The sequence below is a fragment of the Gadus chalcogrammus genome, unplaced genomic scaffold (assembly GCF_026213295.1).
Source record: "Gadus chalcogrammus isolate NIFS_2021 unplaced genomic scaffold, NIFS_Gcha_1.0 GACHA026, whole genome shotgun sequence".
Classification (NCBI taxonomy): domain Eukaryota; kingdom Metazoa; phylum Chordata; class Actinopteri; order Gadiformes; family Gadidae; genus Gadus; species Gadus chalcogrammus.
The window spans coordinates 193,318-264,140 of record NW_026613461.1 but is presented as its reverse complement, the minus strand read 5'-3'; the positions used below and the strand labels follow the sequence as shown (position 1 = coordinate 264,140).

Sequence of the window (70,823 nt, the reverse complement as noted above, 5' to 3'; positions counted from 1 at the left end):
ACACGCCGGGGCCCTTCTGAGAGATCAATTTGTTGAGCACATCTTGAATAGTTCCTTGCGACGCGAGTTGAAGCAGTTGGTGCGTCGCCAAACCTGATAGCACCTTGCTTGAGGTGAGGGCCGAGGCGATTCGATGGGAGCGTGAGGGTTTGCCTGGTGGTGTGAGAGGTCGCAGCCACTCGGTCCCCTTAGTGTATGGTGTCCAGTATGGTGTTCATGGTGCCCCCCAGGCTATTGCCCCACCTACCGCGGTGTCTGAGATGAGCGAGATGAGGGAGATGTTGAAGCGTCAACAAGAGCAGCTTGATCAGCTTGTAGGAAGCATTGCTCAGCTACAAAACTCCAACCAGTACCGTCGTCCACCACGGCCTGGGCCTCTAATATGCAGGCGTTGTAACCAGCCGGGACACTATGCAAATGAGTGTGATGGCGAGCGCGTTCCCTCTCGTTCACAGTTTCCCTCACGACCCCCCTTGAATGCTGATCGACAATCTCGCCCTCATTCCATGTCGGAAAACTAGTGCCCATCGAACTGCAGAGCCACAGTTCGGGTGGGGCCGCCACTGGCTCTCAAGCTGTTTCACATAACATGGATGCGTCTGGATTGATTTCGTCTTGCCCCCATTTGGATGTCGATATGGGCGGCATGAAGGTCCCTTGTCTGGTGGACACCGGCTCCATGGTGTCTACCATTTCTGAGAGCTTCTTTCGCCAACATCTTGAACCTTGGGGCCAGGAGCGCCTCCGTTCTTGTCATTGGTTGGAGCTCAGAGCTGCCAACGGTCTGACTATTCCTTACCTCGGATATTTGGAACTTGACGTGAAACTTTGTGGCAAATTGATGCCGCAATGCGGTGTTTTGGTGGTTAGGGACCCGCCTGGTGGCATGCCTTCTCGAGTGCCTGGTATCCTGGGGATGAACGTGATTCGTAAGTGCTACCATGACCTTTTTGGCCAACATGGTGTAGCGTTGTTCTCCCAGGTCTGCATCTCTGAAGCCCCCAAGCCAGTTGTGCAGGTGTGGTGAGACGCAGGGGCAGAGCCCTTTGTAATGATCAGGGCCGTCACAGCCAATGGCTTGCGTCTCCACCTTATTTATTCTGAGGTAGCTTTTTGTGTCGGGAGGTGCCACAATTTGTCTCCTCGTTATTTCCTGCTACGCCCCTCCAGGCCACTTGCTACCGGTATGTACGCGTGCTTTCCCTATGGACGCTCTGGCTGATTTGTTTGGCATGGTGATTTACTTTTTCACACTGGTCGCTTTGCAGCGCTTGTGCCTGTTGCTTGCTGGTGCCTGCTGGTGCCCTGCCTTGGTTGGTGATGCGTGCAGGTTGTTGATCGCGTAACAGTCTCGGTGTGGATTCCAACCGAATGCTAACATTCAGCGGTGCGCTGTGAGCCGCTGGCTTAAGTAGGAAGTTCCCAACTTCCTGGTAGGTATCCCTTATTTTATATCGCTATTGTTTTTAGAATTATGTTTAGCACTAACGGGGTGACCTGTATGGCTTCTAGGTACTGCCGATTGTGTCGTTGCCGACTGCTGTTTTTGCCACCCGTTGTTTACCACCAGAGCTGCCCAACTGTCCTGGGCTAGCCTGGAGGATAGCGACGAAGACGCCAACGACCACTATCTGAACGTGATCTGTCTGTTGACTTGTCCTTGTGTGTTTCCACCTGTCCGTGTCGCAACTAGTGTGTGTCGGTGAGTGTGTTTGTAGAGTGTTGGCGAGTGCGTGCGTGTTTGTCCTGGGCTAGCCTGGAGGATAGCGACGAAGACGCTAACGACCACTCTTTGAACGTGATCTGTCTGTTGACTTGTCCTTGTGTGTTTCCATCTGTCCGTGTCGCAACTAGTGTGTATCGGTGTGCGTGTGTGTGTGTGTGTGTGTAGAGTGTTGGCGAGTGCGTGCGTGTTTGTCCTGGGGAAGTGTTTGGTTTAATTTGGGGGATTCTGTTTATGGTTTGTTTTGAGCCCTGCTTCTGTTAAGCCACTGGCAGGAGGCCTTTTTTTATAGCTGCGGATAACCAGTGGGCTATCACGCATGTTTAAGATCCTTTTTGGCCTGGTTTGTGTGTTTGTGTTATATTTTGTTTTCTTACTCATTTCCTTTTTGTGAATTACATTTTGTGTAGTTGTGTTTATTGTTTTGTTTGGTCGTTTGTATCTGCCCTCATCTCTCTTTTGTTCCTTCGTTTCCAGGCGCTGAGTGCCCACCGCAGGGAGGCAACCGCAGGGAGGAATTTCTCTTTTATCATTTTGATCCTGTGTTGCTGTGTGTATGTGCGAGCACGAGTGACTGGTTGGTGTTTATGTGTCCCCCCCCTCCGTCTCCTGGTATCTTGCCCCCTGCTGGTAAGCCTCAGCCCTAACCATCCTGTCTATCCCCTACATACCAATTGATTTCATTTATCCTGTTTTTTTACATGTGGAACACGCATGTTTTAGTTAATAAAAACAACCTATTTTTGGAACTTCGTCTCTGGCGTCAGTCAAACGAACGTGTGTGCTATATAATTGTTTGGATTTAATTGATTAGTATATCCCTGGGTGCAATCCCTAGGGTGGCGTTGTCGGTTAGCTTGTTTTTCCCCTAATGCCACACAGGCACTGCAACAGTGTCATCATGCAAGTGTCCTATCTCCCTCAGACACTCCAGGGGCGGTGAAGGTCAGGGGTAAGAGGAGCTGGCAGATTCCGGGTGGTGTTATGAGAATGGTGGCCGCCACATGTTCTGAGCAGTACTCAGGTTCTACGGTACTTTTTGAGCCTTTGGATGCTGGTTTGCCTGCGGGTTGCTGGCTTCCCCTTCTTTAGTTTGCGTTATAAGGGGTACAGCCTATATACCTGTTATTAATGTTGGCTGCAACGATGTTATGTTGTACCCCCGCACTGTTGTTGGCACACTGGACTTCGTGAACGTGGTCAGCCTTCCTGCAGGAGTCACCGAGGTGCCATCAAATGTGGCCACTGTGTCTTCCCAGACAGCTTCACCCAGTGTGCAGCAACAGGTGGACGATGTGGATGTGTCGCCATTGTCGGTTGGTGAACAGGGTCAGGTGAGGTCACTACTTGGACATTACGCTTCAGTTTTCTCCACCAGTGACACCGATCTGGGTTGTACTAACCTCATCTCCCACGACATTCCTTTGATTGATGATACTCCAGTGGCGCAGCGTTATAGGCGCATTCCACCCTCAGAGTATGAGGTGGTTGAAGGAACACATCAATCAACTGCTCTCATCTCAAGTAATTCGGGAGAGTAGCAGCCCCTACGCGTCCCCGATTGTGTTGGTACGGAAAAAGGGTGGCAAACTACGCATGTGCGTTGATTACCGGCAGCTTAATCGTAAGACCCGCCGAGACGCCTTCCCTCTACCACGCATAGAAGAGTCTTTGGACGCATTGTCCGGTGCTTGCTGGTTTTCAACCCTGGACTTGACCAGTGGCTGTCACCAGGTGCCAGTCACTGAGACCGACCGGCCAAAGACCGCGTTTTGTACACCTTTCGGTTTATTTGAGTGGAACAGAATGCCTTTTGGGCTCTGTAATGCGCCCAGCACTTTCCAAAGGTTGATGCAACGCATCTTTGGTGACCAGCAGTGTCAGTCTTTATTGTATTTTACTTTATTACTTTATTATATCTTGATGATATTGTTGTGTTCTCCTCCACTATTGAACAGCATCTGGAGCGACTCAAAGTGGTGCTGGAGCGGCTTCAATGCGAGGGGCTTAAAGCCAAGCTCAGCAAGTGCTCGTTCTTTCGTAAAGAGGTGCACTACTTGGGCCATGTGATATCGGCTGATGGTGTCTCCACAGATCCGGCCAAGATTGAAGTGGTTGCTAATTGGCCGTTTCCCGCTACTGCCTCGGAGCTTCGTTCTTTCCTTGGTTTCGCCAGTTATTACCGGCGGTTTGTGGAGGGATTCGCTAAACTGGCAGCTCCTCTGCATAGGGCTGTGGCTGAGTGTGGTGGCACCAAGAAGCCTGACCAGCGGTTTTCCAGGTGTTGTAGAGTGTAACAAGAACTTTGAAACACTGAAAGCGAAGCTCACCACTGCGCCCGTGTTGGCTTATGCAGACTTCACCCTTCCATTCATTCTGGAGGTCGATGCAAGCTATGGTGGCTTGGGCGCAGTCCTCTCTCAGACTCAGGCGGGCAAGGTGAGGCCGATAGCCTATGCTAGCAGGGGCCTGCGACCTACAGAGAGGAACATGGCGAACTATAGCTCTATGAAACTCGAGTTCTTGGCCCTTAAGTGGGCCATGACAGAGAGTACTTGTTGGGAAATAGATGTGTTGTGTATACTGATAACAACCCCCTCAGTCATTTGTCTTCTGCTAAGCTGGCTGCTACTGAGCAGAGGTGGGCAGCGCAGCTAGCCTCTTTCGATTTCGAAATCAAGTATCGATCAGGGAAGAGCAACACCAATGCCGATGCTCTCTCTCGTCAGCACCCATCTGGTCCCCAGGATGTAGAGGCGATGCTTCCAGGGACAGCCATACCGAAGGCTTTGCAGCAAGCGTTGGGTTTGGGAAAGGCAGAGGCCACCCAAGCTACCATCACAGCCATGCCACAGCTTACTCCGCCTGAACTTCGTCTCGCTCAACAGACTGACCCTGTGATACAGGAACTGTTGGTGTTTTGGAGGAGGAAGCAGCGTCCTAGTAGTGAGGAGCGGGCACAGCTCTCCCAAGCTACGCTAGTGTTGCTGCGGCAGTGGGATCGCCTGCTTGAGAGGGATGATGTCCTGTACCGAAAAGTGTTCCGACCTGATGGTGCTGAAGCCATGTACCAGCTGTTGTTACCCAATGTACTGAGAGACGAGGTCCTGACCCAAGTGCACCAAGAGCATGGTCACCAGGGGGTGGAGCGAACACTGGCGCTTCTCCGGTCTCGATGCTACTGGCCTGCTATGTCCTCCGATGTAGCCCGTTGGTTGTCAGCAATGTGAGAGGTGTCAAGTGGCCAAGGATGTTCACCCAAGGGTGCACGGAGTCATGGGACATCTCTTGGCTTCCCGCCCCAACGAAATCCTTGCCATCGACTACACTACTCTAGAGCCGGCCCAGAATGGTCTAGAGAGCGTTTTGGTCCTTACTGATGTTTTTAGTAAGTACACCATGGCTATCCCTACTCGGGACCAGCGCGCAACCACTGTAGCAAGGGTTTTGGTGTCAGAGTGGTTTTATAAGTTTGGTGTCCCCGCTCGTTTGCATTCTGACCAGGGCCGTAACTTCGAAAGCTCGTTCATTCAACAATTGTGTAACTTGTATGTGTGGCATTCGGGGGTCGGGGAAACAATAAGATAAAGTTCAGTTAAAGAACTAGTGACAAGTTGCCAACAACGCCACCCCAGGAATTTCACCTGGAGAGTTAGATTAACCTAAGTTAAAGCACACAAGTTCGTTCACTAATGAAAGCTTGAGACTGGGTCCAGCATACAAATTCAATTCCTTTTAATTAATATATATAATCTTTAAGCATGACTTCTCAATAAAATATGTTCACACAAACACACTAAGCGAACACACACACACACACACACAAAATACACAAAAAGGGAAGAGCAAATAACTAAATGGGTTTTAAATCAAAAGTAAAGGAGATTTATCCAAACTGATAAATCCAAATGAATAAGTAAAGCAATTAAACCAAACCAAAATAACTAAGAAAACGAATTAAACCAAAACAACCATGCAAAGCAACCCACAAAACACAAATAATATCATGGATAAGTAAAGCAATTAAGCCAAAACAAACATGCAAAGCAACCCACAAAACACAAATAATATCATCAATAAGATCAGTTGGAAGTCTGTTAAATGAATGGATCAAAATAATGAGACTTAGGGTGAGGCAGCAATCACCATACTCGGGGCAGGTACAGCACAGTAGGAGATGCAGAGTAGGATCGATGTGTTGGCTATATAATCAGTGGACAAAACGGCAGCCGGCCAACAGCAGCGTGAAGAGGGGGGGGGACGTGCTGGCAGAAACCGCCCACACACACGTCAACCCTGCCATAGAAAAATACATTTGTTCTGGAGGCTGAACAACAACTGTAATAACTTGGGTTAGCGTCATCTATCCACATACCGTCAGGAGTTGAATGAACATCAAGGGGAGGAAGGGGACCACCTGTAGCGAGCAACACCATTACAAGTGCAACTCGATCTACAGCTGATCGCTCCCCGCTGCAACAGGTAGAGGAGGAAACACTCGCACGCCCTACAACTGGGGTCGATACGGGAGAGGGAAGACCCGGCCAATAAACTGCCTGAGGGATGGAAGCCAATATTGAGGACTTGTGCAAAGTTTAGAAGGTACACAGATGCACACAACCACTACATACCAAACAACGGCGAGCTGCACGATCCAACTAAAAGGCGATCAGGTGAGGCGATCAGGTTTCGGTGACAACAGGGGGCGGGGTAGCCAGGAGCTCCCAGGCAAGAGTGCTCCCAGTGCACAACCACCCACCTTTATAGGCAGCGCACCCAACAGTGATAGGCCGGTACTGCAGCACTAATTAAAGGCCCATCCTGCTACATTCTACCCCCATTGACTTCATCGTCGTCCCGACGATGGAACAACTGATCCAGAGGATCACCCAACTAACTCCACGGCCTAAAGAGCGCAGTAACGGCATTTGACACTGGACCAGGGGGATTTGCAGCCCCAGATGCCAAGTTCCCTACAGGTCGCGGAAGATGATAGAGGTTTGGGTGCTGGCCAGCCGTCGACCTGGCTGACCGGCGTACTTCACTTTCAGCCGCATAACTGGCGGATGGAACGGCCAGGGAAATGGAGGGTGGATCTGCCACTGCAGTCGAGGGAGCGCTTGACGACTCTGACCCAGCAGAGTCAGGTGGTGGGAGCAGCAACCGAGGGGTGGTTTGAGTCACCACGGCTGTGCGAGCAGGGGCAGAAACAGGGGTCTCCGGCCCCAACATAAACAAGTCTCCGTCAAACGGCAAACTCATCCTCTGACCGAGGCCGGTCAAGAGGGGGTGGACAAGGGGGCAATGCACTACCCTGAGGGGCAGCTCCGGCAACGGCTTTCAACAGTGTTCGATGGACCTGCCGAACTTTGGTTTGGTCGTCCATTGGTGCGATGGTGTACACTGGACCACCTTCTCGGGGTGCCTTTACGACTCTGTACACCACAGGGCCCCACAGATCCTGTATCTTGTGGCGCCCCCTTGCACTATGATCGCGCAGCCACACCAACTGCCCCACCTTTAGTGGGTCATCCCGAACATGATTATCATGATTCCTCCTTCTGCGCTCTGCCGCCACCTTCAACCTTTCCCGGGCCCCGTCAAAAGCAAGCTGGAGCCGGTTTTGATGTTCTTGGATCCACTCGTGGACCTCGCCACCCACAGGGTCTAAGACTCTACCCAAGAGAAAATCAACCGGCAGCCTGGGTTCTTGCCCGAACATCAGGTAGAATGGAGACTCGCCGGTGGACTGATGGGGAGTGGTGTTATACGAGTAGAGCACCTGTGGCAGGCAAGAGTGCCAGTCTCTTTTCCGAGATGCAGGTAAGGCACGCAATAAGTTGTGGAGAGTGCGATTAAAGCGTTCGCATTGGCCGTTACCGGCGGGATGGTATGGAGTGGTGCGAGATTTTTCAATACCGTAAAGTACACAGCTGTTTAATGAGGGAACTTTCAAAGTTGCGGCCCTGATCAGAATGGATACGGGCAGGAACGCCAAACTTATAGAACCACTCAGTGACCAAAGTCTGAGCAACAACTGGGGCTCGTTGATCTCGGGTAGGAACAGCCAAGGTGTATTTACTGAAAACGTCTGTCATGACTAAGACATTCTCCAACCCGTTGTGGCTGGGTTCCAGCAAGGTAAAATCAATGGCCAAGATTTCGTTGGGACGCGAAGCCAACAAATGCCCATGAAACTAGGAGGCGGTCTGGGTGTGTCCTTAGCAACTTGACACCTCTCACACTCTCTGCACATGCCTGGCCAGTAGCACCTTTGCCGCACTAGCTCCAATGTCCTCTCCACACCCTGATGCCCATGCCCTTGATGAACCTGAGCCAGCACCTCTTGCTTTAACGTGGCAGGCAGCAGAAGCTGAAACACCGCTTCGGCGCCATCAGGACGGAAGATGCGCCGGAAGAGAACACCCTCCTGCTCAACCAGCCGTTTCCACTGACCTATAATGGTCAGTGCAGGAGGAGACAAGTGCTTCCGCTCCTGATAGTTGGGACTCTGCTGCCGCCCCCAAAATGCTAAAACCTCCTGAAGGACAGGATCAGCTTGTTGAAGTGCCTGGAGGTCAGAAGGTGCATGATGGGGCAAAGCAGCAATAGCAGCTTGATTGGCGGGAGTGGTTTCACGCTGCAGGACCTGCCGCAAGGGCTCAGGGACTGAGGGTACCAGGAAACATCACCTCTAGGTTCGTTGGCCCAGGTGGATGCTTCCGAGATAAAGCATCAGCATTTTTATTACTCCTCCCAGAGCGGTACTTTATTTCAAAATCAAAAGCTGCCAATTGTGCTGCCCAACGCTGTTCGGTGGCACCGAGTTTGGCAGAAGACAAGTGACTGAGGGGGATTATTGTCGGTGTAAACAATGCATTTATAACCAAGCAAGTACTCCCTGAATTTTTCTGACACAGCCCACTTAAGAGCTAAAAACTCAAATTTCATGGAGCTGTAGTTCGACATATTTCGCTCTGTGGGCCTCAACCCCCTACTAGCATAAGCTATCGGTCTGACCTTCCCATTCTGTTCCTGTGAGAGCACAGCTCCAAGGCCACCATAGCTCGCATCAACCTCCAAGATGAATGGTAAGGAGAAGTCGGCGTAGGCTAGCACAGGTGCAGTGGTAAGTTTGGTCTTCAATGCTTCAAAGTTGCGATGGCACTCATCCGACCAATGCTCCGCCACTATTCGCACCACACCCCTAGACTTCCTACCAGCTAGTTCTGCTACCAGCTTGTGTAGAGGGGCCGCCAACTTGGCAAACCCCTCCACAAAGCGGCGGTAATAGCTGGCGAAGCCAAGGAATGAGCGTAGGTCAGCGATGGTGGTGGGAGGCTGCCAGTTGGCAACTACCTCTTGCTTGCTGGGATCGGTGGATACTCCCTGGTCAGAGACCACATGGCCCAAGTACCGCACCTTCGGCTGGAAGAACGCGCATTTGCTTAGCTTAGCCTTCAGGCCTTGTTCCTGCAACCGCCCCAGTACAATCTCCAGCCGCTCCAGGTGTTGTTCCACCGTGGAGGAGAAGACCACGATGTCATCCAGATACAGGAGCAACGATTGACATTGTTGGTCACCGAACATTCGCTGCATCAGCCTCTGGAAAGTGCTGGGGGCGTTGCAAAGCCCAAAGGGCATGCGGTTCCATTCGAATAAGCCGAACGGGGTGCAAAAGGCGGTTTTGGGCCTGTCTGCTTCTGTGACCGGGACTTGGTTATACCCGCTGGCCAAGTCAAGAGTAGAGAACCAGCGGGCACCTGTCAGGGCGTCCAAAGATTCCTCGATGCGTGGAAGGGGAAAAGCATCCTTCCGCGTTTTGTTGTTGAGCTGGCGGTAGTCCACGCACATGCGTAAACTGCCGTCTTTCTTTTTCACAAGCACAATTGGGGCACCATAAGGACTGCTACTCTCTCTGATGATTTGATTTTCAAGCAGTTGGTTAATATGCTCCTTAACCACCTCGTACTCGGACGGCGGGATGCGCCTATAGCGTTGCCTGACAGGCACGTTGTCTAAGAGCGGGATGTCATGGCTGATCAGGTTGGTGCATCCCAGATCTCCCTCATGGGAGGAAAAGACAGAGTCGTACTGCCTAAGAAGGGACTGAACCTTACCCCGATCTTCAGTCGGCAAGGCTGACAAGTCCAAAGCCCCAATCCGATCCGGCACGACTTCAGACGTGGCCTGGGAAGCCACAGTGGCGACGTCTGTTGGCGTCTCAGTGACCCCTGCAGGCAGGCTGACAACCCGGACTTCATCCAAGGTGCCCACCACAGTACGAGGGTACAGCAAAACACTAGTGGAGCCAACATTTACAATCGGGATGTACGCAGTGCCTCGTACTACCCGAACCAATGCATGTGAAGCAAGCAGTCCAGCAGGTAGGCCAGACTCCAAAGGCTCAAACAACACCCTAGTACCTGAGTACTGCTCGGAGCATGTTGCTGTAACTATTGTCATCGTACCACCAGGGATACGGCATGCCTTCCCACCCCCGAACCTTGACCTGGCCTGCTGCGTGCTGAGGGGCTTGCCTGCTGGCCTGATGACACTTCTGTAGTGCCTGCGTAACTGTCTCTGGTGCATCTGATACAGAGAGCAAATTGAACAAAGCCAGACCATGCTGTCCAAAGAGCACCTGATAACATCGACGAATAATATTCATCCCCAGAATACCAGGAACCTGAGCAGACACCGCTCCCGGAGGATCTTTCACCACCAAAACCCCACACCGCGGCACTGAAGTGCCACAGAGCTCGACATAGGGGATGTCCAACCCATTGGCTGCTCTAAGCTTCAGCCAATTACAAGCTTGGAGCCTCTCATGCCCCCAAGGCCGGAAGTGTTTGCAGGAAAAAGCTTTCTGTAACTGTGGACACCATGGAACCGGTATCTACCAAGCAAAGAACCTGAGCTCCACCCATGTTCACGGCAACATGCGGGCAAGACGACATCAGCTCAAGAACTTCCTCCGAGCCAGTGGCTACCCCCCCCGAACGGTGGCTCTGCAGTTCGGCGGGGTGCTAGTTTTCCGGCTCCTGGGCCTGATGAAAATGCCTGTTAGACTGTTGGCGATCAGGCAAGAAGACTGTGTGCGAGCAGAAACCCGAACGCCATCACACTCGCTTGCGTAGTGACCTGACTGTTGGCAGCGCCGGCATATAACATGGGTGATCGGGCCTTTTCTGCTGCTGCCCCTAGACTATGGAACGCCCTCCCTGACCACCTGAGGGCTCCACAGACTACAGCTCTTTTTTAAACGGAACCTCAAAACCCATCTCTTTAAAAGAGCATTTAGCTAAACTTTCTTTGAGGTTCCCCCTTTTTTAATAGTTTTTTTTCTTTTGGTATTTTTATTTATTTATTTATTTTATTTTTTTCTCTGAAGCACTTTGAGATTCTTGAATATAAAGTGCATTATAAATACAATTTATTATTATTATTATTATTATTATAACAGGGCCACGACGAGGTGGAGGGTGGCGCAGATGAGAGGGCTGCAATGTGGCGATGCTCTGGGTAAGTTGGTTCAGCTGTTCTTGCTGCAACCTTAACATCTCTCTCATCTCCACCATTTCCTGTCCCTGAGGTGGAGTGGTTGCTCCCCGGGAGCCACTCTGTACCCCGTACTGGAGACCAAAAGCTGAAGGAACGGAATGACTCCGACCCCAACCCCCCCCCCAGGTAACCCCTCCCGTTCCCTACCGAATCGCCTCACCCCGGACATCAAGCAAAGTAGCAGTAGCCTGCCTCCTGACCAACTGCTTCAGCTCGCGACGCAAGGCACCGTCCAAAACATGCTCGACAAATTGGTCGCGCAGCAGAACGTCTGCATTCGTCATACCACCAGGTGCACTTCTCTTCACCGACTCCATCAAGCTCAACAACGCGAGGGAGAACTCGTGCAGTGTCTCCCCTTCTTGTTGCCGTCGGGAGAAGAACTCCTCCTGTAAGGCTACATAAGACTTTGAGCACCCATACAGTTCCTGTAACACAGAGATGATTTTAGCTGAGTCTTCCTTCTCCACAACAGACCGATATTTGATCTCCTCTCGAGCCTCACCCTCAAGATGATCAAACAAGAAAAAGGCTTGCTCAGATGTGGATAAGTGACGCGCCCGCATGCAGGCTTTGAGCCTCCTCAAGCCACTCAGTCAACCCCATACCTGATTTTCCCCTGAACATAGGACACTTTCTATCCCTTGGCACAAAAACCAGCCTCTCTGCTATGGGGTTCCTAGTAGTAACAGGGGCCACAGGTGGCACAGAAGAAGTGGAGGATTCGGAACTAGGACCGGGCACGGCCACAGCCTGCTCCTGCCGCAACCTCTCATTGTCCACCTTTAACTGCGCCACCAGCTCCCTCAATTCCTGCAGCTCTACATCCATAACTGACACTACAGTCAGACTAGGACACAACAACCCCACAACTGGATTCTCACCGGGACTCTGCGGACCACGAAAGGCCAAGCTGCCGTTTTGCCTCTGAACACAATTCAAAACATCTACATCAAATATGTACCCTGGGGACTATTAAAATAAACAAAAAAAAATGATATAAAGAAACTGGACCACACGTCTCTGCTTTCCAAAAGTAATTATCCTGCCGACAACGCCAAATGTGGCATTCGGGGGTCGGGGAAACAATAAGATAAAGTTCAGTTAAAGAACTAGTGACAAGTTGCCAACAACGCCACCCCAGGAATTTCACCTGGAGAGTTTAGATTAACCTAAGTTAAAGCACACAAGTTCGTTCACTAATGAAAGCTTGAGACTGGGTCCAGCATACAATTCATTCCTTTTAATTAATATATATAATCTTTAAGCATGACTTCTCAATAAAATATGTTCACACAAACACACTAAAGCGAACACACACACACACACACACAAAATACACAAAAAGGGAAGAGCAAATAACTAAATGGGTTTTAAATCAAAAGTAAAGGAGATTTATCCAAACTGATAAATCCAAATGAATAAGTAAAGCAATTAAACCAAACCAAAATAACTAAGAAAACGAATTAAACCAAAACAACCATGCAAAGCAACCCACAAAACACAAATAATATCATGGATAAGTAAAGCAATTAAGCCAAAACAAACATGCAAAGCAACCCACAAAACACAAATAATATCATCAATAAGATCAGTTGGAAGTCTGTTAAATGAATGGATCAAAATAATGAGACTTAGGGTGAGGCAGCAATCACCATACTCGGGGCAGGTACAGCACAGTAGGAGATGCAGAGTAGGATCGATGTGTTGGCTATATAATCAGTGGACAAAACGGCAGCCGGCCAACAGCAGCGTGAAGAGGGGGGGGGGCGTGCTGGCAGAAACCGCCCACACACACGTCAACCCTGCCATAGAAAATACATTTGTTCTGGAGGCTGAACAACAACTGTAATAACTTGGGTTAGCGTCATCTTATCCACATACCGTCAGGAGTTGAATGAACATCAAAGGGGAGGAAGGGGACCACCTGTAGCGAGCAACACCATTACAAGTGCAACTCGATCTACAGCTGATCGCTCCCCGCTGCAACAGGTAGAGGAGGAAACACTCGCACGCCCTACAACTGGGGTCGATACGGGAGAGGGAAGACCCGGCCAATAAACTGCCTGAGGGATGGAAGCCAATATTGAGGACTTGTGCAAAGTTTAGAAGGTACACAGATGCACACAACCACTACATACCAAACAACGGCGAGCTGCACGATCCAACTAAAAGGCGATCAGGTGAGGCGATCAGGTTTCGGTGACAACAGGGGGCGGGGTAGCCAGGAGCTCCCAGGCAAGAGTGCTCCCAGTGCACAACCACCCACCTTTATAGGCAGCGCACCCAACAGTGATAGGCCGGTACTGCAGCACTAATTAAAGGCCCATCCTGCTACATATGGTATCGTAAAATCACGTACTACCCCGTACCACCCCGAAGGAAATGGTCAATGCGAGCGGTTTAACCGGACACTCCACAACCTGCTGCGTACTCTGCCAGTGTCTCGTAAAAGGGATTGGCATACGTGTCTTCCTCACGTCCTTATTGTTACAACACGACTCCCACCAATCAACGGGAGAATCTCCCTTTGCCTTGATGTTCGGGCAGGAACCAAGGCTACCACTCGATTTCTTGTTGGGTTAGGGTCGAGAGCCCGGTCGGGGGGTCCATCCATGAGTGGGTGCAAGAGCATCAAGCCCGCTTGGAGGTGGCCTTTGAAGGCGCAAGGGAGCGCTTGAAACATGCTGCCGCTCGGCGAAGGCGAGTCCATGATCAGCATGTAATAGATTTGCCTTTGCAGGAAGGGCAGTTGGTGTACTTGCGCGACTTCAGGGCAGGGGGCCCCAGAAGACCCGAGATCGGTGGAGCTCGATGAAGTATCGAGTGTTGAGGATGCCTAGAGAGGGTGGCTCAGTGTATACTATTGCGCCAGTAGACGATGAGACAAAGGGCAGACAGGTCCACCGCACTATGCTGAAGGCGGTCGTAGGGGTGGACTCACCTCGTCCTGCCTCTTCCCACAACTCGTCACCCAGGGACGAACCATCTCCAGAAGAGGAGCCTCCATTTGAGTATGATTTGTTAGTCCTTGACCTTTTGTGGCAAATTCTGCCATACCATCCGCCGGACCAATTATGTCCCAAGGGCCTTCATCAATTCCAAACCCGGGGGCATCCTCATGTTCTCCTTTGGTCACTTGCCCTGATTCCAGCAACATGGGTCCACGCCGGACCCCACGTCAAACGGGCTGGTCAGCACCCGAATGTGCATCGTCTTCCGCGGCCTGCTGGAGAGGCGCAAGTGGCCAACCCTTCTGCTTCTGTGTCCAACTCAGTGTCTGCCTTGTTTAGACCCTGGAGTTAGCTTGTGTGTTGATCGTCGGGACGACGATCCAAGAAGGTGGGGTAGAATGTAGCAGGATAGAGGTGCTATCCATGTTAGTCACGGTTAAGTACCACTAGTGGCCGTCATGATGTGGGCGGTATAAAAGCAGCCATCCTCCACCTGCCTCTTTCTTTTTGCGCTCCTGTCACTTGCGCGTCACTTCCGGGCCAAAAGGTAGTCTGGTCCGATAGGGCGACTATTTGTTGCTGCTTCAGGGTTTTCGTGCGAGCTATGGTGTAAGTTCTTGTAAGCAAGTTATTTTAAGTATTCTTTCGTGACAATGTAGTTGATGCTGTCTGATAGCTAACGCTAAGTGTGTTCTCAGGTAAACGCTGATGACGGCCGGAGTCCTCTCTCACTCCCTCCTCCTGTGTGAACGCGAGTGTGTGTGTGTGTGTGTGTGTGTGTGTGTGTATGCCAGTGTTTGGTCGTAAACAGGTATGTGTTAGCATAGCAAACAACTGTAGCATTTCTGTTTTATGTAGCCACACTAACATCATGTTTGGTCGTAAACAGGACCAACTGCAATCAGCTCATTGGGGCTGCTGCTGCTTTGCCAGGCTGATCTTGCCTTCCCACAGCTACTCTGCTTCGCTGCTTTGCTAGGCTGATCTTGCCTTTCCACGCTACTCTGCTTCGCTGCTGCATTGCTGGCTGATATTGCCTTTCCACGCTACTCCGCTTCACTGCTGCTGCACGCCGTGTTGTTTACTTCACGTGCTTTGCTCCGGCTGGCACCTCGTGCCTACTGCCGCCTGTCGCTGCGGCGCACCCCCCCCGAGGTAGTTCTACCAAGGGTGTTCATCCAGTGTGCCTTTTAACCGGGGTTTCCCCCCATCCGTGTGTGCATGAGTGTTGATGTGTGTTCTAATTATTTGAATGATTTGTTTTCTTTTGGTTTGATTACTTATCTAGTTCTGCGTTTATCTCAACTATTTTGTGTGTATTGTTTTTCTTTTGGTTTGATTACTTATTTAGTTCTATTTTCGTTTGGTTGCATGGTGAAGATTTTGCATTGAAAAGGAAAGAAGTTATTTAATAAATTGTATTTTTCTATAACATTTGAACTACGTACGTCTCATGCCTTCTAAACGAGTGGACTTACCAGTGTGCTTTGCACTTTACATCAATTCCCTGAGGTGAAATTCCCAGGGTGGCGTTCCTTTTTCTTATTTCTTAGTTAGATCTTTTAGTTTATTTTCCTTTCGCCTACCACCTTGCCACACTTGGCGTTGTCGGCAGGATCACTTTTTTTTCGAACGGCTGAGACGTGTGATCAAAAAGTGATTCTAACGCTCTGAAAAGCATTTTGCGCTCATAAACAAGAAATGTTGATCTCTGTCAATTTCAATGCAAACGTGTTACTAAGCTCACCACAGGGTTATAGGGCCATTACTCCACCATTTGGAAGTAGTTTTGAGCAAAATCAACAATGTAAGGTCAAAAACACATTATTGGCCAAAAAGTGATTCTAGCGCTCTGAAAAGCATTTTGCGCCCATAAAAACAAGAAATGTTGATATCTCTGTCAATTTCAATGCAAACGTGTTACTACGCTCACCGTAGCGTTATAGGGCCAACTCCACCATTTGGAAGTGATCAAAAAGTGATTCTAACGCTCTGAAAAGCATTTTGCGCTCATAAACAAGAAATGTTGATATCTCTGTCAATTTCAATGCAAACGTGTTACTAAGCTCACCACAGGGTTATAGGGCCAACTCCACCATTTGGAAGTGATCAAAAAGTGATTCTAACGCTCTGAAAAGCATTTTGCGCTCATAAACAAGAAATGTTGATATCTCTGTCAATTTCAATGCAAACGTGTTACTAAGCTCACCACAGGGTTATAGGGCCATTACTCCACCATTTGGAAGTAGTTTTGAGCAAAATCAACAATGTAAGGTCAAAAACACATTGTTGGCCAAAAAGTGATTCTAGCGCTCTGAAAAGCATTTTGCGCTCATAAAAATAAGACATGTTGATATCTCTGTCAATTTCAATGCAAACGCGTTACTAAGCTCACCACAGGGTTATAGGGCCATTACTCCACCATTTGGAAGTAGTTTTGAGCAAAATCAACAATATAAGGTCGAAAACACATTGTTGGCCAAAAAGTGATTCTAGCGCTCTGAAATGCATATTGCTCTCATAAAAACTAGAAATGTTGATATCTCTGTCAATTTCAATGCAAACGTGTTACTAAGCTCACCGTAGCGTTATAGGGCCATCTCCACCATTTGGAAGTGATCAAAAAGTGATTCTAACGCTCTGAAAAGCATTTTGCGCTCATAAACAAGAAATGTTGATATCTCTGTCAATTTCAATGCAAACGTGTTACTAAGCTCACCACAGGGTTATAGGGACATTACTCCACCATTTGGAAGTAGTTTTGAGCAAAATCAACAATGTAAGGTCAAAAACACATTGTTGGCCAAAAAGTGATTCTAGCGCTCTGAAAAGCATTTTGCGCTCATAAAAACAAGAAATGTTGATATCTCTGTCAATTTCAATGCAAACGTGTTACTAAGCTCACCGTAGCGTTATAGGGCCAACTCCACCATTTGGAAGTGATCAAAAAGTGATTCTAACGCTCTGAAAAGCATTTTGCGCTCATAAACAAGAAATGTTGATATCTCTGTCAATTTCAATGCAAACGTGTTACTAAGCTCACCACAGGTTTATAGGGCCATTACTCCACCATTTGGAAGCAGTCTTGAGCAAAATCAACAATGTAAGGTCAAAAACACATTGTTGGTCAAAAAGTGATTCTAGCGCTCTGAAAAGCATTTTGCGCTCATAAACAAGAAATGTTGATATCTCTGTCAATTTCAATGCAAACGTGTTACTAAGCTCACCGTAGCGTTATAGGGCCAACTTCACCATTTGGAAGTGATCAAAAAGTGATTCTAGCGCTCTGAAAAGCATTTTGCGCTCATAAACAAGAAATGTTGATATCTCTGTCAATTTCAATGCAAACGTGTTACTAAGCTCACCACAGGTTTATAGGGCCATTACTCCACCATTTGGAAGTAGTTTTGAGCAAAATCAACAATGTAAGGTCAAAAACACATTGTTGGCCAAAAAGTGATTCTAGCAATCTGAAAAGCATTTTGCGCTCATAAAAATAAGACATGTTGATATCTCTGTCAATTTCAATGCAAACGCGTTACTAAGCTCACCACAGGGTTATAGGGCCATTACTCCACCATTTGGAAGTAGTTTTGAGCAAAATCAACAATGTAAGGTCAAAAACACATTATTGGCCAAAAAGTGATTCTAGCGCTCTGAAAGCATTTTGCGCTCATAAAAACAAGAAATGTTGATATCTCTGTCAATTTCAATGCAAACGTGTTACTAAGCTCACCGTAGCGTTATAGGGCCAACTCCACCATTTGGAAGTGATCAAAAAGTGATTCTAACGCTCTGAAAAGCATTTTGCGCTCATAAACAAGAAATGTTGATATCTCTGTCAATTTCAATGCAAACGTGTTACTAAGCTCACCACAGGGTTATAGGGCCATTACTCCACCATTTGGAAGTAGTTTTGAGCAAAATCAACAATGTAAAGTCAAAAACACATTGTTGGCCAAAAAGTGATTCTAGCGCTCTGAAAAGCATTTTGCGCTCATAAAAATAAGACATGTTGATATCTCTGTCAATTTCAATGCAAACGCGTTACTAAGCTCACCACATGGTTATAGGGCCATTACTCCACCATTTGGAAGTAGTTTTGAGCAAAATCAACAATGTAAGGTCAAAAACACATTGTTGGCCAAAAAAGTGATTCTAGCGCTCTGAAAAGCATTTTTGCGCTCATAAAAATAAGACATGTTGATATCTCTGTCAATTTCAATGCAAACGTGTTACTAAGCTCACCGTAGCGTTATAGGGCCAACTCCACCATTTGGAAGTGATCAAAAAGTGATTCTAACGCTCTGAAAAGCATTTTGCGCTCATAAACAAGAAATGTTGATATCTCTGTCAATTTCAATGCAAACGTGTTACTAAGCTCACCACAGGTTTATAGGGCCATTACTCCACCATTTGGAAGTAGTTTTGAGCAAAATCAACAATGTAAGGTCAAAAACACATTGTTGGTCAAAAAGTGATTCTAGCGCTCTGAAAAGCATTTTGCGCTCATAAACAAGAAATGTTGATATCTCTGTCAATTTCAATGCAAACGTGTTACTAAGCTCACCACAGGGTTATAGGGCCATTACTCCACCATTTGGAAGTAGTTTTGAGCAAAATCAACAATGTAAGGTCAAAAACACATTGTTGGCCAAAAAGTGATTCTAGCGCTCTGAAAAGCATTTTGCGCTCATAAAAATAAGACATGTTGATATCTCTGTCAATTTCAATGCAAACGCGTTACTAAGCTCACCACAGGGTTATAGGGCCATTACTCCACCATTTGGAAGTAGTTTTGAGCAAAATCAACAATGTAAGGTCAAAAACACATTGTTGGCCAAAAAGTGATTCTAGCGCTCTGAAAAGCATTTTGCGCTCATAAAAATAAGACATGTTGATATCTCTGTCAATTTCAATGCAAACGCGTTACTAAGCTCACCACAGGGTTATAGGGCCATTACTCCACCATTTGGAAGTAGTTTTGAGCAAAATCAACAATGTAAGGTCAAAAACACATTGTTGGCCAAAAAGTGATTCCAGCGCTCTGAAAAGCATTTTTGCGCTCATAAAAATAAGACATGTTGATATCTCTGTCAATTTCAATGCAAACGTGTTACTAAGCTGACCAAAGGGTTGAAGGGCCAAAGTCCACCATTTGGAAGTGATCAAAAAGTGATTCTAACGCTCTGAAAAGCATTTTGCGCTCATAAACAAGAAATGTTGATATCTCTGTCAATTTCAATGCAAACGTGTTACTAAGCTCACCACAGGGTTATAGGGCCATTACAGGGACGAACCATCTCCAGAAGAGGAGCCTCCATTTGAGTATGATTTGTTAGTCCTTGACCAACGACCTTTTGTGGCAAATTCTGCCATACCATCCGCCGGACCAATTATGTCCCAAGGGCCTTCAATTCCAAACCCGGGGGCATCCTCATGTTCTCCTTTGGTCACTTGCCCTGATTCCAGCAACATGGGTCCACGCCGGACCCCACGTCAAACGGCTGGTCAGCACCCGAATGTGCATCGTCTTCCGCGGCCTGCTGGAGAGGCGCAAGTGGCCAACCCTTCTGCTTCTGTGTCCAACTCAGTGTCTGCCTTGTTTAGACCCTGGAGTTAGCTTGTTGTGTTGATCGTCGGGACGACGATCCAAGAAGGTGGGGTAGAATGTAGCAGGATAGAGGTGCTATCCATGTTACTCACGGTTAAGTACCACTAGTGGCCGTCATGATGTGGGCGGTATAAAAGCAGCCATCCTCCACCTGCCTCTTTCTTTTTGCGCTCCTGTCACTTGCGCGTCACTTCCGGGCCAAAAGGTAGTCTGGTCCGATAGGGCGACTATTTGTTGCTGCTTCAGGGTTTTCGTGCGAGCTATGGTGTAAGTTCTTGTAAGCAAGTTATTTTAAGTATTCTTTCGTGGCAATGTAGTTGATGCTGTCTGATGGCTAACGCTAGTGTGTTCTCAGGTAAACGCTGATGACGGCCGGAGTCCTCTCTTACTCCCTCCTCCTGTGTGAACGCGAGTGTGTGTGTGTGTGTGTGTGTGTGTATGCCAGTGTTTGGTCGTAAACAGGTATGTGTTAGCATAGCAAACAACTGTAGCATTTCTGTTTTATGTAGCCACACTAACATCATGTTTGGTCGTAAACAGGACCAACTGCAATCAGCTCATTGGGGCTGCTGCTGCTTTGCCAGGCTGATCTTGCCTTCCCACGCTACTCTGCTTCGCTGCTGCTTTGCTAGGCTGATCTTGCCTTTCCACGCTACTCTGCTTCGCTGCTGCATTGCTGGCTGATATTGCCTTTCCACGCTACTCCGCTTCACTGCTGCTGCACGCCGTTTTCTTTTTACTTCACGTGCTTTGCTCCGGCTGGCACCTCGTGCCTACTGCCGCCTGTCGCTGCGGCGCACCCCCCCCGAGTAGTTCTACCAAGGGTGTTCATCCAGTGTGCCTTTTAACCGGTGTTTCCCCCCATCCGTGTGTGCATGAGTGTTGATGTGTGTTCTAATTATTTGAATGATTTGTTTTCTTTTGGTTTGATTACTTATCTAGTTCTGCGTTTATCTCAACTATTTTGTGTGTATTGTTTTTCTTTTGGTTTGATTACTTATTTAGTTCTGCGTTTATCTCAACTATTTTGTGTGTATTGTTTGTTTTCTTTTGATTTGATTACTTATTTAGTTTTGCGTTTATCTCAACTATTTTGTGTGTATTGTTTGTTTTCGTTTGGTTGCATGGTGAAGATTTTGCATTGAAAAGGAAAGAAGTTATTTAATAAATTGTATTTTTCTATAACATTTGAACTACGTCTCATGCCTTCTAAACGAGTGGACTTACCTGTGTGCTTTGCACTTTACATCAATTCCCTGAGGTGAAATTGCCAGGGTGGCGTTGTCGGTTCCTTTTTCTTATTTCTTAGTTAGATCTTTTAGTTTATTTTCCTTTCGCCCACCACCTTGCCACACTTGGCGTTGTCGGCAGGATCACTTTTTTTTCGAACGGCTGAGACGTGTGTTCCTTTGTATACATATTTGTTTGATTTTCTTTTTATTTTCTTTTTTTGTGTTGCTCGCTGTATTTGGTGCGATCTAAATTTTCTTTTTGTGCGTGCAGATTGGGGCGATCAGAGACAAAGCAGCAGAGACTACTGCAACGCCCTCCTCACCGGACTCCCCACCAAACTCATCAACAGACTGCAGATCATTCAGAACTCAGCCGCCCGGATCATCACCCGCACCAAATCATCTGACCACATCACCCCTGTCCTCATTCAACTTCACTGGCTCCCAGTACACTACCGCATCCAATACAAAACCCTACTCCTCACCTACAAAGCTCTCCACAACCTAGCCCCCAGTTATCTCTGCGACCTCCTCCAAGAATACACTCCCTCCCGCTCCCTCCGCTCAACCTCTGCTGGACTACTATGTATCCCCACATCACGACTCACTTCAATGGGTGCCCGGTCATTCAGCTGTTCAGCACCCAGGCTCTGGAACTCCCTCCCCCCACACATAAAACAGTCAGACACCATTACAACCTTCAAGTCACAACTCAAAACTCACCTGTTCAAACTCGCACACAACGTCTAACTGATCACTGTTTTGATTGTTTTTTTTTTTTGTTTTTTGTCTTGTTTTTGTTTTATTTATTTCTTATTGCTTGTTTATTTATTTATTTATATATTTTTTCCACAATGTCTTTTTTTTTTTTTTTAAATATGTATGATGACTATATGCTCTGTAAGGTGACCTTGGGTGTTTTGAAAGGCGCCTCTAAATTAAATGTATTATTATTTATTATTAGTGGCCCCTCGTGGATCTTCGTGAGGGAGTTCTCCCTCACTATAGGTTTGACTTTCGTGGTGCTTTTGCATCATCGTAGCTACTAGTGAGTTTGTAGTAATCATGGAGGAGGAAACTCAGGAACTTAGAGAGCTGATTGCACAGTTAAAAGCAGATAATGAGCGGTTGCGACAGGGACAGGCTGGCTCAAGTGCTCTACCGTCTACCTCTTCAGCAGTACCTGCTGCCTCTCCTACTTCTGTTCCCTCTGTAGCAGAGAGACTAATTTTTGTGCCTAGAGATAGGAAGTGTACCATCTTTAGGGAAGGACAGGCATAGGATTGAGTGAGTGGGTGGAGGAGGTGCAGGCGAGTGTGAGGGCTCGACATCTGTCCCGGTCTGACCAGGCGTTTTTTTTGTTCGACCACCTAGAGGGAGAGGCCAAGGAGGAGATAAAGTATCGCTCTGCCTCTGAGAGAGAGGACCCCGCTAGAATACTTGCCATTTTAGACGAGCTGTATGGGTGCTCAGAGTCGTATGTTGCAGTGCAGCAAGCTTTCTTTTCCAGAGGTCAACAAGAAGGAGAAACGCTTCAGGAGTTCTCCCTCGCGTTGATGAGCCTCATGGGGAAAGTGAAGCGGTGCGCCCCGCTGACATGCCACACGCCGGGGCCCTTCTGAGAGATCAATTTGTTGAGCACATCTTGAATAGTTCCTTGCGACGCGAGTTGAAGCAGTTGGTGCGTCGCCAAACCTGATAGCACCTTGCTTGAGGTGAGGGCCGAGGCGATTCGATGGGAGCGTGAGGGTTTGCCTGGTGGTGTGAGAGGTCGCAGCCACTCGGTCCCCTTAGTGTATGGTGTCCAGTATGGTGTTCATGGTGCCCCCCAGGCTATTGCCCCACCTACCGCGGTGTCTGAGATGAGCGAGATGAGGGAGATGTTGAAGCGTCAACAAGAGCAGCTTGATCAGCTTGTAGGAAGCATTGCTCAGCTACAAAACTCCAACCAGTACCGTCGTCCACCACGGCCTGGGCCTCTAATATGCAGGCGTTGTAACCAGCCGGGACACTATGCAAATGAGTGTGATGGCGAGCGCGTTCCCTCTCGTTCACAGTTTCCCTCACGACCCCCCTTGAATGCTGATCGACAATCTCGCCCTCATTCCATGTCGGAAAACTAGTGCCCATCGAACTGCAGAGCCACAGTTCGGGTGGGGCCGCCACTGGCTCTCAAGCTGTTTCACATAACATGGATGCGTCTGGATTGATTTCGTCTTGCCCCCATTTGGATGTCGATATGGGCGGCATGAAGGTCCCTTGTCTGGTGGACACCGGCTCCATGGTGTCTACCATTTCTGAGAGCTTCTTTCGCCAACATCTTGAACCTTGGGGCCAGGAGCGCCTCCGTTCTTGTCATTGGTTGGAGCTCAGAGCTGCCAACGGTCTGACTATTCCTTACCTCGGATATTTGGAACTTGACGTGAAACTTTGTGGCAAATTGATGCCGCAATGCGGTGTTTTGGTGGTTAGGGACCCGCCTGGTGGCATGCCTTCTCGAGTGCCTGGTATCCTGGGGATGAACGTGATTCGTAAGTGCTACCATGACCTTTTTGGCCAACATGGTGTAGCGTTGTTCTCCCAGGTCTGCATCTCTGAAGCCCCCAAGCCAGTTGTGCAGGTGTGGTGAGACGCAGGGGCAGAGCCCTTTGTAATGATCAGGGCCGTCACAGCCAATGGCTTGCGTCTCCACCTTATTTATTCTGAGGTAGCTTTTTGTGTCGGGAGGTGCCACAATTTGTCTCCTCGTTATTTCCTGCTACGCCCCTCCAGGCCACTTGCTACCGGTATGTACGCGTGCTTTCCCTATGGACGCTCTGGCTGATTTGTTTGGCATGGTGATTTACTTTTTCACACTGGTCGCTTTGCAGCGCTTGTGCCTGTTGCTTGCTGGTGCCTGCTGGTGCCCTGCCTTGGTTGGTGATGCGTGCAGGTTGTTGATCGCGTAACAGTCTCGGTGTGGATTCCAACCGAATGCTAACATTCAGCGGTGCGCTGTGAGCCGCTGGCTTAAGTAGGAAGTTCCCAACTTCCTGGTAGGTATCCCTTATTTTATATCGCTATTGTTTTTAGAATTATGTTTAGCACTAACGGGGGTGACCTGTATGGCTTCTAGGTACTGCCGATTGTGTCGTTGCCGACTGCTGTTTTTGCCACCCGTTGTTTACCACCAGAGCTGCCCAACTGTCCTGGGCTAGCCTGGAGGATAGCGACGAAGACGCCAACGACCACTATCTGAACGTGATCTGTCTGTTGACTTGTCCTTGTGTGTTTCCACCTGTCCGTGTCGCAACTAGTGTGTGTCGGTGAGTGTGTTTGTAGAGTGTTGGCGAGTGCGTGCGTGTTTGTCCTGGGCTAGCCTGGAGGATAGCGACGAAGACGCTAACGACCACTCTTTGAACGTGATCTGTCTGTTGACTTGTCCTTGTGTGTTTCCATCTGTCCGTGTCGCAACTAGTGTGTATCGGTGTGCGTGTGTGTGTGTGTGTGTGTAGAGTGTTGGCGAGTGCGTGCGTGTTTGTCCTGGGGAAGTGTTTGGTTTAATTTGGGGGATTCTGTTTATGGTTTGTTTTGAGCCCTGCTTCTGTTAAGCCACTGGCAGGAGGCCTTTTTTTATAGCTGCGGATAACCAGTGGGCTATCACGCATGTTTAAGATCCTTTTTGGCCTGGTTTGTGTGTTTGTGTTATATTTTGTTTTCTTACTCATTTCCTTTTTGTGAATTACATTTTGTGTAGTTGTGTTTATTGTTTTGTTTGGTCGTTTGTATCTGCCCTCATCTCTCTTTTGTTCCTTCGTTTCCAGGCGCTGAGTGCCCACCGCAGGGAGGCAACCGCAGGGAGGAATTTCTCTTTTATCATTTTGATCCTGTGTTGCTGTGTGTATGTGCGAGCACGAGTGACTGGTTGGTGTTTATGTGTCCCCCCCCTCCGTCTCCTGGTATCTTGCCCCCTGCTGGTGAGCCTCAGCCCTAACCATCCTGTCTATCCCCTACATACCAATTGATTTCACTTATCCTGTTTTTTTACATGTGGAACACGCATGTTTTAGTTAATAAAAACAACCTATTTTTGGAACTTCGTCTCTGGCGTCAGTCAAACGAACGTGTGTGCTATATAATTGTTTGGATTTAATTGATTAGTATATCCCTGGGTGCAATCCCTAGGGTGGCGTTGTCGGTTAGCTTGTTTTTCCCCTAATGCCACACAGGCACTGCAACAGTGTCATCATGCAAGTGTCCTATCTCCCTCAGACACTCCAGGGGCGGTGAAGGTCAGGGGTAAGAGGAGCTGGCAGATTCCGGGTGGTGTTATGAGAATGGTGGCCGCCACATGTTCTGAGCAGTACTCAGGTTCTACGGTACTTTTGAGCCTTTGGATGCTGGTTTGCCTGCGGGGTTGCTGGCTTCCCCTTCTTTAGTTTGCGTTATAAGGGGTACAGCCTATATACCTGTTATTAATGTTGGCTGCAACGATGTTATGTTGTACCCCCGCACTGTTGTTGGCACACTGGACTTCGTGAACGTGGTCAGCCTTCCTGCAGGAGTCACCGAGGTGCCATCAAATGTGGCCACTGTGTCTTCCCAGACAGCTTCACCCAGTGTGCAGCAACAGGTGGACGATGTGGATGTGTCGCCATTGTCGGTTGGTGAACAGGGTCAGGTGAGGTCACTACTTTGGACATTACGCTTCAGTTTTCTCCACCAGTGACACCGATCTGGGTTGTACTAACCTCATCTCCCACGACATTCCTTTGATTGATGATACTCCAGTGGCGCAGCGTTATAGGCGCATTCCACCCTCAGAGTATGAGGTGGTGAAGGAACACATCAATCAACTGCTCTCATCTCAAGTAATTCGGGAGAGTAGCAGCCCCTACGCGTCCCCGATTGTGTTGGTACGGAAAAAGGGTGGCAAACTACGCATGTGCGTTGATTACCGGCAGCTTAATCGTAAGACCCGCCGAGACGCCTTCCCTCTACCACGCATAGAAGAGTCTTTGGACGCATTGTCCGGTGCTTGCTGGTTTTCAACCCTGGACTTGACCAGTGGCTGTCACCAGGTGCCAGTCACTGAGACCGACCGGCCAAAGACCGCGTTTTGTACACCTTTCGGTTTATTTGAGTGGAACAGAATGCCTTTTGGGCTCTGTAATGCGCCCAGCACTTTCCAAAGGTTGATGCAACGCATCTTTGGTGACCAGCAGTGTCAGTCTTTATTGTATTTTACTTTATTACTTTATTATATCTTGATGATATTGTTGTGTTCTCCTCCACTATTGAACAGCATCTGGAGCGACTCAAAGTGGTGCTGGAGCGGCTTCAATGCGAGGGGCTTAAAGCCAAGCTCAGCAAGTGCTCGTTCTTTCGTAAAGAGGTGCACTACTTGGGCCATGTGATATCGGCTGATGGTGTCTCCACAGATCCGGCCAAGATTGAAGTGGTTGCTAATTGGCCGTTTCCCGCTACTGCCTCGGAGCTTCGTTCTTTCCTTGGTTTCGCCAGTTATTACCGGCGGTTTGTGGAGGGATTCGCTAAACTGGCAGCTCCTCTGCATAGGGCTGTGGCTGAGTGTGGTGGCACCAAGAAGCCTGACCAGCGGTTTTTCCAGGTGTTGTAGAGTGTAACAAGAACTTTGAAACACTGAAAGCGAAGCTCACCACTGCGCCCGTGTTGGCTTATGCAGACTTCACCCTTCCATTCATTCTGGAGGTCGATGCAAGCTATGGTGGCTTGGGCGCAGTCCTCTCTCAGACTCAGGCGGGCAAGGTGAGGCCGATAGCCTATGCTAGCAGGGGCCTGCGACCTACAGAGAGGAACATGGCGAACTATAGCTCTATGAAACTCGAGTTCTTGGCCCTTAAGTGGGCCATGACAGAGAGTACTTGTTGGGAAATAGATGTGTTGTGTATACTGATAACAACCCCCTCAGTCATTTGTCTTCTGCTAAGCTGGCTGCTACTGAGCAGAGGTGGGCAGCGCAGCTAGCCTCTTTCGATTTCGAAATCAAGTATCGATCAGGGAAGAGCAACACCAATGCCGATGCTCTCTCTCGTCAGCACCCATCTGGTCCCCAGGATGTAGAGGCGATGCTTCCAGGGACAGCCATACCGAAGGCTTTGCAGCAAGCGTTGGGTTTGGGAAAGGCAGAGGCCACCCAAGCTACCATCACAGCCATGCCACAGCTTACTCCGCCTGAACTTCGTCTCGCTCAACAGACTGACCCTGTGATACAGGAACTGTTGGTGTTTTGGAGGAGGAAGCAGCGTCCTAGTAGTGAGGAGCGGGCACAGCTCTCCCAAGCTACGCTAGTGTTGCTGCGGCAGTGGGATCGCCTGCTTGAGAGGGATGATGTCCTGTACCGAAAAGTGTTCCGACCTGATGGTGCTGAAGCCATGTACCAGCTGTTGTTACCCCAATGTACTGAGAGACGAGGTCCTGACCCAAGTGCACCAAGAGCATGGTCACCAGGGGGTGGAGCGAACACTGGCGCTTCTCCGGTCTCGATGCTACTGGCCTGCTATGTCCTCCGATGTAGCCCGTTGGTGTCAGCAATGTGAGAGGTGTCAAGTGGCCAAGGATGTTCACCCAAGGGTGCACGGAGTCATGGGACATCTCTTGGCTTCCCGCCCCAACGAAATCCTTGCCATCGACTACACTACTCTAGAGCCGGCCCAGAATGGTCTAGAGAGCGTTTTGGTCCTTACTGATGTTTTTAGTAAGTACACCATGGCTATCCCTACTCGGGACCAGCGCGCAACCACTGTAGCAAGGGTTTTGGTGTCAGAGTGGTTTTATAAGTTTGGTGTCCCCGCTCGTTTGCATTCTGACCAGGGCCGTAACTTCGAAAGCTCGTTCATTCAACAATTGTGTAACTTGTATGTGTGGCATTCGGGGGTCGGGGAAACAATAAGATAAAGTTCAGTTAAAGAACTAGTGACAAGTTGCCAACAACGCCACCCCAGGAATTTCACCTGGAGAGTTAGATTAACCTAAGTTAAAGCACACAAGTTCGTTCACTAATGAAAGCTTGAGACTGGGTCCAGCATACAAATTCAATTCCTTTTAATTAATATATATAATCTTTAAGCATGACTTCTCAATAAAATATGTTCACACAAACACACTAAAGCGAACACACACACACACACACACAAATACACAAAAAGGGAAGAGCAAATAACTAAATGGGTTTTAAATCAAAAGTAAAGGAGATTTATCCAAACTGATAAATCCAAATGAATAAGTAAAGCAATTAAACCAAACCAAAATAACTAAGAAAACGAATTAAACCAAAACAACCATGCAAAGCAACCCACAAAACACAAATAATATCATGGATAAGTAAAGCAATTAAGCCAAAACAAACATGCAAAGCAACCCACAAAACACAAATAATATCATCAATAAGATCAGTTGGAAGTCTGTTAAATGAATGGATCAAAATAATGAGACTTAGGGTGAGGCAGCAATCACCATACTCGGGGCAGGTACAGCACAGTAGGAGATGCAGAGTAGGATCGATGTGTTGGCTATATAATCAGTGGACAAAACGGCAGCCGGCCAACAGCAGCGTGAAGAGGGGGGGGGACGTGCTGGCAGAAACCGCCCACACACACGTCAACCCTGCCATAGAAAAATACATTTGTTCTGGAGGCTGAACAACAACTGTAATAACTTGGGTTAGCGTCATCTTATCCACATACCGTCAGGAGTTGAATGAACATCAAGGGGAGGAAGGGGACCACCTGTAGCGAGCAACACCATTACAAGTGCAACTCGATCTACAGCTGATCGCTCCCCGCTGCAACAGGTAGAGGAGGAAACACTCGCACGCCCTACAACTGGGGTCGATACGGGAGAGGGAAGACCCGGCCAATAAACTGCCTGAGGGATGGAAGCCAATATTGAGGACTTGTGCAAAGTTTAGAAGGTACACAGATGCACACAACCACTACATACCAAACAACGGCGAGCTGCACGATCCAACTAAAAGGCGATCAGGTGAGGCGATCAGGTTTCGGTGACAACAGGGGGCGGGGTAGCCAGGAGCTCCCAGGCAAGAGTGCTCCCAGTGCACAACCACCCACCTTTATAGGCAGCGCACCCAACAGTGATAGGCCGGTACTGCAGCACTAATTAAAGGCCCATCCTGCTACATTCTACCCCCATTGACTTCATCGTCGTCCCGACGATGGAACAACTGATCCAGAGGATCACCCAACTAACTCCACGGCCTAAAGAGCGCAGTAACGGCATTTGACACTGGACCAGGGGGATTTGCAGCCCCAGATGCCAAGTTCCCTACAGGTCGCGGAAGATGATAGAGGTTTGGGTGCTGGCCAGCCGTCGACCTGGCTGACCGGCGTACTTCACTTTCAGCCGCATAACTGGCGGATGGAACGGCCAGGGAAATGGAGGGTGGATCTGCCACTGCAGTCGAGGGAGCGCTTGACGACTCTGACCCAGCAGAGTCAGGTGGTGGGAGCAGCAACCGAGGGGTGGTTTGAGTCACCACGGCTGTGCGAGCAGGGGCAGAAACAGGGGTCTCCGGCCCCAACATAAACAAGTCTCCGTCAAACGGCAACTCATCCTCTGACCGAGGCCGGTCAAGAGGGGGTGGACAAGGGGGCAATGCACTACCCTGAGGGGCAGCTCCGGCAACGGCTTTCAACAGTGTTCGATGGACCTGCCGAACTTTGGTTTGGTCGTCCATCGGTGCGATGGTGTACACTGGACCACCTTCTCGGGGTGCCTTTACGACTCTGTACACCACAGGGCCCCACAGATCCTGTATCTTGTGGCGCCCCCTTGCACTATGATCGCGCAGCCACACCAACTGCCCCACCTTTAGTGGGTCATCCCGAACATGATTATCATGATTCCTCCTTCTGCGCTCTGCCGCCACCTTCAACCTTTCCCGGGCCCCGTCAAAAGCAAGCTGGAGCCGGTTTTGATGTTCTTGGATCCACTCGTGGACCTCGCCACCCACAGGGTCTAAGACTCTACCCAAGAGAAAATCAACCGGCAGCCTGGGTTCTTGCCCGAACATCAGGTAGAATGGAGACTCGCCGGTGGACTGATGGGGAGTGGTGTTTATACGAGTAGAGCACCTGTGGCAGGCAAGAGTGCCAGTCTCTTTTCCGAGATGCAGGTAAGGCACGCAATAAGTTGTGGAGAGTGCGATTAAAGCGTTCGCATTGGCCGTTACCGGCGGGATGGTATGGAGTGGTGCGAGATTTTTCAATACCGTAAAGTACACAGAGCTGTTAATGAGGGAACTTTCAAAGTTGCGGCCCTGATCAGAATGGATACGGGCAGGAACGCCAAACTTATAGAACCACTCAGTGACCAAAGTCTGAGCAACAACTGGGGCTCGTTGATCTCGGGTAGGAACAGCCAAGGTGTATTTACTGAAAACGTCTGTCATGACTAAGACATTCTCCAACCCGTTGTGGCTGGGTTCCAGCAAGGTAAAATCAATGGCCAAGATTTCGTTGGGACGCGAAGCCAACAAATGCCCCATGAAACTAGGAGGCGGTCTGGGTGTGTCCTTAGCAACTTGACACCTCTCACACTCTCTGCACATGCCTGGCCAGTAGCACCTTTGCCGCACTAGCTCCAATGTCCTCTCCACACCCTGATGCCCATGCCCTTGATGAACCTGAGCCAGCACCTCTTGCTTTAACGTGGCAGGCAGCAGAAGCTGAAACACCGCTTCGGCGCCATCAGGACGGAAGATGCGCCGGAAGAGAACACCCTCCTGCTCAACCAGCCGTTTCCACTGACCTATAATGGTCAGTGCAGGAGGAGACAAGTGCTTCCGCTCCTGATAGTTGGGACTCTGCTGCCGCCCCCAAAATGCTAAAACCTCCTGAAGGACAGGATCAGCTTGTTGAAGTGCCTGGAGGTCAGAAGGTGCATGATGGGGCAAAGCAGCAATAGCAGCTTGATTGGCGGGAGTGGTTTCACGCTGCAGGACCTGCCGCAAGGGCTCAGGGACTGAGGTACCAGGAAACATCACCTCTAGGTTCGTTGGCCCAGGTGGATGCTTCCGAGATAAAGCATCAGCATTTTTATTACTCCTCCCAGAGCGGTACTTTATTTCAAAATCAAAAGCTGCCAATTGTGCTGCCCAACGCTGTTCGGTGGCACCGAGTTTGGCAGAAGACAAGTGACTGAGGGGATTATTGTCGGTGTAAACAATGCATTTATAACCAAGCAAGTACTCCCTGAATTTTTCTGACACAGCCCACTTAAGAGCTAAAAACTCAAATTTCATGGAGCTGTAGTTCGACATATTTCGCTCTGTGGGCCTCAACCCCCTACTAGCATAAGCTATCGGTCTGACCTTCCCATTCTGTTCCTGTGAGAGCACAGCTCCAAGGCCACCATAGCTCGCATCAACCTCCAAGATGAATGGTAAGGAGAAGTCGGCGTAGGCTAGCACAGGTGCAGTGGTAAGTTTGGTCTTCAATGCTTCAAAGTTGCGATGGCACTCATCCGACCAATGCTCCGCCACTATTCGCACCACACCCCTAGACTTCCTACCAGCTAGTTCTGCTACCAGCTTGTGTAGAGGGGCCGCCAACTTGGCAAACCCCTCCACAAAGCGGCGGTAATAGCTGGCGAAGCCAAGGAATGAGCGTAGGTCAGCGATGGTGGTGGGAGGCTGCCAGTTGGCAACTACCTCTTGCTTGCTGGGATCGGTGGATACTCCCTGGTCAGAGACCACATGGCCCAAGTACCGCACCTTCGGCTGGAAGAACGCGCATTTGCTTAGCTTAGCCTTCAGGCCTTGTTCCTGCAACCGCCCCAGTACAATCTCCAGCCGCTCCAGGTGTTGTTCCACCGTGGAGGAGAAGACCACGATGTCATCCAGATACAGGAGCAACGATTGACATTGTTGGTCACCGAACATTCGCTGCATCAGCCTCTGGAAAGTGCTGGGGGCGTTGCAAAGCCCAAAGGGCATGCGGTTCCATTCGAATAAGCCGAACGGGGTGCAAAAGGCGGTTTTGGGCCTGTCTGCTTCTGTGACCGGGACTTGGTTATACCCGCTGGCCAAGTCAAGAGTAGAGAACCAGCGGGCACCTGTCAGGGCGTCCAAAGATTCCTCGATGCGTGGAAGGGGAAAAGCATCCTTCCGCGTTTTGTTGTTGAGCTGGCGGTAGTCCACGCACATGCGTAAACTGCCGTCTTTCTTTTTCACAAGCACAATTGGGGCACCATAAGGACTGCTACTCTCTCTGATGATTGATTTTCAAGCAGTTGGTTAATATGCTCCTTAACCACCTCGTACTCGGACGGCGGGATGCGCCTATAGCGTTGCCTGACAGGCACGTTGTCTAAGAGCGGGATGTCATGGCTGATCAGGTTGGTGCATCCCAGATCTCCCTCATGGGAGGAAAAGACAGAGTCGTACTGCCTAAGAAGGGACTGAACCTTACCCCGATCTTCAGTCGGCAAGGCTGACAAGTCCAAAGCCCCAATCCGATCCGGCACGACTTCAGACGTGGCCTGGGAAGCCACAGTGGCGACGTCTGTTGGCGTCTCAGTGACCCCTGCAGGCAGGCTGACAACCCGGACTTCATCCAAGGTGCCCACCACAGTACGAGGGTACAGCAAAACACTAGTGGAGCCAACATTTACAATCGGGATGTACGCAGTGCCTCGTACTACCCGAACCAATGCATGTGAAGCAAGCAGTCCAGCAGGTAGGCCAGACTCCAAAGGCTCAAACAACACCCTAGTACCTGAGTACTGCTCGGAGCATGTTGCTGTAACTATTGTCATCGTACCACCAGGGATACGGCATGCCTTCCCACCCCGAACCTTGACCTGGCCTGCTGCGTGCTGAGGGGCTTGCCTGCTGGCCTGATGACACTTCTGTAGTGCCTGCGTAACTGTCTCTGGTGCATCTGATACAGAGAGCAAATTGAACAAAGCCAGACCATGCTGTCCAAAGAGCACCTGATAACATCGACGAATAATATTCATCCCCAGAATACCAGGAACCTGAGCAGACACCGCTCCCGGAGGATCTTTCACCACCAAACCCCACACCGCGGCACTGAAGTGCCACAGAGCTCGACATAGGGGATGTCCAACCCATTGGCTGCTCTAAGCTTCAGCCAATTACAAGCTTGGAGCCTCTCATGCCCCCAAGGCCGGAAGTGTTGCAGGAAAAAGCTTTCTGTAACTGTGGACACCATGGAACCGGTATCTACCAAGCAAAGAACCTGAGCTCCACCCATGTTCACGGCAACATGCGGGCAAGACGACATCAGCTCAAGAACTTCCTCCGAGCCAGTGGCTACCCCCCCCGAACGGTGGCTCTGCAGTTCGGCGGGTGCTAGTTTTCCGGCTCCTGGGCCTGATGAAAATGCCTGTTAGACTGTTGGCGATCAGGCAAAGAAGACTGTGTGCGAGCAGAAACCCGAACGCCATCACACTCGCTTGCGTAGTGACCTGACTGTTGGCAGCGCCGGCATATAACATGGGTGATCGGGCCTTTTCTGCTGCTGCCCCTAGACTATGGAACGCCCTCCCTGACCACCTGAGGGCTCCACAGACTACAGCTCTTTTTAAACGGAACCTCAAAACCCATCTCTTTAAAAGAGCATTTAGCTAAACTTTCTTTGAGGTTCCCCCTTTTTAATAGTTTTTTTTTCTTTTGGTATTTTTTTTTATTTTTTTTATTTTATTTTTTTCTCTGAAGCACTTTGAGATTCTTGAATATAAAGTGCATTATAAATACAATTTATTATTATTATTATTATTATTATAACAGGGCCACGACGAGGTGGAGGGTGGCGCAGATGAGAGGGCTGCAATGTGGCGATGCTCTGGGTAAGTTGGTTCAGCTGTTCTTGCTGCAACCTTAACATCTCTCTCATCTCCACCATTTCCTGTCCCTGAGGTGGAGTGGTTGCTCCCCGGGAGCCACTCTGTACCCCGTACTGGAGACCAAAAGCTGAAGGAACGGAATGACTCCGACCCCTCCCGCCCCCAGGTAACCCCTCCCGTTCCCACCGAATCGCCTCACCCCGGACATCAAGCAAAGTAGCAGTAGCCTGCCTCCTGACCAACTGCTTCAGCTCGCGACGCAAGGCACCGTCCAAAACATGCTCGACAAATTGGTCGCGCAGCAGAACGTCTGCATTCGTCATACCACCAGGTGCACTTCTCTTCACCGACTCCATCAAGCTCAACAACGCGAGGGAGAACTCGTGCAGTGTCTCCCCTTCTTGTTGCCGTCGGGAGAAGAACTCCTCCTGTAAGGCTACATAAGACTTTGAGCACCCATACAGTTCCTGTAACACAGAGATGATTTTAGCTGAGTCTTCCTTCTCCACAACAGACCGATATTTGATCTCCTCTCGAGCCTCACCCTCAAGATGATCAAACAAGAAAAAGGCTTGCTCAGATGTGGATAAGTGACGCGCCCGCATGCAGGCTTTGAGCCTCCTCAAGCCACTCAGTCAACCCCATACCTGATTTTCCCCTGAACATAGGACACTTTCTATCCCTTGGCACAAAAACCAGCCTCTCTGCTATGGGGTTCCTAGTAGTAACAGGGGCCACAGGTGGCACAGAAGAAGTGGAGGATTCGGAACTAGGACCGGGCACGGCCACAGCCTGCTCCTGCCGCAACCTCTCATTGTCCACCTTTAACTGCGCCACCAGCTCCCTCAATTCCTGCAGCTCTACATCCATAACTGACACTACAGTCAGACTAGGACACAACAACCCCACAACTGGATTCTCACCGGGACTCTGCGGACCACGAAAGGCCAAGCTGCCGTTTTGCCTCTGAACACAATTCAAAACATCTACATCAAATATGTACCCTGGGGACTATTAAAATAAACAAAAAAAAATGATATAAAGAAACTGGACCACACGTCTCTGCTTTCCAAAAGTAATTATCCTGCCGACAACGCCAAATGTGGCATTCGGGGGTCGGGGAAACAATAAGATAAAGTTCAGTTAAAGAACTAGTGACAAGTTGCCAACAACGCCACCCCAGGAATTTCACCTGGAGAGTTAGATTAACCTAAGTTAAAGCACACAAGTTCGTTCACTAATGAAAGCTTGAGACTGGGTCCAGCATACAAATTCAATTCCTTTTAATTAATATATATAATCTTTAAGCATGACTTCTCAATAAAATATGTTCACACAAACACACTAAAGCGAACACACACACACACACACACAAAATACACAAAAAGGGAAGAGCAAATAACTAAATGGGTTTTAAATCAAAAGTAAAGGAGATTTATCCAAACTGATAAATCCAAATGAATAAGTAAAGCAATTAAACCAAACCAAAATAACTAAGAAAACGAATTAAACCAAAACAACCATGCAAAGCAACCCACAAAACACAAATAATATCATGGATAAGTAAAGCAATTAAGCCAAAACAAACATGCAAAGCAACCCACAAAACACAAATAATATCATCAATAAGATCAGTTGGAAGTCTGTTAAATGAATGGATCAAAATAATGAGACTTAGGGTGAGGCAGCAATCACCATACTCGGGGCAGGTACAGCACAGTAGGAGATGCAGAGTAGGATCGATGTGTTGGCTATATAATCAGTGGACAAAACGGCAGCCGGCCAACAGCAGCGTGAAGAGGGGGGGGGGCGTGCTGGCAGAAACCGCCCACACACACGTCAACCCTGCCATAGAAAAATACATTTGTTCTGGAGGCTGAACAACAACTGTAATAACTTGGGTTAGCGTCATCTTATCCACATACCGTCAGGAGTTGAATGAACATCAAAGGGGAGGAAGGGGACCACCTGTAGCGAGCAACACCATTACAAGTGCAACTCGATCTACAGCTGATCGCTCCCCGCTGCAACAGGTAGAGGAGGAAACACTCGCACGCCCTACAACTGGGGTCGATACGGGAGAGGGAAGACCCGGCCAATAAACTGCCTGAGGGATGGAAGCCAATATTGAGGACTTGTGCAAAGTTTAGAAGGTACACAGATGCACACAACCACTACATACCAAACAACGGCGAGCTGCACGATCCAACTAAAAGGCGATCAGGTGAGGCGATCAGGTTTCGGTGACAACAGGGGGCGGGGTAGCCAGGAGCTCCCAGGCAAGAGTGCTCCCAGTGCACAACCACCCACCTTTATAGGCAGCGCACCCAACAGTGATAGGCCGGTACTGCAGCACTAATTAAAGGCCCATCCTGCTACATATGGTATCGTAAAATCACGTACTACCCCGTACCACCCCGAAGGAAATGGTCAATGCGAGCGGTTTAACCGGACACTCCACAACCTGCTGCGTACTCTGCCAGTGTCTCGTAAAAGGGATTGGCATACGTGTCTTCCTCACGTCCTTTATTGTTACAACACGACTCCCCACCAATCAACGGGAGAATCTCCCTTTGCCTTGATGTTCGGGCAGGAACCAAGGCTACCACTCGATTTCTTGTTGGGTAGGGTCGAGAGCCCGGTCGGGGGGTCCATCCATGAGTGGGTGCAAGAGCATCAAGCCCGCTTGGAGGTGGCCTTTGAAGGCGCAAGGGAGCGCTTGAAACATGCTGCCGCTCGGCGAAGGCGAGTCCATGATCAGCATGTAATAGATTTGCCTTTGCAGGAAGGGCAGTTGGTGTACTTGCGCGACTTCAGGGCCAGGGGGCCCCAGAAGACCCGAGATCGGTGGAGCTCGATGAAGTATCGAGTGTTGAGGATGCCTAGAGAGGGTGGCTCAGTGTATACTATTGCGCCAGTAGACGATGAGACAAAGGGCAGACAGGTCCACCGCACTATGCTGAAGGCGGTCGTAGGGGTGGACTCACCTCGTCCTGCCTCTTCCCACAACTCGTCACCCAGGGACGAACCATCTCCAGAAGAGGAGCCTCCATTTGAGTATGATTTGTTAGTCCTTGACCTTTTGTGGCAAATTCTGCCATACCATCCGCCGGACCAATTATGTCCCAAGGGCCTTCATCAATTCCAAACCCGGGGGCATCCTCATGTTCTCCTTTGGTCACTTGCCCTGATTCCAGCAACATGGGTCCACGCCGGACCCCACGTCAAACGGCTGGTCAGCACCCGAATGTGCATCGTCTTCCGCGGCCTGCTGGAGAGGCGCAAGTGGCCAACCCTTCTGCTTCTGTGTCCAACTCAGTGTCTGCCTTGTTTAGACCCTGGAGTTAGCTTGTTGTGTTGATCGTCGGGACGACGATCCAAGAAGGTGGGGTAGAATGTAGCAGGATAGAGGTGCTATCCATGTTAGTCACGGTTAAGTACCACTAGTGGCCGTCATGATGTGGGCGGTATAAAAGCAGCCATCCTCCACCTGCCTCTTTCTTTTTGCGCTCCTGTCACTTGCGCGTCACTTCCGGGCCAAAAGGTAGTCTGGTCCGATAGGGCGACTATTTGTTGCTGCTTCAGGGTTTTCGTGCGAGCTATGGTGTAAGTTCTTGTAAGCAAGTTATTTTAAGTATTCTTTCGTGACAATGTAGTTGATGCTGTCTGATGGCTAACGCTAAGTGTGTTCTCAGGTAAACGCTGATGACGGCCGGAGTCCTCTCTTACTCCCTCCTCCTGTGTGAACGCGAGTGTGTGTGTGTGTGTGTGTGTGTGTGTGTATGCCAGTGTTTGGTCGTAAACAGGTATGTGTTAGCATAGCAAACAACTGTAGCATTTCTGTTTTATGTAGCCACACTAACATCATGTTTGGTCGTAAACAGGACCAACTGCAATCAGCTCATTGGGGCTGCTGCTGCTTTGCCAGGCTGATCTTGCCTTCCCACGCTACTCTGCTTCGCTGCTTTGCTAGGCTGATCTTGCCTTTCCACGCTACTCTGCTTCGCTGCTGCATTGCTGGCTGATATTGCCTTTCCACGCTACTCCGCTTCACTGCTGCTGCACGCCGTGTTGTTTACTTCACGTGCTTTGCTCCGGCTGGCACCTCGTGCCTACTGCCGCCTGTCGCTGCGGCGCACCCCCCCCGAGGTAGTTCTACCAAGGGTGTTCATCCAGTGTGCCTTTTAACCGGGGTTTCCCCCCATCCGTGTGTGCATGAGTGTTGATGTGTGTTCTAATTATTTGAATGATTTGTTTTCTTTTGGTTTGATTACTTATCTAGTTCTGCGTTTATCTCAACTATTTTGTGTGTATTGTTTTTCTTTTGGTTTGATTACTTATTTAGTTCTTATTTTCGTTTGGTTGCATGGTGAAGATTTTGCATTGAAAAGGAAAGAAGTTATTTAATAAATTGTATTTTTCTATAACATTTGAACTACGTACGTCTCATGCCTTCTAAACGAGTGGACTTACCAGTGTGCTTTGCACTTTACATCAATTCCCTGAGGTGAAATTCCCAGGGTGGCGTTCCTTTTTCTTATTTCTTAGTTAGATCTTTTAGTTTATTTTCCTTTCGCCTACCACCTTGCCACACTTGGCGTTGTCGGCAGGATCACTTTTTTTTCGAACGGCTGAGACGTGTGATCAAAAAGTGATTCTAACGCTCTGAAAAGCATTTTGCGCTCATAAACAAGAAATGTTGATCTCTGTCAATTTCAATGCAAACGTGTTACTAAGCTCACCACAGGGTTATAGGGCCATTACTCCACCATTTGGAAGTAGTTTTGAGCAAAATCAACAATGTAAGGTCAAAAACACATTATTGGCCAAAAAGTGATTCTAGCGCTCTGAAAAGCATTTTGCGCTCATAAAAACAAGAAATGTTGATATCTCTGTCAATTTCAATGCAAACGTGTTACTACGCTCACCGTAGCGTTATAGGGCCAACTCCACCATTTGGAAGTGATCAAAAAGTGATTCTAACGCTCTGAAAAGCATTTTGCGCTCATAAACAAGAAATGTTGATATCTCTGTCAATTTCAATGCAAACGTGTTACTAAGCTCACCACAGGGTTATAGGGCCAACTCCACCATTTGGAAGTGATCAAAAAGTGATTCTAACGCTCTGAAAAGCATTTTGCGCTCATAAACAAGAAATGTTGATATCTCTGTCAATTTCAATGCAAACGTGTTACTAAGCTCACCACAGGGTTATAGGGCCATTACTCCACCATTTGGAAGTAGTTTTGAGCAAAATCAACAATGTAAGGTCAAAAACACATTGTTGGCCAAAAAGTGATTCTAGCGCTCTGAAAAGCATTTTGCGCTCATAAAAATAAGACATGTTGATATCTCTGTCAATTTCAATGCAAACGCGTTACTAAGCTCACCACAGGGTTATAGGGCCATTACTCCACCATTTGGAAGTAGTTTTGAGCAAAATCAACAATATAAGGTCGAAAACACATTGTTGGCCAAAAAGTGATTCTAGCGCTCTGAAAAGCATATTGCTCTCATAAAAACTAGAAATGTTGATATCTCTGTCAATTTCAATGCAAACGTGTTACTAAGCTCACCGTAGCGTTATAGGGCCATCTCCACCATTTGGAAGTGATCAAAAAGTGATTCTAACGCTCTGAAAAGCATTTTGCGCTCATAAACAAGAAATGTTGATATCTCTGTCAATTTCAATGCAAACGTGTTACTAAGCTCACCACAGGGTTATAGGGACATTACTCCACCATTTGGAAGTAGTTTTGAGCAAAATCAACAATGTAAGGTCAAAAACACATTGTTGGCCAAAAAGTGATTCTAGCGCTCTGAAAAGCATTTTGCGCTCATAAAAACAAGAAATGTTGATATCTCTGTCAATTTCAATGCAAACGTGTTACTAAGCTCACCGTAGCGTTATAGGGCCAACTCCACCATTTGGAAGTGATCAAAAAGTGATTCTAACGCTCTGAAAAGCATTTTGCGCTCATAAACAAGAAATGTTGATATCTCTGTCAATTTCAATGCAAACGTGTTACTAAGCTCACCACAGGTTTATAGGGCCATTACTCCACCATTTGGAAGCAGTCTTGAGCAAAATCAACAATGTAAGGTCAAAAACACATTGTTGGTCAAAAAGTGATTCTAGCGCTCTGAAAAGCATTTTGCGCTCATAAACAAGAAATGTTGATATCTCTGTCAATTTCAATGCAAACGTGTTACTAAGCTCACCGTAGCGTTATAGGGCCAACTTCACCATTTGGAAGTGATCAAAAAGTGATTCTAGCGCTCTGAAAAGCATTTTGCGCTCATAAACAAGAAATGTTGATATCTCTGTCAATTTCAATGCAAACGTGTTACTAAGCTCACCACAGGTTTATAGGGCCATTACTCCACCATTTGGAAGTAGTTTTGAGCAAAATCAACAATGTAAGGTCAAAAACACATTGTTGGCCAAAAAGTGATTCTAGCAATCTGAAAAGCATTTTGCGCTCATAAAAATAAGACATGTTGATATCTCTGTCAATTTCAATGCAAACGCGTTACTAAGCTCACCACAGGGTTATAGGGCCATTACTCCACCATTTGGAAGTAGTTTTGAGCAAAATCAACAATGTAAGGTCAAAAACACATTATTGGCCAAAAAGTGATTCTAGCGCTCTGAAAAGCATTTTGCGCTCATAAAAACAAGAAATGTTGATATCTCTGTCAATTTCAATGCAAACGTGTTACTAAGCTCACCGTAGCGTTATAGGGCCAACTCCACCATTTGGAAGTGATCAAAAAGTGATTCTAACGCTCTGAAAAGCATTTTGCGCTCATAAACAAGAAATGTTGATATCTCTGTCAATTTCAATGCAAACGTGTTACTAAGCTCACCACAGGGTTATAGGGCCATTACTCCACCATTTGGAAGTAGTTTTGAGCAAAATCAACAATGTAAAGTCAAAAACACATTGTTGGCCAAAAAGTGATTCTAGCGCTCTGAAAAGCATTTTGCGCTCATAAAAATAAGACATGTTGATATCTCTGTCAATTTCAATGCAAACGCGTTACTAAGCTCACCACATGGTTATAGGGCCATTACTCCACCATTTGGAAGTAGTTTTGAGCAAAATCAACAATGTAAGGTCAAAAACACATTGTTGGCCAAAAAGTGATTCTAGCGCTCTGAAAAGCATTTTTGCGCTCATAAAAATAAGACATGTTGATATCTCTGTCAATTTCAATGCAAACGTGTTACTAAGCTCACCGTAGCGTTATAGGGCCAACTCCACCATTTGGAAGTGATCAAAAAGTGATTCTAACGCTCTGAAAAGCATTTTGCGCTCATAAACAAGAAATGTTGATATCTCTGTCAATTTCAATGCAAACGTGTTACTAAGCTCACCACAGGTTTATAGGGCCATTACTCCACCATTTGGAAGTAGTTTTGAGCAAAATCAACAATGTAAGGTCAAAAACACATTGTTGGTCAAAAAGTGATTCTAGCGCTCTGAAAAGCATTTTGCGCTCATAAACAAGAAATGTTGATATCTCTGTCAATTTCAATGCAAACGTGTTACTAAGCTCACCACAGGGTTATAGGGCCATTACTCCACCATTTGGAAGTAGTTTTGAGCAAAATCAACAATGTAAGGTCAAAAACACATTGTTGGCCAAAAAGTGATTCTAGCGCTCTGAAAAGCATTTTGCGCTCATAAAAATAAGACATGTTGATATCTCTGTCAATTTCAATGCAAACGCGTTACTAAGCTCACCACAGGGTTATAGGGCCATTACTCCACCATTTGGAAGTAGTTTTGAGCAAAATCAACAATGTAAGGTCAAAAACACATTGTTGGCCAAAAAGTGATTCTAGCGCTCTGAAAAGCATTTTGCGCTCATAAAAATAAGACATGTTGATATCTCTGTCAATTTCAATGCAAACGCGTTACTAAGCTCACCACAGGGTTATAGGGCCATTACTCCACCATTTGGAAGTAGTTTTGAGCAAAATCAACAATGTAAGGTCAAAAACACATTGTTGGCCAAAAAGTGATTCCAGCGCTCTGAAAAGCATTTTTGCGCTCATAAAAATAAGACATGTTGATATCTCTGTCAATTTCAATGCAAACGTGTTACTAAGCTGACCAAAGGGTTGAAGGGCCAAAGTCCACCATTTGGAAGTGATCAAAAAGTGATTCTAACGCTCTGAAAAGCATTTTGCGCTCATAAACAAGAAATGTTGATATCTCTGTCAATTTCAATGCAAACGTGTTACTAAGCTCACCACAGGGTTATAGGGCCATTACAGGGACGAACCATCTCCAGAAGAGGAGCCTCCATTTGAGTATGATTTGTTAGTCCTTGACCAACGACCTTTTGTGGCAAATTCTGCCATACCATCCGCCGGACCAATTATGTCCCAAGGGCCTTCAATTCCAAACCCGGGGGCATCCTCATGTTCTCCTTTGGTCACTTGCCCTGATTCCAGCAACATGGGTCCACGCCGGACCCCACGTCAAACGGCTGGTCAGCACCCGAATGTGCATCGTCTTCCGCGGCCTGCTGGAGAGGCGCAAGTGGCCAACCCTTCTGCTTCTGTGTCCAACTCAGTGTCTGCCTTGTTTAGACCCTGGAGTTAGCTTGTTGTGTTGATCGTCGGGACGACGATCCAAGAAGGTGGGGTAGAATGTAGCAGGATAGAGGTGCTATCCATGTTACTCACGGTTAAGTACCACTAGTGGCCGTCATGATGTGGGCGGTATAAAAGCAGCCATCCTCCACCTGCCTCTTTCTTTTTGCGCTCCTGTCACTTGCGCGTCACTTCCGGGCCAAAAGGTAGTCTGGTCCGATAGGGCGACTATTTGTTGCTGCTTCAGGGTTTTCGTGCGAGCTATGGTGTAAGTTCTTGTAAGCAAGTTATTTTAAGTATTCTTTCGTGGCAATGTAGTTGATGCTGTCTGATGGCTAACGCTAGTGTGTTCTCAGGTAAACGCTGATGACGGCCGGAGTCCTCTCTTACTCCCTCCTCCTGTGTGAACGCGAGTGTGTGTGTGTGTGTGTGTGTGTGTATGCCAGTGTTTGGTCGTAAACAGGTATGTGTTAGCATAGCAAACAACTGTAGCATTTCTGTTTTATGTAGCCACACTAACATCATGTTTGGTCGTAAACAGGACCAACTGCAATCAGCTCATTGGGGCTGCTGCTGCTTTGCCAGGCTGATCTTGCCTTCCCACGCTACTCTGCTTCGCTGCTGCTTTGCTAGGCTGATCTTGCCTTTCCACGCTACTCTGCTTCGCTGCTGCATTGCTGGCTGATATTGCCTTTCCACGCTACTCCGCTTCACTGCTGCTGCACGCCGTTTTCTTTTTACTTCACGTGCTTTGCTCCGGCTGGCACCTCGTGCCTACTGCCGCCTGTCGCTGCGGCGCACCCCCCCCGAGTAGTTCTACCAAGGGTGTTCATCCAGTGTGCCTTTTAACCGGTGTTTCCCCCCATCCGTGTGTGCATGAGTGTTGATGTGTGTTCTAATTATTTGAATGATTTGTTTTCTTTTGGTTTGATTACTTATCTAGTTCTGCGTTTATCTCAACTATTTTGTGTGTATTGTTTTTCTTTTGGTTTGATTACTTATTTAGTTCTGCGTTTATCTCAACTATTTTGTGTGTATTGTTTGTTTTCTTTTGATTTGATTACTTATTTAGTTTTGCGTTTATCTCAACTATTTTGTGTGTATTGTTTGTTTTCGTTTGGTTGCATGGTGAAGATTTTGCATTGAAAAGGAAAGAAGTTATTTAATAAATTGTATTTTTCTATAACATTTGAACTACGTCTCATGCCTTCTAAACGAGTGGACTTACCTGTGTGCTTTGCACTTTACATCAATTCCCTGAGGTGAAATTGCCAGGGTGGCGTTGTCGGTTCCTTTTTCTTATTTCTTAGTTAGATCTTTTAGTTTATTTTCCTTTCGCCCACCACCTTGCCACACTTGGCGTTGTCGGCAGGATCACTTTTTTTTCGAACGGCTGAGACGTGTGTTCCTTTGTATACATATTTGTTTGATTTTCTTTTTATTTTCTTTTTTTGTGTTGCTCGCTGTATTTGGTGCGATCTAAATTTTCTTTTTGTGCGTGCAGATTGGGGCGATCAGAGACAAAGCAGCAGAGACTACTGCAACGCCCTCCTCACCGGACTCCCCACCAAACTCATCAACAGACTGCAGATCATTCAGAACTCAGCCGCCCGGATCATCACCCGCACCAAATCATCTGACCACATCACCCCTGTCCTCATTCAACTTCACTGGCTCCCAGTACACTACCGCATCCAATACAAAACCCTACTCCTCACCTACAAAGCTCTCCACAACCTAGCCCCCAGTTATCTCTGCGACCTCCTCCAAGAATACACTCCCTCCCGCTCCCTCCGCTCAACCTCTGCTGGACTACTATGTATCCCCACATCACGACTCACTTCAATGGGTGCCCGGTCATTCAGCTGTTCAGCACCCAGGCTCTGGAACTCCCTCCCCCCACACATAAAACAGTCAGACACCATTACAACCTTCAAGTCACAACTCAAAACTCACCTGTTCAAACTCGCACACAACGTCTAACTGATCACTGTTTTGATTGTTGTTTTTTTTTGTTTTTTGTCTTGTTTTTGTTTTATTTATTTCTTATTGCTTGTTTATTTATTTATTTATATATTTTTTCCACAATGTCTTTTTTTTTTTTTTTAAATATGTATGATGACTATATGCTCTGTAAGGTGACCTTGGGTGTTTTGAAAGGCGCCTCTAAATTAAATGTATTATTATTTATTATTAGTGGCCCCTCGTGGATCTTCGTGAGGGAGTTCTCCCTCACTATAGGTTTGACTTTCGTGGTGCTTTTGCATCATCGTAGCTACTAGTGAGTTTGTAGTAATCATGGAGGAGGAAACTCAGGAACTTAGAGAGCTGATTGCACAGTTAAAAGCAGATAATGAGCGGTTGCGACAGGGACAGGCTGGCTCAAGTGCTCTACCGTCTACCTCTTCAGCAGTACCTGCTGCCTCTCCTACTTCTGTTCCCTCTGTAGCAGAGAGACTAATTTTTGTGCCTAGAGATAGGAAGTGTACCATCTTTAGGGGAAGGACAGGCATAGGATTGAGTGAGTGGGTGGAGGAGGTGCAGGCGAGTGTGAGGGCTCGACATCTGTCCCGGTCTGACCAGGCGTTTTTTTTGTTCGACCACCTAGAGGGAGAGGCCAAGGAGGAGATAAAGTATCGCTCTGCCTCTGAGAGAGAGGACCCCGCTAGAATACTTGCCATTTTAGACGAGCTGTATGGGTGCTCAGAGTCGTATGTTGCAGTGCAGCAAGCTTTCTTTTCCAGAGGTCAACAAGAAGGAGAAACGCTTCAGGAGTTCTCCCTCGCGTTGATGAGCCTCATGGGGAAAGTGAAGCGGTGCGCCCCCGCTGACATGCCACACGCCGGGGCCCTTCTGAGAGATCAATTTGTTGAGCACATCTTGAATAGTTCCTTGCGACGCGAGTTGAAGCAGTTGGTGCGTCGCCAAACCTGATAGCACCTTGCTTGAGGTGAGGGCCGAGGCGATTCGATGGGAGCGTGAGGGTTTGCCTGGTGGTGTGAGAGGTCGCAGCCACTCGGTCCCCTTAGTGTATGGTGTCCAGTATGGTGTTCATGGTGCCCCCCAGGCTATTGCCCCACCTACCGCGGTGTCTGAGATGAGCGAGATGAGGGAGATGTTGAAGCGTCAACAAGAGCAGCTTGATCAGCTTGTAGGAAGCATTGCTCAGCTACAAAACTCCAACCAGTACCGTCGTCCACCACGGCCTGGGCCTCTAATATGCAGGCGTTGTAACCAGCCGGGACACTATGCAAATGAGTGTGATGGCGAGCGCGTTCCCTCTCGTTCACAGTTTCCCTCACGACCCCCCTTGAATGCTGATCGACAATCTCGCCCTCATTCCATGTCGGAAAACTAGTGCCCATCGAACTGCAGAGCCACAGTTCGGGTGGGGCCGCCACTGGCTCTCAAGCTGTTTCACATAACATGGATGCGTCTGGATTGATTTCGTCTTGCCCCCATTTGGATGTCGATATGGGCGGCATGAAGGTCCCTTGTCTGGTGGACACCGGCTCCATGGTGTCTACCATTTCTGAGAGCTTCTTTCGCCAACATCTTGAACCTTGGGGCCAGGAGCGCCTCCGTTCTTGTCATTGGTTGGAGCTCAGAGCTGCCAACGGTCTGACTATTCCTTACCTCGGATATTTGGAACTTGACGTGAAACTTTGTGGCAAATTGATGCCGCAATGCGGTGTTTTGGTGGTTAGGGACCCGCCTGGTGGCATGCCTTCTCGAGTGCCTGGTATCCTGGGGATGAACGTGATTCGTAAGTGCTACCATGACCTTTTTGGCCAACATGGTGTAGCGTTGTTCTCCCAGGTCTGCATCTCTGAAGCCCCCAAGCCAGTTGTGCAGGTGTGGTGAGACGCAGGGGCAGAGCCCTTTGTAATGATCAGGGCCGTCACAGCCAGTGTCGCGGAAGGCGACTAAAGGGGGGAACAGTATATTAACTAAAAAGACTGCTTTTCCCCCCCCAGATCCCGAACAATAGACTCTGGCTAGAGCCGATATTCCCTGCCCCTAGGGGCACTGTGGGTTGGGGTGTACGTTGTGTTTTCAGTGTTTCCTGTACACAGAAGAAGAGACCAGGAAATAAAAGGGGCGAAAACATGGAGTTCAGGGCGCTCCTCAGCCCGAGGACACAAGGATTTATGCCTGGACGCCGACAACCCGGACCGCTCATCACTACCCGCTACCTCCGGAGGACTACGCGACCAGACTTTGCAAGCCAGGAAGGACCTTTCGACCCTACAACGCCTGCGAGTCCCGTCAGAAAGGGACGTACTCTAGCGTAAGCGTGAGTGAGTCGGATTCCGTAACGTCTGATCACCCTGACGCATCGTTTTGTCTGTTCTGTCTAGAGGATCTGGTGCAGGTCTTCTGGTCCGCTCCGGCCTCCGTGACCAGCGAGGGACGGCGTCGGCGGACGGATCTCCACTCTACATCCTAGAGCACTGTTTATTTGGTTTGCTCTGTTTTTCCAACTCGCCGGTTGAGGGACTGGTCTGGCGCGAGTTGGAACGAACGATTTTATACTCTTTTACTGTTTTGTCTGTTATAGGGATATTTTATCAACAAGTCTGTCTTCCTTGTATGGGATCCCTATAAACCAGGGGGTGGCTACGGCAGGCCCTGGTGGATACCAGGCTGAATCGTTCAGCGAGCCCTTCCTTCTGTGTTCTTGAGGTTGGTCCCCCTCACGTGTGTTCAACGTGTGCTGTGTGTAGCGTTCAGCGTTCAGTGTGCAGTGTGCAGTGTGTAGTGTGCAGTGTGTAGCGTTCAGCGTGTGCAGTGTGCAGAGTTCAACGTTTGCTGTGTCTATAGGCTTGCAGTGAGGGCAGGGTGTGCAACGTGTGCGGTGTCGAGGTTGGCTCATGAAGGTATGGTTACGGTTATCCAGAGTACCAGCCTACCCCCTGGCTTTCTCTCTCCCATATTAAGTGATAGGTAGATTTGACTTGCTTGTGCTCTATGTTTTATGAAATTGTATTAATAAAGCATTTCTGTTAATAATTGATCCATCGACTGCTGTTGTGGTATTTGGGGGAATCCTTAGTTAGGGGTTTGCGCGACACCTCTTTTGGCGTTGTCGGCAGGATCCCCCAATTCATCACAACAACATGTCTGTAGACGGTCATGCTGAGTCCGAAGAGCATCCAGGGGGTAGCCAAGAACAGGCGTCTGTTAGACCACTAATGAACACAGTGATGATGCCATGGTTTATGAGCTCTTCTTGGGTCCCTAAGTTCACAGGCGAGGACGACGGGCCTCGATTTAGCAAATGGCAACCTAAAGTAAGGTCCTACCTCAGAGCACAGGGATTAGACGCTAGTCAGACAGTAGACTTTGTGCTAGATGCGCTAGAAGGGAAAGCTCACCGACAAGTCATGTTGCTTCCCCCCGAACGGAGACAGTCAGAGGAAACTATTCTGGCGGAGTTGACCAAATTATATGGAGACACTGGGACATCATCCAGCATCCGTGCAGACTTTTTTGCCTGTAGACAAGAACAGGGGGAGGGAGTGGAAACTTTCACGTTGCGTCTTTGTGAGTGTTTCTCCAGATGGCAGAGGAGCTCCCCCGACACCACAGGCCCTCGAGACGAGGTCCTGAAGGACCACTTCGTTAAGGGCCTAAGGGAGGGCCCACTGAAGATCGAGCTGGAGCGACATGGCAGACGTAACCCTACGGTGACCTTTGGAGCTCTCTGCGTCGAGGCCGAGGCAGTGGAGAAGGAGACAACCAGGAGGGAAACGCTGGCTTGTAGGGCCTATGTGGCCCCCACCACCACAGCCTCACACCAGGGACCCATCCCTCCATCGGAGTGGGACCGGCTGAAGGAAGCTCTCCACTTGGAGCTGAAACAGGAGATACAAAGCCAGGTGTCCCTCCTGGGCAAGACCATTGTAGAGGACATACGCAGTCAGTTACAGCAGGAACCAGCCCTGGCCCCTCGAAGTAACTACCAGCCTACCCGGGGAGGACAACCGACGGGACGAGAGACCCAATCATTCCAGTGGGATGACCAAGGGCGTCCCCTATGTGCTGAGTGTGGAGTCGCTGGCCACGTTCAACGTTACTGCCCACGACGACGTTCCAATCGGTCGGGTTTTCCTGCTCCTCGGCCACTGTAGGGCAGGTGACCGAAGAGGGTAGCCCCAGCGAGACCCTAGACAAGCCCTTCTTGGTGGGCCAATGCCCCGAAGTAGAGCTGATGATCCATGGGGTTAAAATTCCCTGCGTTTTGGACACGGGTTCCCAAGTCACTCTGTTTAGCTACTCCTTATTTCAGCGCTGCGTGGCTCCAGAACTGCTACAAGACCCGGAAAGGATCCCCTGGCTAACCCTCAAAGCCGCCAACGGACTGCGGATCCCCTACGTAGGATATGCAGTGTTAGACTTTGTCGTTGGAGGGATCGAGGTCAAGAACAAAGGGATAGTGATTGTAGAGGACAGCTGTATGGGCACAGAGTATGGCCTTCTAGGGATGAACGTGATCAAAGACTGTTGGGAGAAGCTTTTCCTAAATGGCCATCCTGGGGAAATGGCGTTCAAGTCCACCGTACCCAAAGCCTCGGTCAAGGCGTGGGACAAGGCATTTGCCATATGCAAGAGGATCCAGGCCCCAGACGAGCCCCTTCAAGTAAGGGCAAGGCTGACTCAGCAGAGCCCCATCTCCATCCCCCCACGCACGGAGATGATCGTCTGGACTGATGTTTCCCCAGTAGCAGGCTCCCCTGATCATCTCGTTCTGGTGGAAAACCTCCCAGACGATACCGGAGCAGAGGAGCGCGGTTGGCGAGTGGCCCGGACCTTGAGCTGGGCACGAGGGGGTAAAGTCCCAGTACGTATCTGTAACCCCCAGCTGTTCCCTGTGTTTCTCCCCCACCGACAGGCATTGGCAACCGTTACTTCAGTTGACCCCGGGGACGTCCAGGGGCGGAACCATTTGGTACTACGAGACTCGACCCCAGGAGTGGTGGAGGTGGACGTGCGGCCCGTGTGCCAGGGCCCAGCAAGAGAGACACCACTGCAGGGAGAGGAGAGCACTGAACTTCTTCCAGGGCAGTCGGAACAGTTCTCAGCCTTGCTACGAAAGTGGCCAGGGGTGTTTTCTGCCCACGAGGAGGACTTTGGTTTTACCACGGCCGTGCACCATCGTATCCCTACCGGAACGGCACCCCCCATCCGGGAAAGGTATAGACCTGTTCCACCCACATTGTACCCTGAACTACGCGGACTGCTGAAGAGTATGCTGGACAGTGGTGTGATTCAAGAGAGTTCGAGTCCCTGGGCCGCCGCAGTAGTCCTTGTTAAGAAGAAAGATGGCTCATTGCGCTTCTGCGTAGACTATCGGAGACTTAACGCAGTGACTCATAAAGATTCGTTTCCCCTCCCTAGGATTGAGGAGTCCCTGACGGGCCTCCACCAGGCGGAATGGTACTCGACGCTGGACTTAGCCAGTGGGTACTGGCAGGTCGGGGTGGCACCCCCTGACCAGGAGAAAACTGCGTTTGTCACCCCACTGGGCCTGTATGAGTTCTCCCGGATGCCTTTTGGTTTGTGCAATGCCCCCGCCACATTCCAGCGACTGATGCAACGTTGCCTAGGGGACAAGGTACACGACCACCTTCTGATATACCTGGACGACATCATCATTTACTCCCCTGACTTTGAGACCCACCTGCGACACCTGGAACAGGTTTTCGAACGCCTCCAAAGCCATGGCCTTAAGCTGCAGCCCAAGAAGTGCCAGTTCTTCCAGCGACAGGTCCTCTACCTGGGACATGTTGTAAGTGGCCGAGGAGTGGCCACCGATCCAGAGAAGACGAGAGCGGTCCAAGATTGGCCTGTCCCCACCACTGTCAAACAGGTACGCTCCTTCCTGGGCTTTGTAGGGTATTATAGGAGATTTATCGCTTCCTTCTCAAAGTTAGCTGCCCCCCTCAATCGCCTTCTCCAAGGGACAGCCAGCCGTTCCTCGGCACCAGTAACGTGGACCGCAGAGTGTCAAACTGCTTTTGAATTCTTGAAACAACAGTTGCTCAGTGCACCCATTCTGGCCTTTGCTAATTTCAATCTACCCTTTAAGCTATACACTGATGCCAGTCTGGACGGCTTGGGTGCAGTACTAGCCCAGGTGCAGGATGGCAAGGAACGAGTGATAGCTTACGCGAGCCGCAGCCTGGTTCCGGCCGAACGCAACGACCAGAACTATAGCTCCTTTAAATTGGAGCTACTCGGTATGAAATGGGCTATAACCGAAAAGTTTAAGGACTACCTTTGGGGTGCAACGTTTACCGTATTCACTGACAACAACCCGTTAGTACACCTCGACACCGCCCGTCTTGGAGCGACCGAACAGAGATGGGCCGCCCAACTGGCCAATTTCTCTTACTGACATCAAGTATCGGCCAGGTGCCTCTAACCAAAATGCAGACTTGTTGTCCAGGCTCCCAGGGGCCCTGAGTGCAGGTGTCCAGGTGACAGAGGACAGAGCGGAGGCCACCCCTGCTGAACCCCTGACCCACCTGGGAGACCCAGAAGAGACGCCCTGGTTGGAGTGGCAACGCCAGGACCCCGACCTCCAACAGATCTGCCTCTGGGTAGAAGTGGGCACTCTACCACCGGACCTGGACAAGCGTTCCCTCTCTCTCCAGATGCGCCAACTACTGCGTGAGTGGGACCGACTGAAGATGGACAGGGGTCTCCTGATGAGGCAGGTGCTAGAACCTGATACTGGGGTGACAGGCCTCCAAATAATCCTCCCGCCTAAGTGCTGTTTTGGACTTTGGCTGGAGTACCACCGGGCCGCGGGGCATAGTGGAGTGGAGAAGGTCCTGTCCATTCTAAGACGACGGTTCTTTTGGCCAGGAATGAGTAGGGACGTCCGAGTGTGGACGCAAGAATGCCCTACGTGCCTTGTAAGTAAGGCCGGCCCTGAGATTCGTGCACCCCTGCAGTCAATAAAATGTAGCTACCCCTTTGAACTAGTAGGGCTAGATTACCTATCCTTGGGGAGACCGGCTGATGCCTTCCCATACATCTTAGTTATTACGGACTTATTTTCCCGCTACGCTCTGGCCGTACCCACACGGGATCAGACAGCCACAACCACAGTAAAAGCTTTATGGACAGCCCTAATCCAGCCGTTTGGGTGTCCAGAACGAATTCTGACCGACCAAGGGGGCGCCTTCGAGTCGGCATTGATGCGTCAACTCTGCGAGTTGTATGGCTGTACAAAAAGTCGTACCACCCCGTATCACCCCCAAGGGAACGGGGCATGTGAGCGGTTCAACCAAACAATTCTGGGATTGCTGAGCTCGCTGGATCCCACAGACCACCCGCGATGGCATCACAAACTTCCAGCCCTGATACAAGTTTATAATAACTCTGTCCATGCAAGCACAGGGATGACACCCCACTTTGTTCTGTTTGGACGCCATGCCAGACTACCGATCGACATGATCCATGGAGTGACCCCGCCCCAGCGGCGAGGTGACCTCGAAGAATGGGTCCACCAGCACCATAATACCCTGATGGACGCTTACGCCCGAGTGCAGCGAAACGTCTCCCGCCGGCAGGCGTGGGACCAGAAACGGTACAATAGACGGGCATTGGCTGTTCCTCTGCTACCTGGCGAGCGAGTGCTGATCAAGAACTTCCGCAGAAGGGCGCAAGGGAAACTGACATCAAGGTGGCTTCCCACACCTTATGTTGTGCTAGATCGACCCCGGCCAGAACAGCCCGTCTACCTCATTCGTCCGGAAGGGGAAGAAGGGCCCACTCGCACTTTGCATCGGAACAACCTCCGCCCATGCCCAGCAGGAGTGCTGGGCAGCCCGCAGGTACAAGAGGAAGGCCCACCTGGGGCCAATGTGGATGTCCCGCCCCAGTTCAATCTTCCCAGTTTCCTAGTGCCCCCGTGCCCCTCCCGTCCAGCCGTCACTGGTGTCTCGCCTAGGGCAGTACACCCCACGCTACCCCCCGGTCGTTTTTCCCCTATACAATCCACCTCCATTCCCATAGGTCCTCCAAGGCCTTCCTTAAGCATCCCCACAATGATGCCTCCTCACCCCCCTACTGCCCGACCCTTTGAGTTGGGGACCCAAGGTAGGACCACTGGGGGGGGACCAGGGTTAGTAAGTGATAGGAATGTTGTTAACAATGATTCGTTGTTGATTAATGATAGGAATGTTGTTAATTATGATCCGCTGTTGGTTGATGATGAGGATGTTGTGTTAAATGATGAGGTATCCGTGTCCACTGATTCGGAAGCGGACCAGCACACAATGGGGCCTCGTCGCTCCCAGCGAAGCAACTTTGGGGTACGACCTACACGCTATACTTGATTCACCAGGTCGGGCGACCATGGTTAAAGAGGGGGGGAGTGTCGCGGAAGGCGACTAAAGGGGGGAACAGTATATTAACTAAAAAGACTGCTTTTCCCCCCCCAGATCCCGAACAATAGACTCTGGCTAGAGCCGATATTCCCTGCCCCTAGGGGCACTGTGGGTTGGGGTGTACGTTGTGTTTTCAGTGTTTCCTGTACACAGAAGAAGAGACCAGGAAATAAAAGGGGCGAAAACATGGAGTTCAGGGCGCTCCTCAGCCCGAGGACACAAGGATTTATGCCTGGACGCCGACAACCCGGACCGCTCATCACTACCCGCTACCTCCGGAGGACTACGCGACCAGACTTTGCAAGCCAGGAAGGACCTTTCGACCCTACAACGCCTGCGAGTCCCGTCAGAAAGGGACGTACTCTAGCGTAAGCGTGAGTGAGTCGGATTCCGTAACGTCTGATCACCCTGACGCATCGTTTTGTCTGTTCTGTCTAGAGGATCTGGTGCAGGTCTTCTGGTCCGCTCCGGCCTCCGTGACCAGCGAGGGACGGCGTCGGCGGACGGATCTCCACTCTACATCCTAGAGCACTGTTTATTTGGTTTGCTCTGTTTTTCCAACTCGCCGGTTGAGGGACTGGTCTGGCGCGAGTTGGAACGAACGATTTTATACTCTTTTACTGTTTTGTCTGTTATAGGGATATTTTATCAACAAGTCTGTCTTCCTTGTATGGGATCCCTATAAACCAGGGGGTGGCTACGGCAGGCCCTGGTGGATACCAGGCTGAATCGTTCAGCGAGCCCTTCCTTCTGTGTTCTTGAGGTTGGTCCCCCTCACGTGTGTTCAACGTGTGCTGTGTGTAGCGTTCAGCGTTCAGTGTGCAGTGTGCAGTGTGTAGTGTGCAGTGTGTAGCGTTCAGCGTGTGCAGTGTGCAGAGTTCAACGTTTGCTGTGTCTATAGGCTTGCAGTGAGGGCAGGGTGTGCAACGTGTGCGGTGTCGAGGTTGGCTCATGAAGGTATGGTTACGGTTATCCAGAGTACCAGCCTACCCCCTGGCTTTCTCTCTCCCATATTAAGTGATAGGTAGATTTGACTTGCTTGTGCTCTATGTTTTATGAAATTGTATTAATAAAGCATTTCTGTTAATAATTGATCCATCGACTGCTGTTGTGGTATTTGGGGGAATCCTTAGTTAGGGGTTTGCGCGACACCAATGGCTTGCGTCTCCACCTTATTTATTCTGAGGTAGCTTTTTGTGTCGGGAGGTGCCACAATTTGTCTCCTCGTTATTTCCTGCTACGCCCCTCCAGGCCACTTGCTACCGGTATGTACGCGTGCTTTCCCTATGGACGCTCTGGCTGATTTGTTTGGCATGGTGATTTACTTTTTCACACTGGTCGCTTTGCAGCGCTTGTGCCTGTTGCTTGCTGGTGCCTGCTGGTGCCCTGCCTTGGTTGGTGATGCGTGCAGGTTGTTGATCGCGTAACAGTCTCGGTGTGGATTCCAACCGAATGCTAACATTCAGCGGTGCGCTGTGAGCCGCTGGCTTAAGTAGGAAGTTCCCAACTTCCTGGTAGGTATCCCTTATTTTATATCGCTATTGTTTTTAGAATTATGTTTAGCACTAACGGGGTGACCTGTATGGCTTCTAGGTACTGCCGATTGTGTCGTTGCCGACTGCTGTTTTTGCCACCCGTTGTTTACCACCAGAGCTGCCCAACTGTCCTGGGCTAGCCTGGAGGATAGCGACGAAGACGCCAACGACCACTATCTGAACGTGATCTGTCTGTTGACTTGTCCTTGTGTGTTTCCACCTGTCCGTGTCGCAACTAGTGTGTGTCGGTGAGTGTGTTTGTAGAGTGTTGGCGAGTGCGTGCGTGTTTGTCCTGGGCTAGCCTGGAGGATAGCGACGAAGACGCTAACGACCACTCTTTGAACGTGATCTGTCTGTTGACTTGTCCTTGTGTGTTTCCATCTGTCCGTGTCGCAACTAGTGTGTATCGGTGTGCGTGTGTGTGTGTGTGTGTGTAGAGTGTTGGCGAGTGCGTGCGTGTTTGTCCTGGGGAAGTGTTTGGTTTAATTTGGGGGATTCTGTTTATGGTTTGTTTTGAGCCCTGCTTCTGTTAAGCCACTGGCAGGAGGCCTTTTTTTATAGCTGCGGATAACCAGTGGGCTATCACGCATGTTTAAGATCCTTTTTGGCCTGGTTTGTGTGTTTGTGTTATATTTTGTTTTCTTACTCATTTCCTTTTTGTGAATTACATTTTGTGTAGTTGTGTTTATTGTTTTGTTTGGTCGTTTGTATCTGCCCTCATCTCTCTTTTGTTCCTTCGTTTCCAGGCGCTGAGTGCCCACCGCAGGGAGGCAACCGCAGGGAGGAATTTCTCTTTTATCATTTTGATCCTGTGTTGCTGTGTGTATGTGCGAGCACGAGTGACTGGTTGGTGTTTATGTGTCCCCCCCCTCCGTCTCCTGGTATCTTGCCCCCTGCTGGTAAGCCTCAGCCCTAACCATCCTGTCTATCCCCTACATACCAATTGATTTCATTTATCCTGTTTTTTTACATGTGGAACACGCATGTTTTAGTTAATAAAAACAACCTATTTTTGGAACTTCGTCTCTGGCGTCAGTCAAACGAACGTGTGTGCTATATAATTGTTTGGATTTAATTGATTAGTATATCCCTGGGTGCAATCCCTAGGGTGGCGTTGTCGGTTAGCTTGTTTTTCCCCTAATGCCACACAGGCACTGCAACAGTGTCATCATGCAAGTGTCCTATCTCCCTCAGACACTCCAGGGGCGGTGAAGGTCAGGGGTAAGAGGAGCTGGCAGATTCCGGGTGGTGTTATGAGAATGGTGGCCGCCACATGTTCTGAGCAGTACTCAGGTTCTACGGTACTTTTTGAGCCTTTGGATGCTGGTTTGCCTGCGGGGTTGCTGGCTTCCCCTTCTTTAGTTTGCGTTATAAGGGGTACAGCCTATATACCTGTTATTAATGTTGGCTGCAACGATGTTATGTTGTACCCCCGCACTGTTGTTGGCACACTGGACTTCGTGAACGTGGTCAGCCTTCCTGCAGGAGTCACCGAGGTGCCATCAAATGTGGCCACTGTGTCTTCCCAGACAGCTTCACCCAGTGTGCAGCAACAGGTGGACGATGTGGATGTGTCGCCATTGTCGGTTGGTGAACAGGGTCAGGTGAGGTCACTACTTGGACATTACGCTTCAGTTTTCTCCACCAGTGACACCGATCTGGGTTGTACTAACCTCATCTCCCACGACATTCCTTTGATTGATGATACTCCAGTGGCGCAGCGTTATAGGCGCATTCCACCCTCAGAGTATGAGGTGGTGAAGGAACACATCAATCAACTGCTCTCATCTCAAGTAATTCGGGAGAGTAGCAGCCCCTACGCGTCCCCGATTGTGTTGGTACGGAAAAAGGGTGGCAAACTACGCATGTGCGTTGATTACCGGCAGCTTAATCGTAAGACCCGCCGAGACGCCTTCCCTCTACCACGCATAGAAGAGTCTTTGGACGCATTGTCCGGTGCTTGCTGGTTTTCAACCCTGGACTTGACCAGTGGCTGTCACCAGGTGCCAGTCACTGAGACCGACCGGCCAAAGACCGCGTTTTGTACACCTTTCGGTTTATTTGAGTGGAACAGAATGCCTTTTGGGCTCTGTAATGCGCCCAGCACTTTCCAAAGGTTGATGCAACGCATCTTTGGTGACCAGCAGTGTCAGTCTTTATTGTATTTTACTTTATTACTTTATTATATCTTGATGATATTGTTGTGTTCTCCTCCACTATTGAACAGCATCTGGAGCGACTCAAAGTGGTGCTGGAGCGGCTTCAATGCGAGGGGCTTAAAGCCAAGCTCAGCAAGTGCTCGTTCTTTCGTAAAGAGGTGCACTACTTGGGCCATGTGATATCGGCTGATGGTGTCTCCACAGATCCGGCCAAGATTGAAGTGGTTGCTAATTGGCCGTTTCCCGCTACTGCCTCGGAGCTTCGTTCTTTCCTTGGTTTCGCCAGTTATTACCGGCGGTTTGTGGAGGGATTCGCTAAACTGGCAGCTCCTCTGCATAGGGCTGTGGCTGAGTGTGGTGGCACCAAGAAGCCTGACCAGCGGTTTTCCAGGTGTTGTAGAGTGTAACAAGAACTTTGAAACACTGAAAGCGAAGCTCACCACTGCGCCCGTGTTGGCTTATGCAGACTTCACCCTTCCATTCATTCTGGAGGTCGATGCAAGCTATGGTGGCTTGGGCGCAGTCCTCTCTCAGACTCAGGCGGGCAAGGTGAGGCCGATAGCCTATGCTAGCAGGGGCCTGCGACCTACAGAGAGGAACATGGCGAACTATAGCTCTATGAAACTCGAGTTCTTGGCCCTTAAGTGGGCCATGACAGAGAGTACTTGTTGGGAAATAGATGTGTTGTGTATACTGATAACAACCCCCTCAGTCATTTGTCTTCTGCTAAGCTGGCTGCTACTGAGCAGAGGTGGGCAGCGCAGCTAGCCTCTTTCGATTTCGAAATCAAGTATCGATCAGGGAAGAGCAACACCAATGCCGATGCTCTCTCTCGTCAGCACCCATCTGGTCCCCAGGATGTAGAGGCGATGCTTCCAGGGACAGCCATACCGAAGGCTTTGCAGCAAGCGTTGGGTTTGGGAAAGGCAGAGGCCACCCAAGCTACCATCACAGCCATGCCACAGCTTACTCCGCCTGAACTTCGTCTCGCTCAACAGACTGACCCTGTGATACAGGAACTGTTGGTGTTTTGGAGGAGGAAGCAGCGTCCTAGTAGTGAGGAGCGGGCACAGCTCTCCCAAGCTACGCTAGTGTTGCTGCGGCAGTGGGATCGCCTGCTTGAGAGGGATGATGTCCTGTACCGAAAAGTGTTCCGACCTGATGGTGCTGAAGCCATGTACCAGCTGTTGTTACCCAATGTACTGAGAGACGAGGTCCTGACCCAAGTGCACCAAGAGCATGGTCACCAGGGGGTGGAGCGAACACTGGCGCTTCTCCGGTCTCGATGCTACTGGCCTGCTATGTCCTCCGATGTAGCCCGTTGGTGTCAGCAATGTGAGAGGTGTCAAGTGGCCAAGGATGTTCACCCAAGGGTGCACGGAGTCATGGGACATCTCTTGGCTTCCCGCCCCAACGAAATCCTTGCCATCGACTACACTACTCTAGAGCCGGCCCAGAATGGTCTAGAGAGCGTTTTGGTCCTTACTGATGTTTTTAGTAAGTACACCATGGCTATCCCTACTCGGGACCAGCGCGCAACCACTGTAGCAAGGGTTTTGGTGTCAGAGTGGTTTTATAAGTTTGGTGTCCCCGCTCGTTTGCATTCTGACCAGGGCCGTAACTTCGAAAGCTCGTTCATTCAACAATTGTGTAACTTGTATGTGTGGCATTCGGGGGTCGGGGAAACAATAAGATAAAGTTCAGTTAAAGAACTAGTGACAAGTTGCCAACAACGCCACCCCAGGAATTTCACCTGGAGAGTTAGATTAACCTAAGTTAAAGCACACAAGTTCGTTCACTAATGAAAGCTTGAGACTGGGTCCAGCATACAAATTCAATTCCTTTTAATTAATATATATAATCTTTAAGCATGACTTCTCAATAAAATATGTTCACACAAACACACTAAAGCGAACACACACACACACACACACAAAATACACAAAAAGGGAAGAGCAAATAACTAAATGGGTTTTAAATCAAAAGTAAAGGAGATTTATCCAAACTGATAAATCCAAATGAATAAGTAAAGCAATTAAACCAAACCAAAATAACTAAGAAAACGAATTAAACCAAAACAACCATGCAAAGCAACCCACAAAACACAAATAATATCATGGATAAGTAAAGCAATTAAGCCAAAACAAACATGCAAAGCAACCCACAAAACACAAATAATATCATCAATAAGATCAGTTGGAAGTCTGTTAAATGAATGGATCAAAATAATGAGACTTAGGGTGAGGCAGCAATCACCATACTCGGGGCAGGTACAGCACAGTAGGAGATGCAGAGTAGGATCGATGTGTTGGCTATATAATCAGTGGACAAAACGGCAGCCGGCCAACAGCAGCGTGAAGAGGGGGGGGGACGTGCTGGCAGAAACCGCCCACACACACGTCAACCCTGCCATAGAAAAATACATTTGTTCTGGAGGCTGAACAACAACTGTAATAACTTGGGTTAGCGTCATCTTATCCACATACCGTCAGGAGTTGAATGAACATCAAGGGGAGGAAGGGGACCACCTGTAGCGAGCAACACCATTACAAGTGCAACTCGATCTACAGCTGATCGCTCCCCGCTGCAACAGGTAGAGGAGGAAACACTCGCACGCCCTACAACTGGGGTCGATACGGGAGAGGGAAGACCCGGCCAATAAACTGCCTGAGGGATGGAAGCCAATATTGAGGACTTGTGCAAAGTTTAGAAGGTACACAGATGCACACAACCACTACATACCAAACAACGGCGAGCTGCACGATCCAACTAAAAGGCGATCAGGTGAGGCGATCAGGTTTCGGTGACAACAGGGGGCGGGGTAGCCAGGAGCTCCCAGGCAAGAGTGCTCCCAGTGCACAACCACCCACCTTTATAGGCAGCGCACCCAACAGTGATAGGCCGGTACTGCAGCACTAATTAAAGGCCCATCCTGCTACATTCTACCCCCATTGACTTCATCGTCGTCCCGACGATGGAACAACTGATCCAGAGGATCACCCAACTAACTCCACGGCCTAAAGAGCGCAGTAACGGCATTTGACACTGGACCAGGGGGATTTGCAGCCCCAGATGCCAAGTTCCCTACAGGTCGCGGAAGATGATAGAGGTTTGGGTGCTGGCCAGCCGTCGACCTGGCTGACCGGCGTACTTCACTTTCAGCCGCATAACTGGCGGATGGAACGGCCAGGGAAATGGAGGGTGGATCTGCCACTGCAGTCGAGGGAGCGCTTGACGACTCTGACCCAGCAGAGTCAGGTGGTGGGAGCAGCAACCGAGGGGTGGTTTGAGTCACCACGGCTGTGCGAGCAGGGGCAGAAACAGGGGTCTCCGGCCCCAACATAAACAAGTCTCCGTCAAACGGCAACTCATCCTCTGACCGAGGCCGGTCAAGAGGGGGTGGACAAGGGGGCAATGCACTACCCTGAGGGGCAGCTCCGGCAACGGCTTTCAACAGTGTTCGATGGACCTGCCGAACTTTGGTTTGGTCGTCCATCGGTGCGATGGTGTACACTGGACCACCTTCTCGGGGTGCCTTTACGACTCTGTACACCACAGGGCCCCACAGATCCTGTATCTTGTGGCGCCCCCTTGCACTATGATCGCGCAGCCACACCAACTGCCCCACCTTTAGTGGGTCATCCCGAACATGATTATCATGATTCCTCCTTCTGCGCTCTGCCGCCACCTTCAACCTTTCCCGGGCCCCGTCAAAAGCAAGCTGGAGCCGGTTTTGATGTTCTTGGATCCACTCGTGGACCTCGCCACCCACAGGGTCTAAGACTCTACCCAAGAGAAAATCAACCGGCAGCCTGGGTTCTTGCCCGAACATCAGGTAGAATGGAGACTCGCCGGTGGACTGATGGGGAGTGGTGTTATACGAGTAGAGCACCTGTGGCAGGCAAGAGTGCCAGTCTCTTTTCCGAGATGCAGGTAAGGCACGCAATAAGTTGTGGAGAGTGCGATTAAAGCGTTCGCATTGGCCGTTACCGGCGGGATGGTATGGAGTGGTGCGAGATTTTTCAATACCGTAAAGTACACAGAGCTGTTTAATGAGGGAACTTTCAAAGTTGCGGCCCTGATCAGAATGGATACGGGCAGGAACGCCAAACTTATAGAACCACTCAGTGACCAAAGTCTGAGCAACAACTGGGGCTCGTTGATCTCGGGTAGGAACAGCCAAGGTGTATTTACTGAAAACGTCTGTCATGACTAAGACATTCTCCAACCCGTTGTGGCTGGGTTCCAGCAAGGTAAAATCAATGGCCAAGATTTCGTTGGGACGCGAAGCCAACAAATGCCCCATGAAACTAGGAGGCGGTCTGGGTGTGTCCTTAGCAACTTGACACCTCTCACACTCTCTGCACATGCCTGGCCAGTAGCACCTTTGCCGCACTAGCTCCAATGTCCTCTCCACACCCTGATGCCCATGCCCTTGATGAACCTGAGCCAGCACCTCTTGCTTTAACGTGGCAGGCAGCAGAAGCTGAAACACCGCTTCGGCGCCATCAGGACGGAAGATGCGCCGGAAGAGAACACCCTCCTGCTCAACCAGCCGTTTCCACTGACCTATAATGGTCAGTGCAGGAGGAGACAAGTGCTTCCGCTCCTGATAGTTGGGACTCTGCTGCCGCCCCCAAAATGCTAAAACCTCCTGAAGGACAGGATCAGCTTGTTGAAGTGCCTGGAGGTCAGAAGGTGCATGATGGGGCAAAGCAGCAATAGCAGCTTGATTGGCGGGAGTGGTTTCACGCTGCAGGACCTGCCGCAAGGGCTCAGGGACTGAGGTACCAGGAAACATCACCTCTAGGTTCGTTGGCCCAGGTGGATGCTTCCGAGATAAAGCATCAGCATTTTTATTACTCCTCCCAGAGCGGTACTTTATTTCAAAATCAAAAGCTGCCAATTGTGCTGCCCAACGCTGTTCGGTGGCACCGAGTTTGGCAGAAGACAAGTGACTGAGGGGATTATTGTCGGTGTAAACAATGCATTTATAACCAAGCAAGTACTCCCTGAATTTTTCTGACACAGCCCACTTAAGAGCTAAAAACTCAAATTTCATGGAGCTGTAGTTCGACATATTTCGCTCTGTGGGCCTCAACCCCCTACTAGCATAAGCTATCGGTCTGACCTTCCCATTCTGTTCCTGTGAGAGCACAGCTCCAAGGCCACCATAGCTCGCATCAACCTCCAAGATGAATGGTAAGGAGAAGTCGGCGTAGGCTAGCACAGGTGCAGTGGTAAGTTTGGTCTTCAATGCTTCAAAGTTGCGATGGCACTCATCCGACCAATGCTCCGCCACTATTCGCACCACACCCCTAGACTTCCTACCAGCTAGTTCTGCTACCAGCTTGTGTAGAGGGGCCGCCAACTTGGCAAACCCCTCCACAAAGCGGCGGTAATAGCTGGCGAAGCCAAGGAATGAGCGTAGGTCAGCGATGGTGGTGGGAGGCTGCCAGTTGGCAACTACCTCTTGCTTGCTGGGATCGGTGGATACTCCCTGGTCAGAGACCACATGGCCCAAGTACCGCACCTTCGGCTGGAAGAACGCGCATTTGCTTAGCTTAGCCTTCAGGCCTTGTTCCTGCAACCGCCCCAGTACAATCTCCAGCCGCTCCAGGTGTTGTTCCACCGTGGAGGAGAAGACCACGATGTCATCCAGATACAGGAGCAACGATTGACATTGTTGGTCACCGAACATTCGCTGCATCAGCCTCTGGAAAGTGCTGGGGGCGTTGCAAAGCCCAAAGGGCATGCGGTTCCATTCGAATAAGCCGAACGGGGTGCAAAAGGCGGTTTTGGGCCTGTCTGCTTCTGTGACCGGGACTTGGTTATACCCGCTGGCCAAGTCAAGAGTAGAGAACCAGCGGGCACCTGTCAGGGCGTCCAAAGATTCCTCGATGCGTGGAAGGGGAAAAGCATCCTTCCGCGTTTTGTTGTTGAGCTGGCGGTAGTCCACGCACATGCGTAAACTGCCGTCTTTCTTTTTCACAAGCACAATTGGGGCACCATAAGGACTGCTACTCTCTCTGATGATTTGATTTTCAAGCAGTTGGTTAATATGCTCCTTAACCACCTCGTACTCGGACGGCGGGATGCGCCTATAGCGTTGCCTGACAGGCACGTTGTCTAAGAGCGGGATGTCATGGCTGATCAGGTTGGTGCATCCCAGATCTCCCTCATGGGAGGAAAAGACAGAGTCGTACTGCCTAAGAAGGGACTGAACCTTACCCCGATCTTCAGTCGGCAAGGCTGACAAGTCCAAAGCCCCAATCCGATCCGGCACGACTTCAGACGTGGCCTGGGAAGCCACAGTGGCGACGTCTGTTGGCGTCTCAGTGACCCCTGCAGGCAGGCTGACAACCCGGACTTCATCCAAGGTGCCCACCACAGTACGAGGGTACAGCAAAACACTAGTGGAGCCAACATTTACAATCGGGATGTACGCAGTGCCTCGTACTACCCGAACCAATGCATGTGAAGCAAGCAGTCCAGCAGGTAGGCCAGACTCCAAAGGCTCAAACAACACCCTAGTACCTGAGTACTGCTCGGAGCATGTTGCTGTAACTATTGTCATCGTACCACCAGGGATACGGCATGCCTTCCCACCCCGAACCTTGACCTGGCCTGCTGCGTGCTGAGGGGCTTGCCTGCTGGCCTGATGACACTTCTGTAGTGCCTGCGTAACTGTCTCTGGTGCATCTGATACAGAGAGCAAATTGAACAAAGCCAGACCATGCTGTCCAAAGAGCACCTGATAACATCGACGAATAATATTCATCCCCAGAATACCAGGAACCTGAGCAGACACCGCTCCCGGAGGATCTTTCACCACCAAAACCCCACACCGCGGCACTGAAGTGCCACAGAGCTCGACATAGGGGATGTCCAACCCATTGGCTGCTCTAAGCTTCAGCCAATTACAAGCTTGGAGCCTCTCATGCCCCCAAGGCCGGAAGTGTTGCAGGAAAAAGCTTTCTGTAACTGTGGACACCATGGAACCGGTATCTACCAAGCAAAGAACCTGAGCTCCACCCATGTTCACGGCAACATGCGGGCAAGACGACATCAGCTCAAGAACTTCCTCCGAGCCAGTGGCTACCCCCCCCGAACGGTGGCTCTGCAGTTCGGCGGGTGCTAGTTTTCCGGCTCCTGGGCCTGATGAAAATGCCTGTTAGACTGTTGGCGATCAGGCAAAGAAGACTGTGTGCGAGCAGAAACCCGAACGCCATCACACTCGCTTGCGTAGTGACCTGACTGTTGGCAGCGCCGGCATATAACATGGGTGATCGGGCCTTTTCTGCTGCTGCCCCTAGACTATGGAACGCCCTCCCTGACCACCTGAGGGCTCCACAGACTACAGCTCTTTTTAAACGGAACCTCAAAACCCATCTCTTTAAAAGAGCATTTAGCTAAACTTTCTTTGAGGTTCCCCCTTTTTAATAGTTTTTTTTTCTTTTGGTATTTTTTTTTATTTTTTTTATTTTATTTTTTTCTCTGAAGCACTTTGAGATTCTTGAATATAAAGTGCATTATAAATACAATTTATTATTATTATTATTATTATTATAACAGGGCCACGACGAGGTGGAGGGTGGCGCAGATGAGAGGGCTGCAATGTGGCGATGCTCTGGGTAAGTTGGTTCAGCTGTTCTTGCTGCAACCTTAACATCTCTCTCATCTCCACCATTTCCTGTCCCTGAGGTGGAGTGGTTGCTCCCCGGGAGCCACTCTGTACCCCGTACTGGAGACCAAAAGCTGAAGGAACGGAATGACTCCGACCCCTCCCGCCCCCAGGTAACCCCTCCCGTTCCCACCGAATCGCCTCACCCCGGACATCAAGCAAAGTAGCAGTAGCCTGCCTCCTGACCAACTGCTTCAGCTCGCGACGCAAGGCACCGTCCAAAACATGCTCGACAAATTGGTCGCGCAGCAGAACGTCTGCATTCGTCATACCACCAGGTGCACTTCTCTTCACCGACTCCATCAAGCTCAACAACGCGAGGGAGAACTCGTGCAGTGTCTCCCCTTCTTGTTGCCGTCGGGAGAAGAACTCCTCCTGTAAGGCTACATAAGACTTTGAGCACCCATACAGTTCCTGTAACACAGAGATGATTTTAGCTGAGTCTTCCTTCTCCACAACAGACCGATATTTGATCTCCTCTCGAGCCTCACCCTCAAGATGATCAAACAAGAAAAAGGCTTGCTCAGATGTGGATAAGTGACGCGCCCGCATGCAGGCTTTGAGCCTCCTCAAGCCACTCAGTCAACCCCATACCTGATTTTCCCCTGAACATAGGACACTTTCTATCCCTTGGCACAAAAACCAGCCTCTCTGCTATGGGGTTCCTAGTAGTAACAGGGGCCACAGGTGGCACAGAAGAAGTGGAGGATTCGGAACTAGGACCGGGCACGGCCACAGCCTGCTCCTGCCGCAACCTCTCATTGTCCACCTTTAACTGCGCCACCAGCTCCCTCAATTCCTGCAGCTCTACATCCATAACTGACACTACAGTCAGACTAGGACACAACAACCCCACAACTGGATTCTCACCGGGACTCTGCGGACCACGAAAGGCCAAGCTGCCGTTTTGCCTCTGAACACAATTCAAAACATCTACATCAAATATGTACCCTGGGGACTATTAAAATAAACAAAAAAAAATGATATAAAGAAACTGGACCACACGTCTCTGCTTTCCAAAAGTAATTATCCTGCCGACAACGCCAAATGTGGCATTCGGGGGTCGGGGAAACAATAAGATAAAGTTCAGTTAAAGAACTAGTGACAAGTTGCCAACAACGCCACCCCAGGAATTTCACCTGGAGAGTTAGATTAACCTAAGTTAAAGCACACAAGTTCGTTCACTAATGAAAGCTTGAGACTGGGTCCAGCATACAAATTCAATTCCTTTTAATTAATATATATAATCTTTAAGCATGACTTCTCAATAAAATATGTTCACACAAACACACTAAAGCGAACACACACACACACACACACAAAATACACAAAAAGGGAAGAGCAAATAACTAAATGGGTTTTAAATCAAAAGTAAAGGAGATTTATCCAAACTGATAAATCCAAATGAATAAGTAAAGCAATTAAACCAAACCAAAATAACTAAGAAAACGAATTAAACCAAAACAACCATGCAAAGCAACCCACAAAACACAAATAATATCATGGATAAGTAAAGCAATTAAGCCAAAACAAACATGCAAAGCAACCCACAAAACACAAATAATATCATCAATAAGATCAGTTGGAAGTCTGTTAAATGAATGGATCAAAATAATGAGACTTAGGGTGAGGCAGCAATCACCATACTCGGGGCAGGTACAGCACAGTAGGAGATGCAGAGTAGGATCGATGTGTTGGCTATATAATCAGTGGACAAAACGGCAGCCGGCCAACAGCAGCGTGAAGAGGGGGGGGGGCGTGCTGGCAGAAACCGCCCACACACACGTCAACCCTGCCATAGAAAAATACATTTGTTCTGGAGGCTGAACAACAACTGTAATAACTTGGGTTAGCGTCATCTTATCCACATACCGTCAGGAGTTGAATGAACATCAAAGGGGAGGAAGGGGACCACCTGTAGCGAGCAACACCATTACAAGTGCAACTCGATCTACAGCTGATCGCTCCCCGCTGCAACAGGTAGAGGAGGAAACACTCGCACGCCCTACAACTGGGGTCGATACGGGAGAGGGAAGACCCGGCCAATAAACTGCCTGAGGGATGGAAGCCAATATTGAGGACTTGTGCAAAGTTTAGAAGGTACACAGATGCACACAACCACTACATACCAAACAACGGCGAGCTGCACGATCCAACTAAAAGGCGATCAGGTGAGGCGATCAGGTTTCGGTGACAACAGGGGGCGGGGTAGCCAGGAGCTCCCAGGCAAGAGTGCTCCCAGTGCACAACCACCCACCTTTATAGGCAGCGCACCCAACAGTGATAGGCCGGTACTGCAGCACTAATTAAAGGCCCATCCTGCTACATATGGTATCGTAAAATCACGTACTACCCCGTACCACCCCGAAGGAAATGGTCAATGCGAGCGGTTTAACCGGACACTCCACAACCTGCTGCGTACTCTGCCAGTGTCTCGTAAAAGGGATTGGCATACGTGTCTTCCTCACGTCCTTTATTGTTACAACACGACTCCCCACCAATCAACGGGAGAATCTCCCTTTGCCTTGATGTTCGGGCAGGAACCAAGGCTACCACTCGATTTCTTGTTGGGTAGGGTCGAGAGCCCGGTCGGGGGGTCCATCCATGAGTGGGTGCAAGAGCATCAAGCCCGCTTGGAGGTGGCCTTTGAAGGCGCAAGGGAGCGCTTGAAACATGCTGCCGCTCGGCGAAGGCGACTCCATGATCAGCATGTAATAGATTTGCCTTTGCAGGAAGGGCAGTTGGTGTACTTGCGCGACTTCAGGGCCAGGGGGCCCCAGAAGACCCGAGATCGGTGGAGCTCGATGAAGTATCGAGTGTTGAGGATGCCTAGAGAGGGTGGCTCAGTGTATACTATTGCGCCAGTAGACGATGAGACAAAGGGCAGACAGGTCCACCGCACTATGCTGAAGGCGGTCGTAGGGGTGGACTCACCTCGTCCTGCCTCTTCCCACAACTCGTCACCCAGGGACGAACCATCTCCAGAAGAGGAGCCTCCATTTGAGTATGATTTGTTAGTCCTTGACCTTTTGTGGCAAATTCTGCCATACCATCCGCCGGACCAATTATGTCCCAAGGGCCTTCATCAATTCCAAACCCGGGGGCATCCTCATGTTCTCCTTTGGTCACTTGCCCTGATTCCAGCAACATGGGTCCACGCCGGACCCCACGTCAAACGGCTGGTCAGCACCCGAATGTGCATCGTCTTCCGCGGCCTGCTGGAGAGGCGCAAGTGGCCAACCCTTCTGCTTCTGTGTCCAACTCAGTGTCTGCCTTGTTTAGACCCTGGAGTTAGCTTGTTGTGTTGATCGTCGGGACGACGATCCAAGAAGGTGGGGTAGAATGTAGCAGGATAGAGGTGCTATCCATGTTAGTCACGGTTAAGTACCACTAGTGGCCGTCATGATGTGGGCGGTATAAAAGCAGCCATCCTCCACCTGCCTCTTTCTTTTTGCGCTCCTGTCACTTGCGCGTCACTTCCGGGCCAAAAGGTAGTCTGGTCCGATAGGGCGACTATTTGTTGCTGCTTCAGGGTTTTCGTGCGAGCTATGGTGTAAGTTCTTGTAAGCAAGTTATTTTAAGTATTCTTTCGTGACAATGTAGTTGATGCTGTCTGATGGCTAACGCTAAGTGTGTTCTCAGGTAAACGCTGATGACGGCCGGAGTCCTCTCTCACTCCCTCCTCCTGTGTGAACGCGAGTGTGTGTGTGTGTGTGTGTGTGTGTGTGTGTGTGTGTGTATGCCAGTGTTTGGTCGTAAACAGGTATGTGTTAGCATAGCAAACAACTGTAGCATTTCTGTTTTATGTAGCCACACTAACATCATGTTTGGTCGTAAACAGGACCAACTGCAATCAGCTCATTGGGGCTGCTGCTGCTTTGCCAGGCTGATCTTGCCTTCCCACGCTACTCTGCTTCGCTGCTTTGCTAGGCTGATCTTGCCTTTCCACGCTACTCTGCTTCGCTGCTGCATTGCTGGCTGATATTGCCTTTCCACGCTACTCCGCTTCACTGCTGCTGCACGCCGTGTTGTTTACTTCACGTGCTTTGCTCCGGCTGGCACCTCGTGCCTACTGCCGCCTGTCGCTGCGGCGCACCCCCCCCGAGGTAGTTCTACCAAGGGTGTTCATCCAGTGTGCCTTTTAACCGGGGTTTCCCCCCATCCGTGTGTGCATGAGTGTTGATGTGTGTTCTAATTATTTGAATGATTTGTTTTCTTTTGGTTTGATTACTTATCTAGTTCTGCGTTTATCTCAACTATTTTGTGTGTATTGTTTTTCTTTTGGTTTGATTACTTATTTAGTTCTTATTTTCGTTTGGTTGCATGGTGAAGATTTTGCATTGAAAAGGAAAGAAGTTATTTAATAAATTGTATTTTTCTATAACATTTGAACTACGTACGTCTCATGCCTTCTAAACGAGTGGACTTACCAGTGTGCTTTGCACTTTACATCAATTCCCTGAGGTGAAATTCCCAGGGTGGCGTTCCTTTTTCTTATTTCTTAGTTAGATCTTTTAGTTTATTTTCCTTTCGCCTACCACCTTGCCACACTTGGCGTTGTCGGCAGGATCACTTTTTTTTCGAACGGCTGAGACGTGTGATCAAAAAGTGATTCTAACGCTCTGAAAAGCATTTTGCGCTCATAAACAAGAAATGTTGATCTCTGTCAATTTCAATGCAAACGTGTTACTAAGCTCACCACAGGGTTATAGGGCCATTACTCCACCATTTGGAAGTAGTTTTGAGCAAAATCAACAATGTAAGGTCAAAAACACATTATTGGCCAAGCATTTTGCGCTCATAAAAACAAGAAATGTTGATATCTCTGTCAATTTCAATGCAAACGTGTTACTACGCTCACCGTAGCGTTATAGGGCCAACTCCACCATTTGGAAGTGATCAAAAAGTGATTCTAACGCTCTGAAAAGCATTTTGCGCTCATAAACAAGAAATGTTGATATCTCTGTCAATTTCAATGCAAACGTGTTACTAAGCTCACCACAGGGTTATAGGGCCATTACTCCACCATTTGGAAGTAGTTTTGAGCAAAATCAACAATGTAAGGTCAAAAACACATTGTTGGCCAAAAAGTGATTCTAGCGCTCTGAAAAGCATTTTGCGCTCATAAAAATAAGACATGTTGATATCTCTGTCAATTTCAATGCAAACGTGTTACTAAGCTCACCACAGGGTTATAGGGCCATTACTCCACCATTTGGAAGTAGTTTTGAGCAAAATCAACAATGTAAGGTCAAAAAACACATTGTTGACCAAAAAGTGATTCTAGCGCCCTGAAAAGCATTTTGCGCTCATAAAAATAAGACATGTTGATATCTCTGTCAATTTCAATGCAAACGTGTTACTAAGCTGACCAAAGGGTTGAAGGGCCAAACTCCACCATTTGGAAGTGATCAAAAAGTGATTCTAACGCTCTGAAAAGCATTTTGCGCTCGTAAACAAGAAATGTTGATATCTCTGTCAATTTCAATGCAAACGTGTTACTAAGCTCACCGTAGCGTTATAGGGCCAACTCCACCATTTGGAAGTGATCAAAAAGTGATTCTAACGCTCTGAAAAGCATTTTGCGCTCATAAACAAGAAATGTAGATATCTCTGTCAATTTCAATGCAAACGTGTTACTAAGCTCACCACAGGGTTATAGGGACATTACTCCACCATTTGGAAGTAGTTTTGAGCAATATCAACAATGTAAGGTCAAAAACACATTGTTGACCAAAAAGTGATTCTAGCGCCCTGAAAAGCATTTTGCGCTCATAAAAATAAGACATGTTGATATCTCTGTCAATTTCAATGCAAACGTGTTACTAAGCTGACCAAAGGGTTGAAGGGCCAAACTCCACCATTTGGAAGTGATCAAAAAGTGATTCTAACGCTCTGAAAAGCATTTTGCGCTCGTAAACAAGAAATGTTGATATCTCTGTCAATTTCAATGCAAACGTGTTACTAAGCTCACCACAGGGTTATAGGGACATTACTCCACCATTTGGAAGGAGTTTTGAGCAAAATCAACAATGTAAGGTCAAAAACACATTGTTGGCCAAAAAGTGATTCTAGCGCTCTGAAAAGCATTTTGCGCTCATAAAAATAAGACATGTTGATATCTCTGTCAATTTCAATGCATTGGAAGTGATCAAAAAGTGATTCTAACGCTCTGAAAAGCATTTTGCGCTCATAAACAAGAAATGTTGATATCTCTGTCAATTTCAATGCATTGGAAGTGATCAAAAAGTGATTCTAACGCTCTGAAAAGCATTTTGCGCTCATAAACACGAAATGTTGATATCTCTGTCAATTTCAATGCAAACGTGTTACTAAGCTTACCAAAGGGTTGAAGGGCCAAACTCCACCATTTGGAAGTGATCAAAAAGTGATTCTAACGCTCTGAAAAGCATTTTGCGCTCGTAAACAAGAAATGTTGATATCTCTGTCAATTTCAATGCAAACGTGTTACTATGCTCACCGTAGCGTTATAGGGCCAAC

The 70,823-nt window shown here is 49.0% G+C and overlaps 1 protein-coding gene, 5 long non-coding RNA genes and 1 pseudogene across 6 annotated transcripts; 2 read left to right on the top strand and 5 right to left on the bottom strand.

Moving 5' to 3' along the window:
• Positions 1-5,528: 5,528 nt before the first annotated feature.
• LOC130377966 (uncharacterized) lies at positions 5,529-6,962 on the bottom strand. Its single transcript, XR_008894428.1, has 3 exons — positions 6,355-6,962; positions 6,099-6,279; positions 5,529-6,019 (listed from the first exon to the last, which is right to left on the bottom strand). It is a non-coding gene; the product is annotated as an uncharacterized LOC130377966 (long non-coding RNA).
• Positions 6,963-12,533: 5,571 nt separating this feature from the next.
• LOC130377969 (uncharacterized) lies at positions 12,534-13,649 on the bottom strand. The gene is made up of 3 exons (XR_008894431.1): positions 13,429-13,649; positions 13,172-13,353; positions 12,534-13,092 (listed from the first exon to the last, which is right to left on the bottom strand). It is a non-coding gene; the product is annotated as an uncharacterized LOC130377969 (long non-coding RNA).
• An 11,842-nt stretch (positions 13,650-25,491) lies between these two features.
• Positions 25,492-50,942, top strand: LOC130377973 (uncharacterized; annotated as a pseudogene).
• Positions 28,251-30,163, bottom strand: LOC130377952 (uncharacterized). Its single transcript, XR_008894425.1, has 3 exons — positions 29,047-30,163; positions 28,791-28,971; positions 28,251-28,710 (listed from the first exon to the last, which is right to left on the bottom strand). It is a non-coding gene; the product is annotated as an uncharacterized LOC130377952 (long non-coding RNA).
• Positions 34,123-36,336, bottom strand: LOC130377953 (uncharacterized). The gene is made up of 3 exons (XR_008894426.1): positions 36,116-36,336; positions 35,859-36,040; positions 34,123-35,778 (listed from the first exon to the last, which is right to left on the bottom strand). It is a non-coding gene; the product is annotated as an uncharacterized LOC130377953 (long non-coding RNA).
• Positions 50,943-51,669: 727 nt separating the features above from the next.
• LOC130377951 (uncharacterized) lies at positions 51,670-54,077 on the top strand. The gene is made up of 2 exons (XM_056584909.1): positions 51,670-52,142; positions 52,268-54,077. Exons 1-2 carry the CDS (start codon positions 51,751-51,753, stop codon positions 52,503-52,505), a joined length of 630 nt encoding a protein of 209 aa, XP_056440884.1. The 5' UTR covers positions 51,670-51,750; the 3' UTR covers positions 52,506-54,077.
• Positions 54,078-64,458: 10,381 nt separating this feature from the next.
• LOC130377954 (uncharacterized) lies at positions 64,459-66,672 on the bottom strand. Its single transcript, XR_008894427.1, has 3 exons — positions 66,452-66,672; positions 66,195-66,376; positions 64,459-66,114 (listed from the first exon to the last, which is right to left on the bottom strand). It is a non-coding gene; the product is annotated as an uncharacterized LOC130377954 (long non-coding RNA).
• Positions 66,673-70,823: the final 4,151 nt, after the last annotated feature.

Coding starts and splice junctions, on each gene's coding strand:
- LOC130377951 (XM_056584909.1), top strand. CDS start 51,751: ATGCGTCAACTCTGCGAGTTGTATGGCTGTACAAAAAGTCGTACCACC. Junction 52,143..52,267: donor CAGGCGTGGGACCAGAAACG/GTACAATAGACG, acceptor ATGTTGTGCTAG/ATCGACCCCGGCCAGAACAG.